At 42.5% G+C, this 72,089-nt stretch overlaps 2 protein-coding genes across 2 annotated transcripts; one reads left to right on the top strand and one right to left on the bottom strand.

Annotated features, from left to right (window-relative positions):
* Positions 1 to 13,246: 13,246 nt before the first annotated feature.
* Positions 13,247 to 31,867, bottom strand: LOC132563041 (uncharacterized). The gene is made up of 4 exons (XM_060227801.1): positions 28,548 to 31,867; positions 25,462 to 28,388; positions 24,025 to 24,048; positions 13,247 to 14,170 (listed from the first exon to the last, which is right to left on the bottom strand). The coding sequence occupies exons 1-4, from the start codon at positions 31,865 to 31,867 to the stop codon at positions 14,157 to 14,159; spliced, it is 6,285 nt and encodes a 2,094-aa protein (XP_060083784.1). The 3' UTR covers positions 13,247 to 14,156.
* Positions 31,868 to 46,319: 14,452 nt separating this feature from the next.
* Positions 46,320 to 46,772, top strand: LOC132563039 (protein argonaute-2-like). Its single transcript, XM_060227800.1, has one exon. It carries the CDS (start codon positions 46,320 to 46,322, stop codon positions 46,770 to 46,772), a length of 453 nt encoding a protein of 150 aa, XP_060083783.1.
* Positions 46,773 to 72,089: the final 25,317 nt, after the last annotated feature.

Here is a 72,089-nt window from a genome sequence, read left to right as displayed (position 1 = left end):
CTGTTGTAACGTGGTCTGTTGTAACCATGTCTGTTGTAAGCATGTCTGTTGTTACCAGGTCTGTCTGTTGTAATCAGGTCTGCTGTAACCATTTCTGTTGTAACAAGGTGTGTTGTAACCAGGTCTGTCTGTTGTAACCAAGTCTGTTGTAACCAGGTTTGTAAACATGTCTGTTGTAACCATGTCTGTTGTAACCATGTCTGTTGTAAACATGTCTGTTGTAACCATGTCTGTTGTAATCATGTCTGTTGTAACCATGTCTGTTGTAAACATGTCTGTTGTAACCATGTCTGTTGTAAACATGTCTGTTGTAACCATGTCTGTTGTAAAGAGATCTGTTGTAATCATGTCTGTTGTAACCATGTCTGTTGTAACCATGTCTGTTGTAATCATGTCTGTTGTAATCATGTCTGTTGTAACCAACCATATCTGTTGTAACCATGTCTGTTGTAACGAGGTATGTTGTAACCATGTCTGTTGTAAACAGATCTGTTGTAATCAGGTCTGTTGTAACCATGTGTGTTGTAATCATGTCTGTTGTAACCATGTCTGTTGTTACCAGGTCTGTCTGTTGTAACCATGTCTGTTGTAAGCATGTCTGTTGTAACCATGTCTGTTGTAACCATGTCTGTTGTAAGCTTATCTGTTGTAAGCATGTATGTTGTTAGCCTGTCTGTTGTAACCATGTCTGTTGTAACCAGGTCTATTGTAACCATGTCTGTTGTAACCATGTCTGTTGTATCTAGGTCTGCTGTAATCATGTTTGTTGTAACCATGTCTGTTGTAACCATGTCTGTTGTAAGCATGTATGTTGTTAGCCTGTCTGTTGTAACCATGTCTGTTGTATCTAGGTCTGTCTCCATGTCATGTCTGTTGTAACCAGGTGTGTTGTAACCATGTCTGTTGTAACCAGGTCTGTCTGTTGTAACCAGGTCTGTTGTAACCATGTCTGTTGTAACCAGGTCTGTCTGTTATAACCATGTCTGTTGTAACCATGTCTGTTGTAACCATTTCTGTTGTAACCAGGTCTGTTGTAACCATTTCTGTTGTAACCATCTCTGTTGTAAAGCCTGTCTGTTGTAACCATGTCTGTTGTAACCATGTCTGTTGTAAGCTTGTCTGTTGTAACCATGTCTGTCTGTTGTGACCATGCCTGTTGTAACCAGGTCTGTTATAACCAGGTCTGTTGTAACCATGTTTGTTGTAAACATGTCTTTCTGTTGTAACCATGTCTGTTGTAATCATGTCTGTTGTAACCATGTCTGTTGTAAACATGTCTGTTGTAACCATGTCTGTTGTAATCATGTCTGTTGTAACCATGTCTGTTGTAATCATGTCTGTTGTAACCATGTCTGTTGTTGTAACCATGTCTGTTAACCATGTTTGTAACCATGTCTGTTGTAACCATGTCTGTCTGTTGTTGAACCATGTCCTGTTGTAACCATGTCTGTTGTAAACAAATCTGTTGTAACCATGTCTGTTGTAACCAGGTCTGTTGTAAGCATGTCTGTTGTAACCAGGTCTATTGTAAACATGTCTGTTGTAACCATGTCTGTTGTAACCATGTCTGTTGTATCTAGGTCTGCTGTAAGCATGTATGTTGTTAGCCTGTCTGTTGTAACCATGTCTGTTGTAGGCATGTCTGTTGTAAGCTTGTATGTTGTAACCATGTCTGTTGTAAGCTTGTATGTTGTAACCATGTTTGTTGTAATCATGTATGTTGTAACCATGTCTGTTGTAAGCTTGTATGTTGTAACCATGTTTGTTGTAATCATGTATGTTGTAACCATGTCTGTTGTAATCATGTCAGTTGTAACCATGTCTGTTGTAATCATGTCTGTTGTAACCATGTCTGTTGTAACCATGTCTGTTGTAACCATGTCTGTTGTAACGAGGTCTGTTCTAACCATGTTTGTTGTAAACAGATCTGTTGAAACCATGTTTGTTGTAACCATGTCTGTTGTAATAATGTCTGTTGTGACCATGTCTGTTGTAACCATGTCTGTTGTAACCATGTCTGTTGTAATCATGTCTGTTGTAACCAAGTCTGTTGTAATCATGTTTGTTGTAACCAGGTCTGTTGTAACCAGTTGTGTTGTAACCAGGTCTGTTTGTTGTAACCATGTCTGTCTGTTGTAACCAGGTCTGTTGTAACCATGTCTGTTGTAACCAGGTCTGTTGTAACCATGTCTGTTGTAACCAGGTCTGTTTTAACCATGTCTGCTGTAACCAGATCTGTCTGTTATAACCAGGTCTGTTGTAACCATGTCTGTCTGTTATAACCAGGTCTGTTGTAACCAGGTCTCTCTGTTATAACCAGGTCTGTTATAACCAGGTCTGTTGTAATCAAGCCGTACTTACCACTTTTCACGATGATATATCGACTTTGAGTAGAAGAATTCAGACAGTCGGTCACGCCTTCCGTATAAAGGCTACAGCAAAAGAAACGTTCATACCAAAAAAGTGGAGCAAAAGTTAAAAGTGTGTTTAGTGTTTTGTACAAGAGGGATTTCTCCCAAATTGAATGTTTCTTCCGTGACCAAATCTCATTGTTTCTTAATTATTCAAATTCTGAGTATTTGTTGGACGTTTTTTGCAGAAAGAATATTTCTTTGAATATTGGATACGCTAAAAATAGTTTGGTGGTAAGGTCGTCGGAACAAACATTAAAACTGTAAGGAACTATGTCCAAGTCGTATCCGTTATATATTACGGGGTTCTGTAGACAATTTCACATGTCCATTTAATATCCGAGTAACTTTCTGCAGACATACTGTAGAGGAATATCTCGGGTCTTACCATCGTATTGATATAAATTTCCTGTCGGAATCGACCAGAAGCACCCAGAGAGATGTCACGTGACAGACCGTGAGTATTTCCATAACTCTTACTGGATTCCGATTTTGTTTAGAGTATCCCGGTTTTTCAAAATAAACTTTAAAATAAAAGCAACACCAGCTATCTACACTGTAGGTGACATTACGCCTCCCATGTTTAGAGGAAAAACTCAATTTTCTATTGCACATTTCCGGCCTTCAGATTGAGGCTGTATGGTCTTTAATGTATGAAGATATTTTTATTGACTTGAAACAGATGCACGGCTTTTGGCTTCGATCCATGGTTGTGTAAATCATCTTTGCACATGAAATAAAACTATGCAGGTTGTATTTAACGGCTGAAGATGTAGGAGGTGCGTGTGTTCCGATCGATGATTTGATACGTGTACAATAATCAACCGACACCACAACAAACGTTAACCATCGTCTCTTAAAGTGGGTTTGTACCATCGAAGTAGTCTTAATCAACTTGGTACAATTGTAATAAAACTGAATGTATGACGTATTCCATCACTGGACATTGTTAATCTGACGTCCTCCCGTGGCTGTGATATTGACTGTCTGATGTCCTCCCGTGGTTGTGATATTGACTGTCTGACGTCCTCCCGTGGCTGTGATATTGACTGTCTGACGTCCTCCCGTGGCTGTGATATTGACTGTCTGACGTCCTCCCGTGGTTGTGATATTGACTGTCTGACGTCCTCCCGTGGCTGTGATATTGACTGTCTGACGTCCTCCCGTGGCTGTGATATTGACTGTCTGACATCCTCCCGTGGTTGTAATACTGACTGTCTGACGTCCTCCCGTGGCTGTGATATTGACTGTCTGACGTCCTCCCGTGGCTGTGATATTGACTGTCTGACCTCCTCCCGTGGCTGTGATATTGACTGTCTGACGTCCTCCCGTGGTTGTGATAATGACTGTCTGACGTCCTCCCGTGGCTGTGATATTGACTGTCTGACGTCCTCCCGTGGCTTTGATATTGACTGTCTTACGTCCCCTAGTGACTGATATTGACTGTCTGACGTCCTCTATTAACTATGAAATTGACTGTCTGACTTCCTGTCGTGGCTTTTATATTGACTGTCTGACGTCTTCACGTGGCTGTGATATTGACTGTCTGACTTCCTCTAGTGGCTGTGATATTGACTGTCTGGCGTCCTCTCGTGGCTTTGATACTGACTGGCGTTATCTCGTGGCTGTGATATTGACTGTCTGACGTCCTCTCGTGGCTGTGATATTGACTGTCTGACGTCATCTCGTGGCTGTGATATTGGCTGTCTGACTTCCTCTCGTGGCTGTGATATTGACGGTCTGACGTCCTCCCGTGGCTTTGATATTGACTGTCTTACGTCCCCTAGTGACTGATATTGACTGTCTGACGTCCTCTATTAACTATGAAATTGACTGTCTGACTTCCTGTCGTGGCTTTTATATTGACTGTCTGACGTCTTCACGTGGCTGTGATATTGACTGTCTGACTTCCTCTCGTGGCTGTGATATTGACTGTCTGGCGTCCTCTCGTGGCTTTGATACTGACTGTCTGGCGTTATCTCGTGGCTGTGATATTGACTGTCTGACGTCATCTCGTGGCTGTGATATTGGCTGTCTGACTTCCTCTCGTGGCTGTGATATTAACTGTCTGACGTCCTCCCGTGGCTGTGATATTGACTGTCTGACGTCCTCCCATGGCTGTGATATTGACTGTCTGACGTCCTCCCGTGGTTGTGATATTGACTGTCTGACGTCCTCCCGTGGCTGCGATATTGACTGTCTGACGTCCTCCCGTGGTTGTGATATTGACTGTCTGACGTCCTCCCGTGGCTGTGATATTGACTGTCTGACGTCCTCCCGTGGTTGTGATATTGACTGTCTGACGTCCTCCCGTGGCTGTGATATTGACTGTCTGACCTCCTCCCGTGGCTGTGATATTGACTGTCTGACGTCCTCCCGTGACTGTGATTTTGACTGTCTGACGTCCTCCCGTGGCTGTGATATTGACTGTCTGACGTCCTCCCGTGGCTGTGATATTGACTGTCTGACGTCCTCCCGTGACTGTGATTTTGACTGTCTGACGTCCTCCCGTGGCTGTGATATTGACTGTCTGACGTCCTCCCGTGGCTGTGATATTGACTGTCTGACGTCCTCCCGTGGTTGTAATATTGACTGTCTGACGTCCTCCCGTGGCTGTGATATTGACTGTCTGACGTCCTCCCGTGGCTGTGATATTGACTGTCACATCTTTTATTGGCTGTTATATTGAATATCTCACGTCCTTCTCGTGGCTGTAATATTGACTGTCTGATGTCATCTCTTGGCTGTGATATTGACTGTCTGACGTCGTCTCGTGGCAGTGATATTTACTGTTTGACGTCCTCTCGTGGCTTTGATATTGACTGTCTGACGTCATCTCGTGAGTGTAATATTGACTGTTTGACGTCCTCTCGTGGCTTTGATATTGACTGTCTGACGTCATCTCGTGAGCGTAATATTGATTGTCTGACGTCATCTCGTGGCTTTGATATTGACTGTCTGACGTCATCTCGTGAGCGTAATATTGATTGTCTGACGTCATCTCGCGGCTGTAATATTGACTGTCTGACATCATCTCGTGGCTTTGATATTGACTGTGTGGCGTCATCTCGTGGCTGTGATATCGACTGTCTGACGTCCCCTAGTGACTGTGATACTGACTGTCTGACGTCCCCATAGTGGATGTGTAATTGACTGTCTGACTTCCTCTCGTGACTGTGATACTGACTGTTTGACTTCCCCAAGTGGATGTGATACTGTCTGTCTGACGTCCCCTAGTGGATGTGATACTCTCTGTCTGACGTCCCCAAGTGGATGTGATACTGTCTGTCTGACTTCCCCTAGTGGATGTGATACTGTCTGTCTGACGTCCCCTAGTGGATGTGATACTGACTGTTTGACTTCCCCAAGTGGATGTGATACTGTCTGTCTGACTTCCCCTAGTGGATGTTATACTGTCTGTCTGACGTCCCCAAGTTGATGTGATACTGTCTGTCTGACGTCCCCTAGTGGATGTGATACTGTCTGTCTGACGTCCCCTAGTGGATGTTATAATGTCTGTCTAACGTCCCCTAGTGGATGTGATACTGTCTGTCTGACGTCCCCTAGTGGATGTGATACTGTCTGTCTAATGTCCCCTAGTGGATGTTATACTGTCTGTCTGACGTCCCCTAGTGGCTATGTTATTGACTGTTTGGTGTCCTGTATTAATACTTTTATCGATATACAAATCGTGTCGGTAACGATTAGTGATTGTATGGTGGTGTATGTCTGTATTCTCATTTCAAGGTTCTCGCAGTGTTTGCATAAAATCTCAGTTAATAGTTGTTGCTACTTATTTGTATGCATTTTAATATGTTTCTTTATTTTAAATAGTTTAGCGCCTGCTTTTTTCGTTGTACGGAAATAATTTTACTGCAAATAATACTGTCCTTCCATTGCAGAAATCTGTGGCAACTGAACCCGAAATGTAAGATCGGGATATCATTTCAACAGTATTAATTTACACAATGCATAACAACAATGACTATTTAAGTTCATTTTGCATGTTGTATTAAAATACAGCTGTGTCTGCCGAGATGTCGGTAAACTAGCCATGTTGGCATTCCATAGGGCTGAGATCATCCCTGCAACACTGAGTACACACGACTGTACCTATATGTTTACCTACATTGTACCTACACACATATATATATACCGATATTACTGTACAGTCTAGAACTACATCATGCTGTATAACCAGTCACTGAGTGACACAGACAAATCCCTATATAAATGTCAAAAGTTTTATTTCTGATATGTTCATAATTAAAGCGAACGTTTAACTTCAGCACTGCTATGTGGTGGGTAGGGCTAGAACATCATTCAAGGACCTCTGTTTACATATATATATGTATATATATATATCAGAATTTTTTTAACTCTTTATATTGTTATTTGGTTCGGTTTATGAGTATGAAATGAGTATTTCAACAAAATGACAAATCCCAAATATTGTCAATATCAGGTTATCGTTCTGAGTAGATGACAACAATTAATTCCCCACCCATTCACAAAACGTGTTAGTCTACCTTGCTGTATTACAACTAACGCATCCTTTAGGTCAGATCAAAAACCTGTTTGTAAACTACAAACGATCTGAATGTAGGTCATTGAAGATTAAACGTTGTTAGACTTTAAAATTGTTACAAGTCTACATTTTGTACAGCCCACCGTCAAATCAAACCAGACTGAAACCTTACTGTCTGTAGAACATGTGAATCGAGCCTGACAATTCCATCACATCTCCACATCGCTTTACTCAGTAAAGCGGCTTATCAAAGTCTGTTAGATTTACGTATTCTTCTTCAAGTCGGCTTATGTATTCCTTACGAGGAGACTTTTGGAAAATTATCCTTTCCGCATCCGAAGTAATATTTCCATATAATTTTATTGAATGGTGGCCTTGTTACTTCCGCTTTGGCAAGGAAACAGCAGACAACAGGAAGTGTACAAATGCTTACAACTCTTCAAACCTAAACTTACGGTATTGACAGTTCGAGAGCCAGTTTTCATGAGGATTCTTTGTTGATAAGGACCAGATAAGAGAATTTCCGAATGTTATACTAGAGTGCATAAATTTTGAAGTTTTTTAGAAGATGGCTCGCAAAATTTCAAATTTTGAATAGGGCTCACAGAGTTTTGTGCTTGATGGATGTTAGCGGAGTCACGAATTTTGAAAAGAGCTCGTGGGGTTATGAGATTTCGGAAGAATGCTCGTGGAGTTATGAGTTTTGAAAAGCGTTCGCGAAGTTAGGATTGTATTTACCAGAGTATTATGTTAGAGCCATATAGAATGATTCGCCTAAGACGAGGCGATCACAGAACCGTTTCGGTACTTTGTTCTCGGCTTCTGTTTCTCAAACTCCCGTTAACTCATTCTATAAAGCAAGTTAGGACTGGAGTTGAAGATGTTTCCTATGGGAAATCCGAAGAAATTTCCTAACGTTAATTAACGTTAGCCTTACTGGTATCAAGTGTAACGTAGTACACCGTCTTCTTATAATCATCACAGCTGTCGCGTGATTTCCTTCTGGCTTTCCAACGCCAATAATTGAGTACCTTTACATGCAAGACGCACCTGCTACAGTTAAGACACTGCCATCTGTTTACATCCTGGTGTGGAAATACACGTGCGTCGTTAGCCCTGTATAAATAATTGCTATGGTTTCGAGCGGGATCGATGGTGGTAAGTCTTTATTAGAGACAGCTGTGGTATCCTAGTTATCACATATCGAACTGTTCCGTGTGTGATTCTATGCTCATCTGTAAATGCCAAGGTCTACATCACATAAATGATTAAGTCTGTACATAGGCTCTTGTTTGGGAACAAATGATACCGCATTGAAAAACAGATCGACATGCTTTCTCAACAATGTCATTATCAAATCAATATATAACTTAGATAAACAATGTAGGTAATTATATAAACAATGTAGGTAATTGTATAAACAATGTAGGTAATTATATAAACAACATAGGTAACTCTACGAAGACGATATACATTTGCAGTAACGTGAAACCATCATGTCTATCACCTGCGATGCCATCTTGTGTAATCTCGCTATCAGCTCCTTAGTTTTCTTCTACAAGCTCGTTCCCCATTCCCTTAACACTTATAATAAATATCCAGTCTTATTTCTTCCTCATGGATTCAATATTCTAGAGAGAGGGTCAGTTTACATCGCCGACAATAGTTCGGGAGTACTACAGTAATCTAGCAACAGGAACTTGTCCCACAAGTTTATTTTGTTCAGTGTTGGCAGACAAAAGGAAAGTTGACAAACTGGAATTCAAGTCTACAATAGTTACAGGTGTTTGGGATTTAAATGACAGGTTTTTATAACTTTAGTGAAAGTATCTGATAATTACGTAAATCTAACACCAGAACAACCAATACCAAAGATCAGATAAATCATGCAGCGTGACCACGGCAGAACTACCCTTAGTTGACCCCAGTCAACCGTTGGTTGATACACGTGGTGCTGACCTTATATTGGTTGGACGGATTACATTTGTATGATTACCCAAGACTGGTCACTCAATGACCGGAGGGTGTGTACTGATATAGCTACTTATCTGGTGTGGATTAGCTGACAATGTCCGGCAGTACTTATAACCTGACATTTCTAGCCTCCCAGGAAGGACAGCACTATGTGACTCAACAGTTAAAACCATCAAAATACAGACCTTGGTATTGCTGTTTGAAATAAATTGACACTTTAACTAAAAAGGTTTCGACTTTTGACATACATGAAACATTCAGAGAATGCACTCCACTATATACAGCTGGTTTACCACAAGACCAGGCCTGGTGGAGGAGACAAATATTGCCCAACAGATCTATAGACTATGTTCTACAATGCAAAAGTTCCGCACATTCCTTATGATAATTGTACGGGCTAAACAGTGAGTCTTTCTTTTGAAAGGCAACACACAGAGTTTATTTTAGCTCAGTCGTTCTCGATTTTTACGAACCACTGTATGATTAGATATCGACTTTCTCGCTACCACTATCATTGCTCCCTGCAGGTGATCTAGCTACCTGAAGCCGAAACAAAATTCGCCAAGGTTTCGAGATAACAGAAGAAACATTTAAGTCTACAATTCCTAGAGTATTAGATTTCTGTCTCTATTTTTTTTATCTCGAATTCCATACACCAGAGTGTACATTCATTTTCAATTCTTCCGTGACACGATAGTAACGGACAGCAAAATAAGTACCCGGATTCACTTGCAATGCAGCATGTCTCGTCAACCACGTCAGTTTGAATTGAATTCCAGGTGCAGAAAACTTGACGTTATAACCAGCCTTTTTTCAAATGAAATGTTCCGCCTGAAGATAGAAGCAAAGGTATCTCTCGTTTATCAAAGTATAAACTTTTGTATTGATATACAGCTTCTCTAAGTTTATTTTGGTATCCAAAGTAGATACGGTTTCCGTACACCGATTAGCAACATAAAATCTGTCCTGATCCATCAGGCCCACTTTTACAGCAGTCATTCATCAACTGGTCCACCTTCTGTATATTGTGAATATCACCTGGCCACCGTCTGTATATTGTGAATATCACCTGACCCACCTTCTGTATATTGTGAATATCACCTGGCCACCTTCTGTATGTTGTGAATATCACCCGGCCACCTTCTGTATATTGTGAATGTCACCTGGCCACCTTCTGTATGTTGTGAATATCACCCGGCCACCTTCTGTATATTGTGAATTTCACCTGACCCATCTTCTGTATATTGTAAATTTCACCTGGCCCACCTTCTGTATATTGTGAATGTCACCTGACCCACCTTCTGCATATTGTGAATGTCACCTGACCCACCTTCTGCATATTGTGAATTTCACCTGGCCACCTTCTGTATGTTGTGAATATCACCTGACCCATCTTCTGTATATTGTAAATTTCATCTGGCCCACCTTCTGTATATTGTGAATGTCACCTGACCCACCTTCTGCATATTGTGAATGTCACCTGACCCACCTTCTGCATATTGTGAATATCACCTGGCCACCTTCTGTATATTGTGAATTTCACCTGGCCACCTTCTGTATGTTGTGAATATCACCTGACCCATCTTCTGTATATTGTAAATATCACCTGACCCACCTTCTGCATATTGTGAATATCACCTGGCCACCTTCTGTATGTTGTGAATATCACCTGACCCATCTTCTGTATATTGTAAATATCACCCGGCCACCGTCTGTATATTGTGAATGTCACCTGACCCACCTTCTGCATATTGTGAATGTCACCTGACCCACCTTCTGCATATTGTGAATATCACCTGGCCACCTTCTGTATATTGTGAATTTCACCTGGCCACCTTCTGTATGTTGTGAATATCACCTGACCCATCTTCTGTATATTGTAAATATCACCTGACCCACCTTCTGCATATTGTGAATATCACCTGGCCACCTTCTGTATGTTGTGAATATCACCTGACCCATCTTCTGTATATTGTAAATATCACCTGGCCACCTTCTGTATGTTGTGAATATCACCTGGCCACCTTCTGTATGTTGCGAATATCACCTGACCCATCTTCTGTATATTGTAAATATCACCTGGCCACCGTCTGTATATTGTGAATGTCACGTGACCCACCTTCTGCATATTGTGAATGTCACCTGACCCATCTTCTGTATGTTGTGAATTTCACCTGACCCACCTTCTGTATGTTGTGAATTTCACCTGACCCATCTTCTGTATATTGTGAATTTCACTGACACGATATGACACAAACTCATGAAAAGTAGTGTTTAACTGACACGATATGGCACAAATTGATGAAAAATAGTGTAAACTGACACGATATGGCACCAATTGATGAAAAAGTAGTGTAAACTGACACGATATGGCTAAAACTAATGAAAAAATAGCGCACACTGACACGATATGACAGAATCTGATGATAAAATAGTGCACACTGACACGATATGGCAGAAACACATGAAAAAGTAGTGCACCCTGACACGATATGGCAGAAACTGATGATAAAATAGTGCACACTGACCACTGTATGGCACAAACCGATGATAAAGGACATAATGACTGATGTCCGATTTAATCCAGAAAGAGTCACATTCTCTCGCGATTTTTTGTGTAATTGAAAACTGTGATCAGAAGGAGAGGGGTAGGGGTGGGTGTTGGGGGTCGACAATACTGCCCTGACATTTTGATAACAAATACTGCCACAACCAGTAGCCGTGCATAAGGTGTCAAACCAGTAATGGAATGGAGGTTCGTTTTGTTGGTGCCGGAGACGTCTTGGCAGGGGAAGATATCAGATGTAGGAAAGGTTATTGTGTGATTTACTCGTCTGTGTTATTGTCCTAACGGGCATCAATCATGTCTAACGACTCCGGAATTACTTGTACTGTCCCAATATCCTGTATCTTGTGAAAATGTGTTGAGCACGCTAGTATCAAGACTGATAACGATGTCGGCAAAAGTCGGACCAAGTCGGAATGCGTTGTTAGGTGTCTGCTGTAAGAACAGTTACGGATAATTATTCTGTCATTGAGGCGGAATGTAGTTAGAGACCTAAGTGTCCGATGTACAACGAATGACATTAATAACTATATACTGTACCTTACGTCAGAAGGGTTCCGAACTACACAACCAAAACGAGATTTAGCTTTAAGATAACAATTAAAAAAAAGTATACAAGCTGTAACATCGACGAATTTAATAGTGTCTCGAAAATGGCCGATCATCAAGAGGCAACAGACCCGATTTATTTCGTACAAAACATGTCGGATTCCTTCGTTTCACCTTAACAGTCAAATGACTTTCACACTTTATACGCTGTGTAACATTGTTTGGGGGGGGGATGTTAACTTATTTACGGCACCATCTGCAGAAATTTTCTAAGGACGAATTTTGGCTAATAAGGTGTCTGATGTAGGGTACCATACCAATCTCTACCAGAGTTGTCGTTCCTTAGTCACAATACATGTAATATAGGGTACCATACCAATCTCTACCAGAGTTGTCGTTCCTTACAGTCACAATACATGTAATGTAGTGTACCATATCAATCTCTACCAGAGTTGTCGTTCCTTACAGTCATAATACACATGTCATATATTGTTCCGCAATGCACTCTGGGTGAAATTGAAAACTGACCAGAAATGTGGCAGATCACACTGGAGTTGACCTACATGACGTCATCTTAAAGATTAAAACATTGAGATGTTTTCAGTAACTTCCGGTTGGCTTTCACAGACTCTAAAGCAGTTTAAATGTATATATTGCCATTATGGACTTTTTCAATCCTTAGAATATTGAATGGTTCATCCATATTTGCATTAATGAATATGCCAAAATGTTAGCCCTACTACTTCAGACACATATCACACGGGTAAGTGAACGAGGTTGTTGTCTTGTAGTTCCCTAAATACCCACTTCAAGGATTAGACTTCCAAGTTCAAAATAGGGAAGTGAGTGGAAACAGCTAAGAAACATTAAATTTACAATGTGTTATTGCCTTTTCATGACTGTAGGTTGTATCCGACATTGACCAGGTGTTTAAATCCCCCTGTATATCTGAATGTGTATGTCATCCATTGATGGACCGCGAGTCGCCCGCCAACTCTTGGTGAACTGTTCACCGACCTGACCACCCCTATCACTTAGCTGAAGATATATATACTCTATTTACAGGTCACGAAAACGATAATAGTTACTATCTGTACTTATCATTAGCTAGACTTGCTCTGCTCCATTAGTTTTTGATACGTTGTCGGTGTAATGATAAAAATTATCGCTTTGAGTGACAGGAAGATCAACAACCAAACACGAACAAATACACAATAATGATTCTTTATCAGACTAAAATTTATTATAATGCATCGTATTTAAAGGGTCCATATTAAATATAAATATAATCAAATATTTGCTCTTTTTAAATATTACAAACATTAAAATATGTAGACCATTGCGTCACTTTCGCCTCAAAATCGGCGTATTTATACCTAACTACCAGGAGGAAAAGACGATTTTATGGAAATCATCTTGATAATGACGTAAGGATGTCAGCCATGGCAGATGAGAGCGGGAAATTCAAGCCTACTTAGACAAAAGTTGTACAAGGAAGCATTCCACCGTACAACACAGACGACAGTTAGTAATATACAAGTCTTACCGACTGCTGTGTCCATCTAAAACCACACATCCAAGTTACCAAGCTGCGGAATAACAAACAGTACCACAACTGTTCTTAACTTCCAAATCTTAATTCCAGAATAAAGAAAGCATTTTCTTAAAACTGACCATCACTTTCACTTTGTTATGAAACCTGGGCATCTATATTCCATTCCGTATGACGTCATTTAACACCACTAATACGTATTCGAAATGATGCATAGCAATATTCCTCCGGTTCACTTGGGTATTTCAGTTCCATTACAAATATATTTTCGTGATTAAGATTGTCACAATGTTGACGTAATTCCAAAAGCACAAATGCAGTTCTTATAGCACATAATATATTGACATCTCTCGTAAAATACAAGAGTATCCTCTCCGCCCAGATTAATCGTTGTGGAAAGAACACTTGCTTGTTTTGAATACTACGTCTGAAAAGCATCGCTGTGACATTGATCTTCGCCTTGTTTTTGATTCGCAAGCAGCCACTGTAACGTGCAGCCACATCTCAGCATATGCTCACACAAAGCACCGTTTCATTGGCAACATTGAAGATTTCATTTCTGTTCCCTCTGCACGGTTACACTGTAGTCTCTGAAAATAACAAGACAGGTCATGTTATAGAGAAATGCAATGTTGTGAGAATGACATATTAATATTCATGGACTAAATACAGGTAACAATAATTACAATTATCAATTTCACCTGTCTGAACACCATGATAACAGCTATAAACTGAACCTCTATATTCTAATCAATCTCTTTACCAACCCTGAGCCATATACCACTAATTCATCAGAACAAGCTCTGTACCAAACCCGACCCCTATATATGTTATGTTACTCTGACCCATATAACAACGACCATCATTGTATCTGTAACAATCATTCCTCAAAATAAGTTTTCAACCAATCATCATCTCCTGTACTCTATACCAAACACAGTTTATAGACCGGGCTAGTCTGTTAGAAAACACACCTGCCAAGTACCTGAATGGCTGCGGTACAGAACCTTTAACAAACATAACGCAAAATACTGTGACGTCTCAACACAAAATAATAAACAGACCAGCTTCAGCTAACAATCTACGTTTATTTTCACCAGGGAATTTTCTGTCGTTACTTTGATAAAGAAATCTCCTGTCGTTACTTTGACCAGGGAATCACCTGTCGTTACTTTGACCAGGGAATCTCCTGTCGTTAATTTGACCAAGGGAATCTCCTGTCGTTACTTTGACCAAGGGAATCTCCTTTCGTTACTTTGATAAAAGAAATCTCCTGTCGTTACTTTGACCAGGGAATTCACTGTCATGACTTTGACCAGGGAATCTCCTGTAGTTACTTTGATAAGGGAATCACCTGTCGTTACTTTGACCAAGGAATCTGTCATGACTTTGACCAGGGAATTCACTGTCATGACTTTGACCAGGGAATATCCTGTCGTCACTTCGACCAGGGAGTTTCCTGTCGTGACTTTGACCAAAGAAATTCACTGACATGACTTTGACAAGGGAATCTGTCGTGACTTTGACCAGGGAATCACCTGTCGTTACTTTGATCAGGGAATTCACTGTCATGACTTTGACCAGGGAATCTGTCGTGTCTTGAACAAGGAGGCTGAAGTGACTTTGACCAGGGAATCTCCTGTGGTGACTTTGACCAGGGAATCCCTTGTTGTGACAGCAATGTGAGATGAAGTGGAGTATTTTATGAGCAGTGAAAAAAGGAGATTAGTATTACCAAATTGGATCACTGTAGATGAGACGGCTATCGCCGTGTAAACATCTGACATGGAAAAAACTTTTACATCTGACACTGTCATTTAAAACGTGATTCAGCGTTGGGGTTAACCCAGTTTGTGTTTGTTCGCAAACATTAACATTCCATGCTACGGATGGTTGGACATGTATAGCCACAAACCCAACTATTTCCGTCTACTTCAAGGGCGATTATTTCTCAAACACAAAAAAACAACGCCACCATAGGAAGTACAATAGTCTGAATACAACTTGTCCATACGTAACTCGCACATAGTATGTCCACCCAAGACAATCTTAAGAAGAAAATCTACTTGATTATTCACGTCATTAACTATTTAATAAATACAAATCTACACGAGAGAATGCTTTGTGTATGTAACATTGGTGACAATTAGATAGAATGCACACGAAAATGTTATGTTTTATATGTCATAATCTCGTTCACACGGACGCTTGAGCGTTAAGGTGTAGTGTGAAGACAACAAAGCGTCAGAGTGAATACGACTAAAAGAAATTTATAAAGCCTGGCCACTGATATTTTATTTTAGGTTCAAAATAGCTTTACCGAAGTTTTAATGAGTTTTATTCATCAAGTAAGGATATAAAACCCTGGTCCTAGACAGAATTTTAAGAACGTACCTTTTAAAAATTCGATGTTCATTTTAAAGGCCTCGTACTGTATCGAACGGAAAGTAATTAGTCATACTTACAATATTTAAGGGTGACATCTTTCATTCACCGGATGTCACATATGTGGCTTCGATATATGCGCATTGTTCGCTAATCAATGAAACAACATAACATACCAATAACATTTGCCTTTGTTATGTCTACCGCCGTCGCAAATGTTAGCAGCTAGAAGACAGTTTCTAGGAAACGGTTTTAGCCCTGGGAACACTAAATTGTATGTGACCTTTCCTGTGCCTAGTAAGAAATATCGACCAACATTTATCACCGTTAGCTCATGGAATGGTACACGTTGCTAAATGTCGTTCGAATGTGGAGGCACTAAAGTTAGATTTCATTGTTCTGTTTCCATTTCTGTTGAAGTCAGTAATTGAGAGTCTGTGTTTTATTTCCAAAATATTTACTCAAAATAAATTCCTGTCGATTACTGCAAAAAAATAAGAAATACACGACCAACGCTCTTTGTTCATCTCAGTGTCTAATTATTTCCAGTATGTAATTGACTATATGATAACAATAGTGGTTACTAAACAGATCAATGTGATAATAACTCTACTTCCTGAACTATTGGAATATTTCCCGTTACAAGCACAATAAGACAAGATACTGCCTGTAATATTAATAGTAACCACACAATTCAGTGAGCAGTCTGTCAACAGCTCGTGTACTGCTATACTGATGGCATCGGTCAGATATCAGAAATAAAAATGATGTTACTAACACAGAAACATGTCTGTGATCCTTAGAAGTGTACATACAGATAGAAAAGTCGACGTTGCTTTCCAGCCAATCGATACTGTTCTATATGGAAAACCCTATTCATCAGGGAGATAATCGGCAGTAATACCCTCGAGAGACGTGAAGCTACCGTCTTCACAGACCAGACCAAATATAATCAGGTTCACATCGGCCCTCATATCAAAACCAAACAAAATCTACAAAGCAGTGGTGGTCACCATAACCTGTAACGTTCGTCCACATATCGACAGAATTGTCAGTGTCGAAAAGTGTCTTAAAATATGATGTCAGACAGTGTTTATAAACATCTATACATGTATGATGTCAGACAGTGTTTATAAACATCTATACATGTATGATGTCAGACAGTGTTTATAAACATCTATACATGTATGATGTCAGACAGTGTTTATAAACATCCATACATGTGTGATGTCAGACAGTGTTTATAAACATCTATACATGTATGATGTCAGACAGTGTTTATAAACATCTATACATGTATGATGTCAGACAGTGTTTATAAATATCTATACATGTATGATGTCAGACAGTGTTTATAAACATCCATACATGTATGATGTCAGACAGTGTTTATAAACATCTATGCATGTATGATGTCAGATAGTGTTGATAAACATCTATACATGTATGATGTCAGACAGTGTTTATAAACATCTATACATGTATGATGTCAGACAGTGTTTATATCTATACATGTATGATGTCAGACAGTGTTTATAAACATCTATACATGTATGATGTCAGACAGTGTTTATAAACATCCATACATGTATGATGTCAGACAGTGTTTATAAACATTTATACATGTATGATGTCAGACAGTGTTTATATCTATACATGTATGATGTCAGACAATGTTTATAAATATTTATAAATGTATGATGTCAGACAGTGTTTATAAACATCCATAGATGTATGATGTCAGACAGTGTTTATAAACATCTATACATGTATGATGTCAGACAGTGTTTATATCTATACATGTATGATGTCAGACAATGTTTATAAATATTTATAAATGTATGATGTCAGACAGTGTTTATATCTATACATGTATGATGTCAGACAATGTTTATAAATATTTATAAATGTATGATGTCAGACAGTGTTTATATCTATACATGTATGATGTCAGACAATGTTTATAAATATTTATAAATGTATGATGTCAGACAGTGTTTGCTTACCAACATATTTTATCTAGGAACTTTAATCACACCGCGTGACCCAGGAACAACACAATTACATTATGTAAATGATAAATTATATGATATATTAAACAGATAAGTGATGTATCAATGTGTCCACTCCTGTCTGTTTGAAAAGTATGGATAAGTTTACGGTGACCTGGAACATTCACGTTATTGACCTTTGACCTCATTTTGTCGTATAACAACAACAATGCTATTCCGTCACCCACAGAAGGAATCAGAGAATACATCAAAATATTGTCGGAAATTCTGGGATATTGGGAATGCTAATTAATCAACTAAACTTCATTCTATTTGTTTATCTAACGCATTTCAGCGCATAACTGCACTCTAGGAAACAAACCTGTGTTTTCATCTATCTACTTTCTGACAAGATAGAAGTTTGACAGTAAGTATATTTAAACTAGTACTAACTGATACGGGGAAAATCGATGTTGTTCGTGCGTGCTGAAACAAATGCATGTCAAATCCTGTAATGGAATGTAGCGTGTCTAAGTTCCATGTAATGTGTTGATACATCACAGAGGGATAAAAACGGAACTAGAAACGATCTATACATCACACAGAGATACATATACAGGCACATATATCAAGAAATTAAGGAAGCGACAAATATATACTTTAAAGCTGATAAAAATATCTGAGAGCGAAAGCGAAAACTGCATTCACCATTACCAGCGAGGCATGTTAGAAAACTGAAATTCAAACTGTTACAAGGTGTAGAAAGGTATAGTGTATGGACCAGTGACACGTGGGTGTGGAGAGGTATAGTGTATGATCCAGTGACACGTGGGTGTGTAGAGGTATAGTGTATGGATCAGTGACACGTGGGTGTGGAGAGGTATAGTGTATGATCCAGTGACAAGTGGGTGTGTAGAGGTATAGTGTATGGACCAGTGACACGTGGGTGTGGAGAGGTATAGTGTATGGACCAGTGACACGTGGGTATGGAGAGGTATAGTGTATGGACCAGTCACACGTGGGTATGGAGAGGTATAGTGTATGGACCAGTCACACGTGGGCGTGAAGAGGTATAGTGTATGGACCAGTGACACGTGGGTGTGGAGAGGTATAGTGTATGATCGAGTGACACGTGGGTGTGGAGAGGTATATAGTGTATGGACCAGTGACACGTGGGTGTGGAGAGGTATAGTGTATGGATCAGTGACACGTGGATATGGAGAGGTATAATGTATGATCCAGTGACACGTCACGTGGGTGTGTAGAGGTATAGTGTATGGACCAGTGACACGTGGGTGTGTAGAGGTATAGTGTATTGATCAGTGACACGTGGGTGTGGAGAGGTATAGTGTATGGACCAGTGACACGTGGGTGTGTAGAGGTATAGTGTATGAGGTATAGTATAGTGTATGGACCAGTGACACGTGGGTGTGGAGAGGTATAGTGTATGGACCAGTGACACGTGGGTGTGGAGAGGTATAGTGTATGGACCAGTGACACGTGGGTGTGGAGAGGTATAGTGTATGTACCAGTGAGTGTGTGTAGGGAGAGTTTATGGCCAGTGACACGTGGGTGTGGAGAGGTATAGTGTATGGACCAGTGACACGTGGGTATGGAGAGGTATAGTGTATGGACCAGTGACACGTGGGTGTGGACAGGTATAGTGTATGCACCAGTGACACGTGGTTGTGGAGAGGTATAGTGTATGGACCAGTGACACGTGGGTATGATCCAGTGACACGTGGGATGGAGAGGTATAGTGTATGGATCCAGTGACACGTGGGTGTGACACGTGGGTGTGGAGAGGTATAGTGTATGGATCAGTGACACGTGGGTGTGTAGAGGTATAGTGTATGGATCAGTGACACGTGGGTGTGTAGAGGTATAGTGTATGGACCAGTGACACGTGGGTGTGTAGAGGTATAGTGTATGGATCAGTGACACGTGGGTGTGGAGAGGTATAGTGTATGGACCAGTGACACGTGGGTGTGGAGAGGTCTTTTGTATGTGCGAGTGTCCCTTGGGTGTGTTGAGGTCTATACTGTATGTACCAGTGACAAGTGGGTGTGGAGAGGTATAGTGTATGGACCAGTGACACGTGGGTGTGTAGAGGTATAGTGTATGGATCAGTGACACGTGGGTGTGTAGAGGTATAGTGTATGGATCAGTGACACGTGGGTGTGTAGAGGTATAGTGTATGGACCAGTGACACGTGGGTGTGTAGAGGTATAGTGTATGATCAGTGACACGTGGGTGTGTAGAGGTATAGTGTATGGATCAGTGGGTGTGTACACACGTGGGTGTGTAGAGGTATAGTGTATGATCCAGTGACACGTGGGTGTGGAGAGGTATAGTGTATGGACCAGTGACACGTGGGTGTGGAGAGGTATAGTGTATGGACCAGTGACACGTGGGTGTGGAGAGGTATAGTGTATGGACCAGTGACACGTGGGTGTGGAGAGGTATAGTGTATGGACCAGTGACACGTGGGTGTGGAGAGGTATAGTGTATGATCCAGTGACACGTGGGTATGGAGAGGTATAGTGTATGATCCAGTGACACGTGGGAGTGGAGAGGTATAGTGTATGATCCAGTGACACGTGGGTATGGAGAGGTATAGTGTATGATCCAGTGACACGTGGGAGTGGAGAGGTATAGTGTATGATCCAGTGACACGTGGGTATGGAGAGGTATAATGTATGATCCAGTGACACGTGGGTGTGGAAAGGTATAGTGTATGATCCAGTGACACGTGGTTGTGGAGAGGTATAGTGTATGGACCAGTGACACGTGGGTGTGGAGAGGTATAGTGTATGGACCAGTGACACGTGGGTGTGGAGAGGTATAGTGTATGGACCAGTGACACGTGGGTGTGGAGAGGTATAGTGTATGGACCAGTGACACGTGGGTCTGGAGAGGTATAGTGTATGGACCAGTAACACGTGGGCGTGGAGAGGTATAGTGTATGGACCAGTAACACGTGGGTGTGTAGAGGTATAGTGTATGATCCAGTGACACGTGGGTATGGAGAGGTATAGTGTATGATCCAGTGACACGTGGGAGTGGAGAGGTATAGTGTATGGACCAGTGACACGTGGGCGTGGAGAGGTATAGTGTATTGACCAGTGACACGTGGGTGTGTAGAGGTATAGTGTATGGATCAGTGACACGTGGGTGTGTAGAGGTATAGTGTATGGACCAGTGACACGTGGGTGTGTAGAGGTATAGTGTATTGATCAGTGACACGTGGGTGTGGAGAGGTATAGTGTATGGACCAGTGACACGTGGGTGTGGAGAGGTATAGTGTATGGACCAGTGACACGTGGGTGTGGAGAGGTATAGTGTATGGACCAGTGACACGTGGGTGTGTAGAGGTATAGTGTATGATCGAGTGACACGTGGGTGTGGAGAGGTATATAGTGTATGGACCAGTGACACGTGGGTGTGGAGAGGTATAGTGTATGGATCAGTGACACGTGGATGTGGAGAGGTATAATGTATGATCCAGTGACACGTGGGTGTGGAAAGGTATAGTGTATGATCCAGTGACACGTGGTTGTGGAGAGGTATAGTGTATGATCCAGTGACACGTAGGTATGGAGAGGTATAGTGTATGATCCAGTGACACGTGGGAGTGGAGAGGTATAGTGTATGGACCAGTGACACGTGGGCGTGGAGAGGTATAGTGTATGGACCAGTGACACGTGGGTGTGTAGAGGTATAGTGTATGGACCAGTGACACGTGGGAGTGGAGAGGTATAGTGAATGGACCAGTGACACGTGGGAGTGGAGAGGTATAGTGTATGGACCAGTGACACGTGGGTGTGGAGAGGTATAGTGTATGGACCAGTGACACGTGGGTGTGGAGAGGTATAGTGTATGGACCAGTGACACGTGGGTGTGTAGAGGTATAGTGTATGGACCAGTGACACGTGGGCGTGGAGAGGTATAGTGCATGGACCAGTGACACGTGGGTGTGGAGAGGTATAGTGTATGGACCAGTGACACGTGGGCGTGGAGAGGTATAGTGTATGGACCAGTGACACGTGGGTGTGGAAAGGTATAGTGTATGGACCAGTGACACGTGGGTGTGGAGAGGTATAGTGTATGGACCAGTGACATGTGAGTTTGGAGGGGTACAGTTTATGATGAAGTGTGACACGTGGATGTGGAGAGTGACAGTGCAGGTTTAAGTGTGACACGTGGGTGTGAAGGGGTACAGTATATGATGCAGTGTGACACGTGGGTGTGGCGGGTACAGTATACGATGAAGTGTGACACGTGGGTGTGGCGGGTACAGTATATGATGAAATGTGACACGTGGGTGTGGAGAGGGACAGTGCATGATGAAGTGTGACACGTGGGTGTGGAGAGGGACAATGCAGGTTGAGGTGTGACACGTAGGTGTGGAGAGGGACAGTGCAGGTTGAAGTGTGACACGTGGATGTGGAGAGGGACAGTTTATGATGAAGTGTGACACGTGGGTGTGGAGAGGGACAATGCATGATGAAGTGTGACACGTGGGTGTGGAGAGGGACAATGCAGGTTGAGGTGTGACACGTGGGTGTGGAGAGGGACAGTGCAGGTTGAAGTGTGACACGTGGATGTGGAGAGGGACAGTTTATGTTGAAGTGTGACACGTGGATGTGGAGAGTGACAGTGCAGGTTTAAGTGTGATACGTGGGTGTGGAGGGGTACAGTATATGATGAAGTGTGACACGTGTGTGTGGCGGGTACAGTATACGATGAAGTGTGACACGTGGGTGTGGCGGGTACAGTATATGATGAAGTGTGACACGTGGTTGTGGAGAGGGACAGTGCATGATGAAGTGTGACACGTGGGTGTGGAGAGGGACAATGCAGGTTGAGGTGTGACACGTGGGTGTGGAGAGGGACAGTGGAGGTTGAAGTGTGACACGTGGATGTGGAGAGGGACAGTTTATGTTGAAGTGTGACACGTTGATGTGGAGGGTACAGTATATGATGAAGTGTGACACGTGGATGTGGAGAGGGACAGTTTATGTTGAAGTGTGACACGTTGATGTGGAGGGTACAGTATATAATGAAGTGTGACACGTGGATGTGGAGAGGGACAGTGCATGATGAAGTGTGACACGTGGGTGTGGAGAGGGACAGTGTATTTTGAAGTGTGACACGTGGGTGTGGCGGGTACAGTATATGAACCACCAGCAGTTAACATATGTTGATTGTCAGTGTTTACTTCATATTACCATGAATAAGTTAGGAGTAATTACTACTGAAATTCATATCTACATCTTCATTCTTGTATGAAGAAAACATATTCATTGATATTTCATGATTATACTCACAAGATTAAAACATTTACATGACAAAGGGCGAGAAAGCATGACGTAAATCCATTGTGTTACTTGACGTCATTTACTTTCATTGACAGTTTGGTCTAAGGAAAAGTAGTTACTGCCATAATCAGCATCTTTGATAAATTCCATGTGAAGCTTTTCCAGGCTACTCATTTGATAAATCGTGGCTCAATTAGGGCTTAGGCATTTGCTTCAGTTTGATAAAATTCTACGTCTTATGACATAATACATACATATTATTGAATGAAATAATAGAGCAAAGCCAGAACGAACAATTGTATGACGTCACGGCAAAATGCAATGACGTCATGTTAATAATACTTTAGACAGAAGAAGAAAAAAATTTGACTTGTTGGAAACGAGATAAGCCGCGTGTTCATCTCAAAAACAAAACCTGGTGTTTGCATTCGGATATTTTACAGGAAGGGAAAGACAGATTTTTCTAAGTGTAAAAAAGAATGACTGTACAGGTGAAATAACAGAAGGGCATTACACTGCCGCGACAAACGTGAGAAATGTTTTACAGTCCCAATGAATCAGTCTTCCTAAATCAGTGAAGCAAAGCGAATGTAACTAGCGCTACTATCACTATATATACACAGTCATCAGTACACAGTGAGTAGAAGCACCAACACCAACTACCACCAAAAGCAGTGTGTAAAGAGGCGAGAAGAATTTGCAAAAAGTATACAAGGAATCATAAACTGTGACATCATTTTCACTTACCGACAGATGAACTGTTTACTTCGTCTGTGATAACAACATAATAACAGGAATTAATACTACTAAACATGTCGTGTATTGTCAGGACATATAAGAATAATATTCCTACACACAACTCTGTATTACATATCTTTCTTTTCTTCACTCGTTTGTTTAGGTAAACAAGAGATTCTTAAGAGATCTTGGCGTCGTATGAAGCTACATAGATTCTATTTAAGTTTGATCTACTTATTTCCACTTGTTTCAATCATAACTACTGCTGTGTTTGAAATGATTTTCCGATTGGGTTGTAGTAATGTGTTAATTAAGTGTCGTAAACAGCCGAGAATTTTAACATGATAACCGAGGCCAATCATCATTTTTCCTGTTATAAAAACTCTCAAAATGTCAAAATGAAAGATGACAGCTAGACGTAATTAGGAAACATTCTAAACATACAAAGTTTCTATGATAATTTTTACTTCTCCAGTTCCACTATAATTTTAACTTCTCCAGTTTCTAAGATAATTTTAACTTCTCCAGTTTCTAAGATAATTTTATCTTATCCAGTTCCAATATAATTTTAACTTCTCCAGTTTCTAAGATAATTTTATCTTATCCAGTTCCAATATAATTTTAACTTCTCCAGTTTCTAAGATAATTTTATCTTCTCCAGTTCCAATATAATTTAAACTTCTCGTTTCTAAGATAATTTTAACTTCTCCAGTTTCTAAGATAATTTTAACTTTTTCAGTTTCTACAATAATTTGTCCTGTGATGCTAAGGGCCTAAATTTCGAACCCTGTGAGGTGATTAAGGAAAATCCAATGTGAAAGAAAGAAAAATCAAAATCAGGTCGTGGAGGTACACACATGTAACGTAGACTATTTCACAATCATTGATTTGGGCGACTCATTATTAAAATCGACCGTAGGCTACATGTGATTTGTTTCTTCATAATAAGAGCAGACATACAGCTTCAGCACACGCCAATATGTTCGTGACATGGTTTAGGTAAAAGTCAGGGAAACCATAATCAATACATAAACAACAGTACTACTCCGCGGTAGACACCGAAATACCGACCGGGCATTACATTACAACTTTTATGGAAAATATTACATCGAACATAAATTCAAATAACAAGAAAAGACTAACATGGAAACATAATCCAAACTCAAATTCCTTAAAACAAGGGCAAAGTACGAATAACAAAAAAAAACATGAAACCCCCGAAAAAGCACAAGCAGAATAAGACCAGGTGTTCCGGAAGAGTAAGCGTCTTCTGCTTCGACGACGACTCGCGCCATATAAACCTTGGTCAATCCAAGTAAGTAATGTCACGTTCTCAACTGAAAACAAGGTATAAAACAACGGCACCAATAGGCAAACTAATTATAACCACAGTTTGCTGAAATTAATAATTTAAAATACAAGAGTTGACATAAAATTGATATTTACCTTTCCTGCTCTTAACGGGTTTCGCGGGAACTGGCGGTTTAATGGACGGCTTGAGCTTCTCCTGCTCCACAGGTGGTGCTACAGGCGCCGACTTTGTGGAAGAACTTTTCTGTTTCTTAAAATGTGAGAAAAATCCCTTCTTCGTCGGCGTAGTTGGCTTTTCTTGGTTGGATTCCTTTTTAGACAAAGATGCTGGCTTTTCTGAAGGAACCGGTTTAATATTTGTAACCTCAGGTTCACTAATTCTTACCCGCCCATTTTTCACTCTGGTTTCTTCTTCCCTACCATTTGTGGTACCATTCGTTGGCGGCTGGTCCGCTTGTGTCACCTTGAGTATTGGCGGTGGAGCTGATGACGTCACTGGTGACGTAGCAGGTCCCTCTGGAACATCGGGTGACGGAAGAGGAGATGCTTTATCAGATTTTGTACTAGAGGATTTTTTAACAGGGGATGCTTTTTTACCTGTTTCAAACATGAGTCTTAGTTGTGAGAAAGGCACGACCGGTATCGGCATGAGTTCTTTAGATTTATCTTTGTTTCTTAATTTGTCACTAGGTAACCGGAAATTCATGGGAGGTAATGGGGATTTTTCTGGCGTAACGGGCAGCTTAGGCGCGCGGAGAAACCTATGTGCACTAGAGGGTGTTACTCTGGTCTTTATTACGACAGCACCGGAGGTGGGACTAATAGAGGGGCAAGGACATGACGTCGTGGACATTGCATATCCTATTGAGTCAAGAGTTGACGTTGAATCACGACGTTCAGATAAAAGACTGTAAGTGCTTCCACTCCGCGAGACGCTAGATTTTTTATACCAATCTGGGACATTCAGTTTCTGAAGAGATTTAGCCACACGAAGTTCGTGTATGGACGGCACCCTTTTGAGGCTCCCGTCTCCCTCAACTTCCTCGTCAATGTTCGTTTCCAATGCCATTAGACTTTTGGACTTTGGCATATTTCGGTCGGCGAAACGACCCTTCCTTGCCTTTTGTTCTTCCAGCTGTCTTGACGTCATCATATCACTCATACTTGCCGTTCTTTGTAAAGGTATGTGCTGAAAGCCAAACATGTCAACGTCAGTTTCACGAAGAAAGAATGTTTCAAACGTTTCACCAGAATCTATATCAGTTTCCACTAATGATGAGACAGAACCATAGCTAAGTAGGGGTTCGTGTAACTGTTCTATTGATCGTGTTGTATCCACTAGTTCTTTGTGTTTATGAGCTGAAAAAATACAGTCTTTATGTAGTTTATCTAGTGGAGGTTTCTCGAAAGAATCGTCACTATTGTACCGCGAGGAATACAAACCGCCGGCGGTATCTACACGCTCAAAGCTTAGAATGCGCCGAGTTTTTTGAGCTGGTGTTGTCTCCCGACGCGTATAAATACGTTGTCTAGTCGGAGTCTTAGACACAGACGACTTGTAGTGGTCGAACTGCGCGCTCATGTTGTCAGTCAGGTTATCAGCACTGAGAAAGCGATGTCGAGAGGATATGATCTTTTGGCGTATAAATGGTAATGGTTTTTGCTCGGGCGTACGCACGATAGGTGGACTAGGATTTATCACAATAGGCTCAGTGAGCACTGATTGGTAATGTTCAGGTGTGCGCATGCGCGTACGTTCTTGCTGTTTGTTGATTTTTGCTTTAATTCCCGTTAGTCCAGAAGGATTAACAACCGACGTCCGAACGACCCATCCAAATCTGGGCACAACTGCAATGTCTTTGAATTCGTTGGAGGTATTAGAATCTGCTGCTTTTTCTGGTTCTCTTGCAGTTTCCGTTGGAGACAGCTCACGTTCGCCTTCCGGTTTGAGTTTAGTAGGATGATTCACTGATTTGGTGTACTGTTCTATGCACGGGATTATCGCGCTCTCGAGGACATCTATTGTACTGGAGTTCATCACGTCTGATCTCACAGAGTCATCAACAGTTGTCTCGCGTTCACTATTATTTGGAACCGGCAGTGACCTAGACATGACCTCAACGGCCGTTCGAGGTAGGTTTACCTCAGACGCCTTCGAAGTTATGTCATCTACGTCAGTCCCATCGTCGTGATTTACTGGAGGCTGTTTTGAGGCTGTTCTTGGTAATGTCTCGGAGTCTGTACGCAAACTATCATAATTACGTGATAAAGGAAAGTCGTCTAGGTCTGTTTCCCTTGAACGCGACACATCCCCAATGACAGTTTCCCTTGAACGCGACACACCCCCAATGACAGTTTCCCTTGACGATACATTATCATTAGTACAACGATGTGGCGATGAAACCTCATCGATAGCAGTCTCTTTCTGATGATTTGATTGTGGTTTATTGTCGACGACAGCCAACTCTCGATGGTTTGAAAGTGATATATCGTCGATTATCGTCTCCTTGGGACGAGTGGATGATAACATATCATCGATAATAGTCTCTTTATGAAGCTTTGACGGTGATATATCGTCGATTATCGTCTCCTTGGGACGAGTGGATGATAACATATCATCGATAACAGTCTCTTTATGAAGCTTTGACGGTGATATATCGTCGATTATCGTCTCCTTGGGACGAGTGGATGATAACATATCATCGATAACAGTCTCTTTATGAAGCTTTGACGGTGATATATCATCTATTATCGTCTCCTTAGGACGAGTAGATGATAACATATCATCGATAACAGTCTCTTTATGAAGCTTTGACGGTGATATATCGTCGATTATCGTCTCCTTGGGACGAGTGGATGATAACATATCATCGATAATAGTCTCTTTATGAAGCTTTGACGGTGATATATCATCGATTATCGTCTCCTTGGGACGAGTGGATGATAACATATCATCGATAACAGTCTCCTTGGGACGAGTGGATGATAACATATCATCGATAACAGTCTCTTTATGACGATTTGACCTTGGTATATCATCGATCATCGTCTCTTTTGGACGACTTGATAGATCGTCGATAAATGTCTCTTTTTGACTGTTGAGCGACAACACATCGCCATTCTCAGTCTCCTTTTGGTAACAGTGTAGTGAAATATCATCAGTTCCCCGTCTTGTATTACTGATTTCATTGTTTTGTTGTTGATCTGGCGTCCGATTTTCCTGGTCATGTTCCGTTAGGTCGATATCCAAATCACTCTCACTAATGAACAGCTCGACATTAGAGACATCTTCACAGCTTTCACTAGCATTCTGAGATTTTATCCCTTGAGAATTGGCTTTTGTTTGTATGCTGAACTGTCCGTTATCAGGAGACAATCCAATCTGATTGGGTGAAAAACTATTGCACTGTATTCCAGAGTCTTGTTCCTCATCAATTTGCAACGCTTCGTTCAAACTTTCTCGCGAACTTTGTTCTTTCACATATTCTTGCAGACTACGGATGTGTACATCACCACTTCCCGTCATATCAGCGGAGCTGAGGTCAGAATGTGAATCACTCGTGCGATCATTATCCGACGTGTCGCGCGTATTCTCTAAACTCGTGCTCATATCCCTGAACTGCTCGAGTTGGTTATTTTCAAACAATAATTCATTTTCTGAGCCTTTGTTGAAATGAGTATTGCCTTCTAGATCTGTTATCAAATTACCTGATCTACTACACACCGACAGATCAATAGCAACTGGTGCAGAATCTGTATTCGATAAATCCTCCTCGGAAACATGTCGTCTGTTTCCATGTTCACCGTTCAAACCATTCATGACACATGGCACATCCGTTTCCACATCTCCGTTTGGAATATTTCTATCGGTCACGTGCTCATTCGGAGCAGTTTCGTCTTGCTCCAGTATCGTGTTGTGTGAGCAAGTTTCCGGTGTGTCCGGAGACCTGTCCTCTGTAAAATACCTCACATGATGATCCGTGAACACCTCTTCGGTCTTCGTAAAAACCACAGACTTACCATCCTCGCCTGTCTGGACGTCATAACCATCGGCAGACGCGTTCAGACCGAGCGCGTCTAGGTTAGTTACTGTGTCCAGTTTCCGAAGATGACTTTGATCGCCCATCACAAGAAAGAAAGAATCCTCGTCAGAATCTGGATGGAACTCGGCAAAATCGTCATCATACGGATTATACTCGCGCGGTTCTACGTCATCATCAGAACTGTTGACATAGTCTTGTATATTTGTTGAAATGTCTTGAAAACGTGGCACAGTATCTGAATTATCATCTGGACCTGACGAACCAGTAACATCATCTCCCTCGTCATCGACATTTTGATAATTGATAACACTAACACTACACCTCTCAGGGATGTCGGTGGTGACACTCTCCAGTTGCCTAACACACTCTGGTTCCATCGGAGTTATTTTGACAGTTGCATTGGTCTCGATATCCTCATTTCCCCAAACATTATCCTCCCCCTCCTCGGGTATGCTGGCAAGTTGTGACAAAGCGAACATTTCGTCGTCAGAAAAAGTGTTATCCCGACCGTCCTTTTCTGAAGTATCACTGTTGTCCCGGTCTGTTTCTCCGTCTGTAACAGGTGCTTGTGTGTTGCCTGAAGTTAGTGTCGGGTTCGGGGGTTTGTCTACTTCACCTGGATGGGATAGTATTTCATCATTTTTTGCTTTAATATCCGTAATAAAATCACTATAAGTGAATTCTGATGTTGTTTGTGTATTGTTCCCGTCTGTTAAGTCTATATCAATGCCGTCTCCCTTCAAACCCACAGTCGGCTCACAATTGTTATTTGTCTCGATATCTACCCATTCTGACTCCACCAACTGGGGTATGTGTATCACGGAATCACTTTTCTCAACACCCTTTTCATCTCCGTCAATACATTCCTCGGAATTTGAATCTGATGCGTTGTCCTCCTCGTCACTGAAGTTCCTTAATGAATGTTGATGTTGATAACCACGTGTCTCCCCGCGAGCTCCAGATCCAGTACGATCCCTCGCCCTGTTTTGATTGATACTGTCGTCTTCATCGTCCTCAACATCTATACTAACGACAGTTACAACAGAAGCACTACTACAGGACTCGTCAGATATATAGCCATCAAATACATCCTCCACCGCACACGTTCGGACAGGCGATTCGGGAATGCTACTACTGTTGTCTGTTGGTGGTTTAAAATCTAAGTCAGTACTGTAATATTTATTACTGTCGGGCGTTGGAATGTGGCTTTCATTCATACAATGTTCTGTGTCACCAAACCGTGACCTCTCCCCTTCAATCACATTAACAATAGCGGGCCCCGAGCCTTCATGCCGAGATGTAAACAAAGCCACGTGGTCCGAGTCGGTGTCGTCTGCTACAGGTACGACAGGTATATCCGCAGGAGATGATGGGTCACGCCTGTTCGACTCCGCGTTTGTGACACATACAGGCGAGTCTACATCCGTTCCTGTTTCGACAGTCCCTGTCCGAATCTTATCTTTATCATCACAGTTAATACTTGTATTGCCCTCGCCTGCCTTACCACGTGGAATATCACATTGAAATGTTTGGTCATACGAAACTTGTTCGATAAATGGATCTATATTGTTTCTCTTACCTTCATCGTCTTTTTCATCAAACGTTTCATCCTCACTTGTACACATATCATCTGAGTCTTCCTCTATAATGGGTTCCAGAGAATTAGAATAATTAGCCTCCTCGTCAGAATCAATGATAGGGGGCTCGTAGTCTCCCTCCTCACTATCACTGCTTTCGCTGTCACTACTTTTGTCATCCACCATATTAGTGTATCCATCATTATCAACTATACTACGATACTCCCGGTTCACGTACATGTCATCCTCGCCCTCGGACACCGGGGCGGGTCCCCCTCCCTCAGGGTCACTACTATCCGAGCCCGCTGTATAACTTTGGTCCGAGGATTCAGACTTAGTTCTGACCTGTGATGTCATGAAGTCTCTTGGTTTTCTCCTTGTATTTATATTCCAGTACGTATCCTCCTCCCAGTTACTGAATCCCCATGCAGATTGGTCCTCCTCCTCCTCCTCTGGGTCATTCACCTCTTCCCCACGGGGGTCAGCCGACTGTGTTGTCCGACTGTCATCGTCCATCGGAGGCCTACTTTGTACGGGTGTTCTGGAAGTTAACGTTGAAGAATGCACCTGACTTTCGTGTTTACATTCCATTACATCGTGACCCGGGGTCAGATGTGGTTTTTGATGACTGACAGGTATGGGTTCGTCATGGGGTCCCTGATGTCTATTACCGTGGCTGTCATCTTGCTGTTCCGGGTCACCGGACGGGTCACCGCCCGCTGCACACTGCATAGCAAGCATTTGTTGACGAATCTGATATGCCGTGTTTACATCGCCGTTTTCCTCGGCGTTTTCAACTAAAAGTCTCCATGAAAACATGATGGTAATAATAGTAGCTATAGCGGCTGTGAGGAACCTTTCGAAGGCCCCATCAGCCCCCACCGTGGTCCCCGTACCGGTGTTGGTAGCCCAGTTTTCCATGTTGTTTTCTCCTATCTGTCAAATGGACACACTTCACTGAGCTCCTGACTGTAATTTGTACCTATCGGCACAACACAGGTAGACCCTATGTATGTACAACGTGGTCCACCATTTATTGGTGTCCATCAGCATGGCTGCTGGTTATCGACTCTCTCCGGCCACAGATACACTGTCCAGTGAAGTTACTTCATTTCCATGCGGGTACATAGGTGCACCACCCGCTCACATACCAACCTTCCACCTTAAAACATCTCACACATTTTGTGAATGTACCACATCGACGAATGTTTAGAATAGATTGAGATTCCTTCTGCTGTTATCCAATGAAGCGCCGGCGCTGTGTCACATGACACTAGGTCCGGATCGATACTACAGCGTTATTAGCGATTTGACACATACGAGCTGTGGGATGACAGCTCGCGACACTGACTTGTTTTAACACACACTAATTATCCGCTTGTTTATCTGAAGATTAATGTTCAGCGGTGATAATCCTGCTGTTGGGGACATGTCGAAGGACACCGAATTGTCCTTGTGTGTTGAGGTGCTCGCGGGAGCGATGTAAACAGTGGACGAAGCGATAAGCCTTAACTTGTGTGAACATAAATACCGACACGCACACATGTGTATTGTTGGACAATGTCTACCGATATTTTTCTTTATAATTAATGGTGACGTAATTTTTAATTCCACGAGTCCAGTTTTGTTCAAGGTCATATGTAACTGTGTTTTGTCTGTATACAGGTGTAACGACAGTGTGTTTAAATGTAAGTGTACCTGTAAAAGGTGTTGTGGGCATGTGAACAACATTGTGGAAACTGATATAAACACACGTGTTATTATCATGGTAATATAATAATGTACAGACATGCAAACGAAACATACAATGGATACTTCTAATTATAGGCACGGTTTACTGTGTAATGTTGACATGAATACGTGATCAATTTCAGTGTTTTGTAGGACGATACACATACAATGAATCGTTTACAGCTAGGTTTGACCAGTCTGTACACTCCGCCCCATCAGTACACTAATGAGACACCTTTCACCAGTTTTGAACTTCTAGAGTAGAGGATCGAGGATCTTAATCAACTCGTGCGACATAAGCTTTAGCAAAGACTCGTGGGGTTCAAATAATAGATAGAGACTGGTGTGATTCAAATAATAGATATAGACTGGTGTGGTTCAAATAATAGATATAGACTGGTGTGGTTCACATAACAGATAGAGACTGGTGTGGTTCAAATAATAGATATAGACTGGTGTGGTTCAAATAACAGAGACTGGTGTGGTTCAAATAATAGATATAGACTGGTGTGGTTCAAATAATAGATATAGACTGGTGTGGTTCACATAACAGATAGAGACTGGTGTGGTTCAAATAATAGATATAGACTGGTGTGGTTCAAATAACAGATAGAGACTGGTGTGGTTCAAATAATAGATATAGACTGGTGTGGTTCAAATAACAGATATAGACTGGTGTGGTTCAAATAATAGATAGAGACTGGTGTGGTTCAAATAATAGATAGAAATAAGTAGTGTGGTTCAAATTTCAGACAAACACTAATTATTGAACCAGTCAGTAGCCTCTCGAAATCAGACACGTGATATACCTAAAAAGTTCATCTATTTCTGTTATGACAAATGATAGGTCGTGTTAGTTATCCCACGTGGTTTTCTATAAAAAAAACTTATCGAATTATTTAAATCAGTAGGTTGTACCTGTACCTCACGTGCGTTACAACTCATCTGTAGGACAAATGTCACGTGATATGTATAAAAGTTTAGTTATGGTCGTACTTGCGATAATGTTCTGGATGGATAAACCACAGACTTCGACATAGATATATATATCTGTCACGTGGGACACCAAACGCGAACTTGCTCATATTGGCCGGACATAAGAAAACGATGGACGGTATCCCGAATTTTCTCATGTTTTGTTTTTTGAAATCATGACCTCAGGTTCTGTCACTGTTATCTTTTTTACGTAAATGCGTAACTACGACAGAAATTATTTAATAAACAGTGACCTTACAAAAACGTGAGAAAGTCTCGAAAATCAATCCGGTGTCTCGTGTATGCGCATTTGTAAAAGGACAGATTTTCTCTACCCAATATTGATAGTGGGCCACATAAAAGCTTTACTGATCATGCAGATCATTCTATTATGGACATATGGCCATGTGATTTTGATTGATAAGCTTTACCCCTAGGTAGAATAACCATATGTTATCGGCGAGGTCCCCCGGCTCTGTTATATAACTAAACATATTATCTCTTTGTACCCAAGACTGATACACGAGGTTCACACCTTAAAGCTCTTTAAAAGAAAAGCGTTTATATTTCATCACTTATTAAACAACTATAGGCAGAGTATGTTGTATTGATCGTCTACACAAAATCAAATTTGACTTCGTCTCATTCACCGACATTTCATAAAAGAATTCTTTATTCAAAAAATATAAGCGTAACTCTGTCACTTCTCGGATTGTCAGGAAGTCACGCACTACAACCGTTTGTGTGTAGTAGTAAAATGTTCATGTGTCTGTACGTTCTCGTGTTCCAGTCTCCTTATTTGTTATAATTCGTGCTAATAACTTCCTAAATCATAAATAAAGCATGACAGACCTTTATTACAAACTGGATGTGTTTACTACTCTTTCGGGGACGTTTCAGGGTTTTACTGCATTTTTGTAGCGATATATAGCGTTGTATGTGGACAGTTTAGAGGTAGAAGGTTCACGTACACAATGCCTGAATGACCGATGGTTTTGTCACGTGTTATCACAACGTCACCATAGTGACTTTAATTTGACAGAAATCTTTTATTTATTTCAATGCCTTCCGGCTTAGATTCGATCCCATCACCTCTGCTATACTAGTCTCGGTATTGCGTCTACTTGGGTTACATGCTAATCACACCTGACAATTATGGGTGTAGCTAAAGAGGTTTGAATACGGACTTCAAATCTTAACTGATCATACGGGAGCAAAATATAATCATAACTGTTTGTTCAATTTACTTAGAATCTGTTCATTCTTATAAAGGGTGTATCATTTGATTAGTTGTGTGAAATTAAACTCTGGATAACCGATGCCAACTGGGTGCAGTTCACTTCCGGAAGTGTCGATATAGATTAGATATAATTTTATCGTTTAGGTGAGTTCTTGGGGTGCGTTTCGGGTCTCTAAGACCTTGACGTCTTACCTGCGATACTGTTATAATTGGCTCCCTCTAGGGCATACCCTGAATCAGAGGTAACACGTCACTCGCCATACCTGTATTATAAACAAAAGCTATTTTTTAAAAAAGATAATAGGCAAAATTTGCAAAAATGTGTCAGTGCATATCCTTAGATATAGTAATGTAGTAACTACAATATACACAAGTCCAAATAAAGGTATCGCCCAATTTATTGTCCGTATGATAAGTAAACACTGGATTTAGTCATATTCCTCATAGTTTTAATTCAGAGAAATCCGTACTTTTATTTAAGAATCAACTTATCAAACAGATTGTGCTAACTTCTGGGCATAGTAAGTGGAGCTACAAGCTTGTGCTCTCTAAACTCAACGAAGACCAGGAATAGATACAATAGAGTTTACATTTCGTACATCTATCGTCTGTCCGGTGATTTTGAACTTGATTATGGTCAGTTTAACCGGATTGTAGCGTTGTGTAGTTTAGACGACTGTAAGAGAAAAGTCATTCTGTATTCCCAGTCACATCTACTACGTGAGGGAGAAAAATGTTACATGAATGTGTATACAACGATACAGTGAAAATGTTGATACTGTTACACTCCTAATACGTTGACGCTATCTTAAACGAGTGACCATCAATTTAGATAACAATAGTATAAGGTGGAACTATCTTTTTTCGGAAAGGTGCACTTTTTGGGGACGAAAAAAACCCCATAAAACCCGTCTTACCGAGTCTTAAGTTAAGTCATTTGGTCTATTTATTCATCGTCTCTATTATGACGTCATGTTATAAACAAGAATCACGTGATATCAGTTCGATACATGTTATATTAAAGAAGATTAATTTTGAAATTGTTTTTTCTTTATTTACATTTGCTTGCGAAAACAATAAAGATAGAATTTGTCGATATTTTGACCTCGAGTGATAGTCCTTTATGCGACTGACCGGAAACGGAAGTGCAATGTAGGTAGAAACATTTCATTACTACTATACAAACACAGTGTTCATAATTCTAAATTAGCTACACGTACACTTACATTAAAATAAAACTGATTAAAAGGGTTGCTTTGTTGTTTTCAGTGACTATTTGTTTTAGTGAAGTGATCTCCTGTGTAGTAACCAACATCCGGGAAATCTCTTCACAACGTTAGGAAATTATAAATCGGTGTTTTGATTAATATGTTCACGCGATATATCTGTTCACTATAAAATATTTTTGCTCATACACGAATTAAAGAAATATGGCATGCTACCTAGTTCTATGATTTAGGTTTTCGGTCTCGTACGATTTCCTTAAACTCCACGCGACATTTGGCACAAAGCAATGTAAGTTAGGAGATAAACTTTCTGTGCATATTATGAGTCACTAATTTAACTCAAATTTCAGGATGATATGATTTCGATATACAGACACAACTTTCAAATCACAATAGGGTTAAACTGAAACTGTCACCAGGATGGCTAACTAATATCCCCGCTCCCCAATCCACAATAGTTTCGGAGGGGTTGGCCCAACAAGATTCCTCCAAGAGGCCTTCATTTGGTCACCATGACAACCAAATGACAACTATTTTTACGAAATTGGTACCATTGCATTTGTCACCGCTCAGATACTCTCATTTCGACCAATCAGAAGCCTCCAATGTGCTTCAATGGTAACGGTTTTGGAAATTTTGATATGTTAAATTATAGCATTTAATCCAGATTAGATTAATTAATAAGAGAGCTAAGAGTTATGAACATTTCATAAAAAAATTGTGTACAGTAAAATTATTTCCATGGCAACACTAATTTCTGCTAATAATTAGCCTACAAGCACATCTACATGTGGTCCCTAATATTCTAATTTAGTTTCCTTTCAAAATCGATTTACAGTTTACCAGTAAAAGAGTAGTAGTAGAAAAGCGTCATTTCAATGGGATGTTCTTGCGTGTTATCAAACAATCGCTATTAAATATGAAAAGATGTGTGGACGACATATTGTAGAAGGGATATAGATAGATTCCTACCTATATCACACGTCCCTGATTGTAGCTCTATTGTCCCCAATAATTTCCACGGGCCAAGCGAATGTCGTCCTGTAGCTCGAGTGAAATAGAAATCTCTCTAATCAAGTTTTCTTTACAGTGTACAAGCTAAAGGTGTGGTGATTGAGTCTGATCGAAGAATTTAGAAATTGAAGTACTGAATTATTTAGACACAATTTCGTACAGGATAAGAACCTATTACCCGGTAGTGTAGCAGATCGATTTCCCCGTCTAGAACTAACATTCTGCTACAGTTCTTTTTCGGTTTCGCTTCGACTGAATTTCACCTCTCGACTGACATAAATTTGTCCCCAACATTTGTGCGCGAAGCAAAATGTTCTACACGATATCTGTGACAAGATTTTTTGTGTTTCATTCCGCCTTTCAGGCAAAATTGAAGATTAGTACACAATTTTAAAACTATTCAGAAGTTCGTCTCAACTCAAAGAGAGCTTGTTATTGAATATCAGCCCCGTCTGAAATAAAACGATGCTACATAAATACAGACAACAATTTAAATATATTTATCTCGTTTGTTAGTTGAGACAGTATTATTGTATTGTTTACCGCCCATGATAATGATTTACGAACAAGTGCGCTATTGTAACCCCCACTCACCCAGTAAACCCCACCCACAACTGTGGTTGGGGTTACATTACAATAGTGTGGCGGGCTTGTGGAAATGTTACAACAAGTGGAGATGAATGCAGTCTCTTCATTTTCATGTATCCTTCATCAAAAGTAATGGGTTCTGTCAACTGTAGTTTGTTTCACATATTGTTATTTGAACGTGCACCAAACTTATCGTCTGCATGTCACTTTAGTGGGAGAGGTGAAGTTAATCCACTGTCATTTAAATCAGCTGATCAAATATGATTTGTCGAGACAAAATGTAATGAGATAATTCGCGTAATTCCTAAGATTAAGTAACACATCGTACTGTTGCACTGCTCGCGCAATGCCGGTGTCTATTTTGATCAAATTTTAAACATTATATTGGACTTAGGAAGCCGACAACGACGTATGAGGCGAGGGATGATTGAGTTGTCTCCCTTTAGGAATATTTTTCAGTGTGGAGTCCGATACGAAATGTCAGTACTCATTGCCGTATCTACAACGGGAGCAGTCAAAGTATTCACCTGTCCGTGTGGTCAGACAGAGGTTCCCATCTGTCCAGCAGCTGTATAATTAATTGTAACTCATGTAACGTGCTGCAGAATTGGTACACGGCCGAGAGCAATAACATACGTCCCTTCTGGACTTATCAAAATAATTCTGCGGATGATACCCTCTGTGAACAGATCTGACTGAGAATGGTACTGATAGAGGGCAACAGTGCACGTAGGTGAGAATGAGGGGACGGGAGGAGGGGGACAGGGTACGTTAGAAGAATGGTGACTGGGGGAGAAGGAGGACATGCGATAGGAATGGGACTGAGGAAGAAACAGGACATGTGATAGGAATGGAACAGAAGGAGAAACAGGACATGTGATGAGAATGGGACTGAGGGAGAAACAGGACATGTGATAGGAATGGAACAGAAGGAGAAACATGACATGTGATAGGAATGGGACTGAGGGAGAAACATGACATGTGATAGGAATGGGACTGAGGGAGAAACAGGACATGTGATGAGAATGGGACTGAGGGAGAAACAGGACATGTGATAGGAATGGGACTGAGGGAGAAACAGGGCATGTGATAGGAATGGGACTGAGGGAGAAACAGGACATGTGATAGGAATGGGACTGAGGGAGAAGGAGGACATGTGATAGGAATGGAACAGAAGGAGAAACAGGACATGTGATGAGAATGGGACTGAGGGAGAAACAGGACATGTGATAGGAATGGAACAGAAGGAGAAACAGGACATGTGATAGGAATGGAACAGAAGGAGACTGATCAGAGGACAACAGGACACGTAATGTGAAAGAAACTGAGGAGGGGGTGGGACTGATCAGAGGACAACATTACACGTAATGTGAAGGAGATTGAGGGAGGTAGGACTGATCAGAGGACAAAAGGACACGCAATGTGAAGGAGATTGAGGGAGGTGGGACTGATCAGAGGACAACAGGACACGTAATGTGAAGGAAACTGAGGAGGGGTGGGACTGATCAGAGGACAACAGGACACGTAATGTGAAGGAAACTGAGGAGGGGTGGGACTGATCAGAGGACAACAGGACACGTAATGTGAAGGAGATTGAGGGAGGTGGGACTGATCAGAGGACAACATTACACGTAATGTGAAGGAAACTGAGGAGGGGCTGGGACTGATCAGAGGACAACATTACACGTAATGAGAGTTGGATGAAGAGGACAAAGGGGCAACTGATGAGATTAGAACTAAGGACACAGTATGAGATATAGCTATGTAGTGTGTGGAACGAACTGGACAAACATTGACAGAGAATGATGATTACTATTCTAATTTCCTTCTGGGTCAACATTTGTCTTTTGGCGTTTACACGACATGTCGCGCATAGAAGATCAAAGATTCTCTATCAACAGAACTGAATTGTCGGGACCAATCAACAGGTCTGAAATGTCGGGACCAATCAACAGGTCCGTATTGTCGGGACCAATCAACAGGTCCGTTTTGTCGGGACCAATCAACAGGTCTGAAATGTCGGAACCAATCAACAGGTCCGTATTGTCGGGACCAGTTAACAGGTCCAAATTGTCGGGACCAATCTACAAGTCCAAATTGTCGGGACCAATCTACAAGTCCAAATTGTCGGGACCAATCAACAGGTCTGAAATGTCGGGACAAATCTACAGGTCCGAAATGTCGGGACAAATCAACAGGTCTGAAATTTCGGGACCAATCAACACGTCCAAATTGTCGGGACCAATCAACAGGTCCAAATTGTCGGGACCAATCAACAGGTCTGAAATGTCGGAATCAATCAACAGGTCCAAATTGTCGGAACCAATCAACAGGCCCGAAATGTCTGGACCAATGAAAATCAGGAAAATCCTGGATATGTTCCATGTGAAGCACCTTTTTGTTATTCCCTCTGGTACATGTGATTCATTATCGTAATCACGGATTGTTTTCAACCAATTTGCACTAATCACTTTGTCTAACTATGCACTGTGGGTGTTCATAGTCAGTGTACAGAAATCACTCTGGCTAATCAGATAAAATACAAAGCCATCCACAAACATAACAGAATTTTCCGTCTTTTCCGAAACATCTAAGTTCCGTCCGTCTTCTTCCCAGAGAGTTCCGCTTAGTCCCTCCAGGACATCACAGTTGCTCTTTTCTAAAGACATCGGTGTCCCAATCGCCCCTATAAGAATTTGGAGTTCTGCCCACCCCATGAGAAACATTCCTTAACATAACGAAATTTACCTAGTCTTTCTAGACAGGTACTTTGATATGACAGATAACGTAGATGATTAGCAGACACATTATGTATAAAAATGTGATCACTGACCAAACATCGCGTCTGGTTTTCATTCAATTATTTAACGAAAGGTACATCATCAACGCAATACAATGGTATTGATTTTGTATATCAACATTTTTGTGTTGCTTATAACACAACTTAGATGTACGCATGTCACTGTGCTTGTTCTAATATAGTATTGAATACGTAATTGTTTGTATATAAATATATATGAATTAAATAAATATCTGTACACACACACAAATAGTATACATTACACAAGTGTGATCTCTTACTGGGAAAGCGAAGTTTGTATTCAAGATAACCTGTATTACAGTGTAAGATGACGCTTACAGTGTGCGTTTACATTTTCAATAAATTATGTATAATCGTTCAAAAGCTCACCCTGGATTAAATTATCTGTTGGCAGCTGGTCACGTGTAATTAAATGAAATATAAAAAAGCACATTTTAACACTTTACGATTCAATAATAATTTTTAAAAAACGTTAATAAGAAAAGAAAAGTTAATACATATATCTACTGTTCTTTTCACTCGCAAATTAAAAACTAACCTTTCTAGTCCTTGTGTATTACTTTTGTTATAATATGTAGTCTTTCATCAAGCGAAGACCGGAAATATAGAGTAAAATCCAATTTGCATATTCAAATAACTCATTTAAATATGTCGTACACTTTGGACATAGTGACGTTTTAAATGCACCTCTGGAAACAGACTGTCTCCCACCGTCCTCCCTTAAGTATTTTTCTCATATTGGTCTCATGAAATCGTCTATGTGGGTGTCATCATTAGCATACACGGTGCTGATTCACTGCTACATTTAAAAGCAACCTATCGAAAGGTATTCACATTTAAAATAACCAGCTACGAAGCAATACTTTCGCAAAAAAATAAAGGAAAAATAAAGCTGAAATATGAAGAGATTTTGAACGAAGCCAAGTGTGATTTTCATGGCAAGCCTGGGTTGTCAAATGAACAAAGCTCCAGAAGGTAGTGTTCTCTTTGTCCCTATATTCGTAATCGCCGTTAAAAAGTCGAACGTGCTAAGTCCGTTACGGTCTGCTGAATTTCGATACACTTCTGAGGTTTTTGTGTAGTTTGTAAAGCTTTGTTTTAGTCAGTGGTATATATCAATTTATCTCCGTTCTTTTCTGTGCATGATGTTAATCTATATGCGTGGTTCCAACAGGCTTTTTTTAATCCGTTTATTGAATTTTTAATTAGTTTGCGTAAAATGCATCCGGTCGATATGTGGTATGATCTAGGGGCACTAAGTATGGGTGTCACTCACATTTGTTTATGAAGACATAGTTAATATAACTTCGACAAATTGATGAAATCACGACAGTATTTGTTCTCCTAATACTGAGAACGTTCTGGTTTTGTATTTGTGTCCATCGGAAAAAATATAATATCTCAATAATACCAAACCCTGTAACCCACGCCCCCCCCCCCCCCACCCCCACACACACACAGATATATATATATATAATCAATGTGGTAATAATGACGATACATACCTACATAGATATTCAGTTTTTCATCATTTTAATTTCCTGTATGTAAAAAATATGCCTACAGGTACGAGTCACGTGTTGTGCGTGACCGTGTGTGCTATATATGGCATGCCCTTTGTAACATTGAATATTCTAACCTATCCTTGCCCCTACCCGATGATCATTAGTGAACACAATAATAGCTATTTGGGATGCAATTATATCAATATGACGTTAATGCCAATATGTATTTATCACATCTTTGTCAACTTAAAACACGTCATGCTGGTACGATTTATAACTAAATCTCAGTTCATTAAGCTGACAACAGATCACTCGCACCGACCGACGAAGCTACAGGGCCCACCACTAATTAGCCTGCTAATAGCCTCTTCTATTTCTTCAGATGTCGCCTGGTCAATTAACCGGACGTGTCCAAACATGGTAATGCTGTTATTAACGTCCCCACCAGGTCAACTGTTATGGACATTTTTAACAAATTAGGTAAAGGAAATGACGTTAGCTGACTGGACGTCCTAGTTGTCCTATTTCTCGACAAAGCCCCGTCAATACGGTCCGATACCGAAGAAGGCCGGGACCCGTACATAATGGGGCCATCATTGGGGCCGGGACCTGTACATAATGGGGCCGGGACCTGTACATAATGGGGCCATCATTGGGGCCGGGACCAGTACACAATGGGGCCATCATGGAGGCCGGGACCTGTACATAATGGGGACCATCATTGGGGCCGGGACCCGTACATAATGGGGACCATCATTGGGGCCGGGACCCGTACATAATGGGGCCATCATTGGGGCCGGGACCTGTACATAATGGGGCCATCATTGGGGCCGGGACACGTACATAATGGGGACCATCATTGGGGCCGGGACCTGTGCATAATGGGGCCGGGACCTGTACATAATGGGGCCATCATTGGGCCGGGACCTGTACATAATGGGGCCATCATTGGGGCCGGGACCTGTACATAATGGGGCCGGGACCTGTACATAATGGGGCCATCATTGGGGCCGGGACCTGTACACAATGGGGCCATCATGGAGGCCGGGACCTGTACATAATGGGGACCATCATTGGGGCCGGGACCCGTACATAATGGGGACCATCATTGGGGCCGGGACACGTACATAATGGGGCCATCATTGGGGCCGGGACCTGTACATAATAGGGGCCATCATGGAGGCCGGGACCTGTACATAATGGGGCCATCATTGGGCCGGGACCTGTACATAATGGGGGCCATCATTGGGGCCGGGACCTGTACATAATAGGGCCATCATTGGGGCCGGGACCCGTACATAATGGGGCCATCATTGGGGCCGGGACCGGTACATAATGGCGTCATCATTGGGGCCGGGACACGTACATAATGGGGACCATCATTGGGGCCGGGACCCGTACATAATGGGGCCATCATTGGGGCCGGGACCTGTACATAATGGGGACCATCATTGGGGCCGGGACCCGTACATAATGGGGACCATCATTGGGGCCGGGACCCGTACATAATAGGAACCATCATTGGGGCCGGGACCTGTACATAATGGGGCCGGTACCTGTACATAATGGGGGCCATCATAGGGGCCGGGACCTGTACATAATGGGGCCATCATTGGGCCGGGACCTGTACATAATGGGGGCCATCATTGGGGCCGGGACACGTACATAATGGGGACCATCATTGGGGCCGGGACCCGTACATAATGGGGCCATCATTGGGGCCGGGACCTGTACATAATGGGGACCATCATTGGGGCCGGGACACGTACATAATGGGGACCATCATTGGGGCCGGGACCCGGACATAATGGGGCCATCATTGGGGCCGGGACCTGTACATAATGGGGGCCATCATTGGGGCCGGGACCCGTACATAATGGGGCCATCATTGGGGCCGGGACCCGTACATAATGGGACCATCATCGGGGCCGGGACCTGTACATAATAGGAACCATCATTGGGGCCGGGACACGTACATAATGGGGACCATCATTGGGGCCGGGACCTGTGCATAATGGGGCCGGGACCTGTACATAATGGGGCCATCATTGGGGCCGGGACACGTACATAATGGGGACCATCATTGGGGCCGGGACTTGTACATCATGGAGGCCATCATTGGGGCCGGGACCCGTACATAATAGGGGCCATCATGGAGGCCGGGACCTGTACATAATGGGGCCATCATTGGGCCGGGACCTGTACATAATGGGGGCCATCATTGGGGCCGGGACCTGTACATAATGGGGGCCATCATTGGGGCCGGGACCTGTACATAATAGGGCCATCATTGGGGCCGGGACCCGTACATAATGGGGCCATCATGGGGGCCGGGACCCGTACATAATGGGACCATCATCGGGGCCGGGACCTGTACATAATAGGAACCATCATTGGGGCCGGGACACGTACATAATGGGGACCATCATTGGGGCTGGGACCTGTGCATAATGGGGCCGGGACCTGTACATAATGGGGCCATCATTGGGGCCGGGACACGTACATAATGGGGACCATCATTGGGGCCGGGACTTGTACATCATGGAGGCCATCATTGGGGCCGGGACCTGTACATAATGGGGCCGGGACCTGTACATAATGGGGGCCATCACAGGGGCCGGGACCTGTACATAATGGGGCTATCATTGGGCCGGGACCTGTACATAATGGGGGCCATCATTGGGGCCGGGACACGTACATAATGGGGACCATCATTGGGGCCGGGACCCGTACATAATAGGGGCCATCATGGAGGCCGGGACCTGTACATAATGGGGCCATCATTGGGCCGGGACCTGTACATAATGGGGGCCATCATTGGGGCCGGGACACGTACATAATGGGGACCATCATTGGGGCCGGGACCGGTACATAATGGGGCCATCATTGGGGCCGGGACCTGTACATAATGGGGACCATCATTGGGGCCGGGACCCGTACATAATGGGGACCATCATTGGGGCCGGGACCCGTACATAATGGGGCCATCATTGGGGCCGGGACCTGTACATAATGGGGGCCATCATTGGGGCCGGGACCCGTACATAATGGGGCCATCATTGGGGCCGGGACCCGTACATAATGGGACCATCATCGGGGCCGGGACCTGTACATAATAGGAACCATCATTGGGGCCGGGACCCGTACATAATGGGGCCATCATTGGGGCCGGAACCTGTACATAATGGGAGCCATCATTGGGGCCGGGACCCGTATATAATGGGGCCATCATTGGAGCCGGGACCCGTACATAATGGGACCATCATCGGGGCCGGGACCTGTACATAATGGGGCCATCATTGGGGCCGGGACCCGTACATAATGGGGGCCATCATGGAGGCCGGGACCTGTACATAATGGGGCCATCACTGGGGCCGGGACCCGTACATAATAGGGGTCATCATGGAGGCCGGGACCTGTACATAATGGGGCCATCATTGGGCCGGGACCTGTACATAATGGGGGCCATCATTGTGGCCGGGACCTGTACATAATGGGGGCCATCATTGGGGCCGGGACCTGTACATAATAGGGCCATCATTGGGGCCGGGACCCGTACATAATGGGGCCATCATTGGGGCCGGGACCTGTACATAATGGGGCCATCATTGGGGCCGGGACACGTACATAATGGGGACCATCATTGGGGCCGGGACCAGTACATAATGGGGCCATCATTGGGGCCGGGACCTGTACATAATGGGGACCATCATTGGGGCCGGGACCCGTACATAATGGGGACCATCATTGGGCCGGGACACGTACATAATGGGGCCATCATTGGGGCCGGGACCTGTACATAATGGGGCCATCATTGGGGCCGGGACCCGTACATAATAGGAACCATCATTGGGGCCGGGACCTGTACATAATGGGGCCGGGACCTGTACATAATGGGGGCCATCACAGGGGCCGGGACCTGTACATAATGGGGCCATCATTGGGCCGGGACCTGTACATAATGGGGGCCATCATTGGGGCCGGGACACGTACATAATGGGGACCATCATTGGGGCCGGGACCCGTACATAATAGGGGCCATCATGGAGGCCGGGACCTGTACATAATGGGGCCATCATTGGGCCGGGACCTGTACATAATGGGGGCCATCATTGGGGCCGGGACACGTACATAATGGGGACCATCATTGGGGCCGGGACCCGTACATAATGGGGCCATCATTGGGGCCGGGACCTGTACATAATGGGGACCATCATTGGGGCCGGGACCCGTACATAATGGGGACCATCATTGGGGCCGGGACCCGTACATAATGGGGCCATCATTGGGGCCGGGACCTGTACATAATGGGGGCCATCATTGGGGCCGGGACCCGTACATAATGGGGCCATCATTGGGGCCGGAACCTGTACATAATGGGAGCCATCACTGGGGCCGGGACCCGTATATAATGGGGCCATCATTGGAGCCGGGACCTGTACATAATGGGGGCCACCATGGAGGCCGGGACCTGTACATAATGGGGCCATCACTGGGGCCGGGACCCGTACATAATGTGGGCCATCATGGAGGCCGAGACCTGTACATAATGGGGCCATCACTAGGGCCGGGACCCGTACATAATGGGGGCCATTATGGAGGCCGGGATCTGTACATAATGGGGCCATCATTGGGGCCGGGACCTGTACATAATGGGGGCCATCATGGAGGCCGGGACCTGTATATAATGGGGCCAATTACAGGGACAGATACCCATACAGGATGAAGCAATTACAGAGGCCGGGGACCTAAAAGTGGATGGGGTGGGGTGGGGGTTGGGTGTTGTGGGGTGTTGTGGGGGTGGGGTTTGGTGAGGTGGGGTGGGTTGGGGTGGGTAGCAGGGAGCCACGCATTAGATGATGGAATTAATGAGGCAGCGATCCACACTGAATTGAGACAATTATAGAGGCCGAGGCATGGACCAACACAAGATTGCGGAATTAGAGAGACAGGAACCCACACAAGTTAGTGGAAATTACAGAGGCAGGGACACAAGATTGGGCAATTGCAGGAAGGAACTGGGACAGAAAGGCGGAAAATAGAGGATGTGACTATCACCACAAAGGAAGAGGATAAACACGTAGTTATTGTGACGGTGGCGCTGATGTTGAACCACTCGTTAATTACGAAAACTTCCCAATTACAACATAATGTTCTCCCACAATGCCCTTCGTTTCAGTCTCAGTATAGTGATATGCTTGCCAGCCAATGAGGGGGCGAGAATGAGTTATACCATCTTATGTACAATATACACAACCAGTACTTGCTAGTATTGAATTCATCAATTTCCCATACAATACACCTCAAATCACACATTTGGTACTATATACACTAATATCGTTCGACGAAATACAACATTACTCTCTGTGTTTTTACACTTACAACGTAAAATCTCTAACTGAGGCTTGCCAACCGCAGTGAATAGAATATATCTCACGGCAATTAGGTTTGCCCAATAACATAGTCTTGTCATTCATACCTGTTGTAAATGGGAAGAATTGTAACATATCTAGATGTAATATAACATGATGCACGTACTTACCAAAATAATAACATCAATGTAACCATTTGCTCTAGGAACTGTATTGTTGGCGAACCGTTGTCAATGTAGCACAACTGACGCCGCCTACTGCTTCCGGTATGATATGGCTATCCACTGAACTCGCCACAATAATATGTAATTATTATTATTTGTTTTTTATTTATTTTGTTTTCATTATCACGGTTGTTTTTTCATGTTTGATGAAAACATGTGCTTATCAAATTAAAAGGAGTATTGCTATGTACGTAAAATGTAGAAATTTGTCTTTACGTTGGGTCAACTGCATACTTTAAAGTTCTATTCAGGTCCCACCCTTAATACATTATTTATATAGTCGGCATACCTTATCACATAAAATATACAATATTCTCCAAACGTTTACAGAGTTATATACAATGCCCTCCAAACCTATACAGCGTTATATACAATACCCTCCAAACCTATACAGAGTTATATACAATGCCCTCCAATCCTATACAGAGTTATATACAATGCCCTCCAAACCTATACAGCGTTATATACAATACCCTCCAAACCTATACAGAGTTATATACAATGCCCTCCAAACCTATACAGAGTTATATATAATACCCTCCAAACATATACAGAGTTATATACAATACCCTCCAAACCTATACAGAGTTATATACAATGCCCTCCAAACCTATACAGAGTTATATATAATACCCTCCAAACCTATACAGAGTTATATATAATACCCTCCAAACATATACAGAGTTATATACAATGCCCCCAAACATATACAGAGTTATATACAATACCCTCCAAACATCTACAGAGTTATATATAATACCCTCCAAACCTATACAGAGTTATATACAATTCCCCCCAAACCTATACAGCGTTATATACAATACCCTCCAAACCTTTACAGAGTTATTTATAATACCCTCCAAACCTATATAGAGTTATATATAATACCCTCCAAACATATACAGAGTTATATACAATACCCTCCAAACCTATACAGAGTTATATACAATACACTCCAAACATCTACAGAGTTATATATAATACCCTCCAAACCTATACAGAGTTATATACAATGCCCCCAAACATATACAGAGTTATATACAATACACTCCAAACATCTACAGAGTTATATATAATACCCTCCAAACCTATACAGAGTTATATACAATGCCCCCAAACATATACAGAGTTATATACAATACACTCCAAACATCTACAGAGTTATATACAATACCCTCCAAACCTATACAGAGTTATATACAATGCCCCCAAACATATACAGAGTTATATACAATACCCTCCAAACATCTACAGAGTTATATATAATACCCTCCAAACCTATACAGAGTTATATACAATACCCTCCAAACCTATACAGAGTTATATACAATGCCCCCAAACATATACAGAGTTATATACAATACCCTCCAAACATCTACAGAGTTATATATAATACCCTCCAAACCTATACAGAGTTATATACAATACCCTCCAAACCTATACAGAGTTATATACAATGCCCCCAAACATATACAGAGTTATATACAATACCCTCCAAACATCTACAGAGTTATATATAATACCCTCCAAACCTATACAGAGTTATATACAATACACTCCAAACATCTACAGAGTTATATATAATACCCTCCAAACCTATACAGAGTTATATACAATACCCTCCAAACATATACAGAGTTATATACAATGCCCCCAAACATATACAGAGTTATATACAATACCCTCCAAACCTATACAGAGTTATATACAATACCCTCCAAACATCTACAGAGTTATATATAATACCCTCCAAACCTATACAGAGTTATATACAATAACCTTATGTACTACCAAAATGATATACCTTACACTGTCTCTATATCATACCTACCTCAATGATATACCTTACACTGTCTCTATAGCATACCTACCTAAATGATATACCTTACACTGTCTCTATATCATACCTACCTCAATGATATACCCTTACACTGTCTCTATATCATACCTACCTCAATGATATACCTTACACTGTCTCTATATCATACCTACCTCAATGATGTAGATTACACTGTCTCTATATCATACCTACCTCAATGATATACCTTACACTGTTTCTATATCATACCTACCTCAATGATATACCCTTATACTGTCTCTATATCATACCTACCTAAAAGATATACCCTTACACTGTCTCTATATCATACCTACCTCAATGATATACCCTTATACTGTCTCTATAGCATACCTACCTCAATGATATACCTTACACTGTCTCTATATCATACCTACCTCAATGATATACCTTACACTGTCTCTATAGCATACCTACCTAAAAGATATACCCTTATACTGTCTCTATATCACACATGTACCACGTAAATGCGTTATCTTCATTATTATTATACATTGAGGATAAAAAAGACAAAGATGTCATCACAATGACAAGTAGCATTTGTCTAGCTTATCCCTGTCTTTAAAAAACGATCATTATTTCTTTTGTATTAATCAAAGCTAAAACAGATGCATGTATCAGTTTATCGGAAAACAACAGCTTCCCTCTTCCCTCTAAACACTTCCTCCGTCTAATGAAGATGCACGCCTGTTGTAGAATTTACATCATTCAGATGCACCATCAACACTGTAATACAAAACATGTGCTCATTGGGGCGTGTGAATGCACGTGTTAACACTACACTGTTCTGTCGGTATACATTACGTTGATCTGTTTGATGTAGAGTTTGTTAAACACCAATTCCTAATCAATGCACTGTATCTATACGTTAAAAGGTTAATTATATAGAAATTGTCGGTGTAGATCTCTCCCGATCTCTGTATTCTCTGTATAATTTATAATCCTCGTGTGTTAACTGGAGAAAACTCTGACCTAGATTATCTACAGACCTAGTATCTACTGACCTAGATTATCTACTGACCTAGTATCTACTGACCTAGATTATCTACTAACCTAGTATCTACTGATCTAGTGACGTCACTACATATTGACATTTCTCCTGTTTCTTACTAATTGTCACCACAAGATACATTATCAATGGACACTGGTAATTACTTACGATTTTTAAAAACTCTCGTTTTCCGACTACTTCAAAAGTATTTCTTTCTATGGCTTTGCACTTTCATATTTTCACAAGTCTACAAAAATACAAGACAACATTGGTACACAGGTGGTACTATCTGGGGCTAACATACGAAATATAGAAGATTAAATGTCAAAAACTTCAATGTTTCAAAGAATTCTTTAATTCCTGTTTTATCAAAACATAACACGAATACGACTTGTTCGTTTTATATAAAATATGATCTTGGTAACTGAATACCCGTACACCGTGGTACTGCTATAAACTCAGTGATATATAGTAGTATGATAGCAGGAACCACCAGGACCACCAACCAAGGCAGCATCGAGTCCAACAGTAACGTCTTATACAAAAGATCTCTTTTTCCAATCTAAAGCATAAAAAGTCTGCAATCTTAGAGGCACAAGGAATTGAGCTCTTTCCAAACGCTTACAGCGGAAAACAATTGAAGTTCCAGAGCCGACAGAGCAGACACAGAGACTAGAAATATACTTAATGTGATATCATTGTAATAGTGTCATGTATCTGTTAGAAACACATCTGACGTCACCAAAGCAGTCAAACGGGCAATATGTATGGGGTTCACTGACAAGGGGAGGACATACCACTGATGCAACAGCTACAGACTTACTGACAAAGGGTGGGGGGGGGCGTATCTCAGATGCAACAGCTATGGGCTAACCGACAGTAAAAGGACGTGTCTGAGAGGGAGAGGAAGCATCCCTGAAGTAACAGCTAAGGACGCATTGACAGGGGAGGATGTTTCCTTGATGCAACATCTATGGACTTACTAACAAGGGGAGGACGGACCACTAATGCAACAGTTATGGGCTCACTGACAAAAAGAGGACGTGTCTGAGAGGGAGAGGAAGCATCCCTGATGTAATAACTAAGGGCTCATTGACAGGGGAGGATGTTTCCTTGATGCAACAGCTATGGGCTTACTGACAAGGGTGGGGGCGTATCTCAGATGCAATAGCTATGGGCTCACTTACAATAAGAGGACGTGTCTGAGAGGGAGAGGAAGCATGCCAGATGTAACAGCTATGGACTCATTGACAAGGGAACGAGGCATCCCTAATGCAACATTTATGGGCTCGTTGAGGGGGGAGGCAGTATCCTTCATGTAACTGTTACTGGCTCACTGGCAGGAGGAGGACGTTTTCAACTTGAAACATGTTTACTGCCTTTCGATAGATTCGGTACAAATTATGCAACCTACACAAACCCCTTTTCGTGTAAGAAAATATATTAAGTTATTAAAAACAAAACACAAGACGACATATTTACAATTATTACTCTCCTAAAACCTTAAGTAAACATGTCTTTCTGATGTTACCCGTATACTACCCGTAGAACACCCACAGTGCCAATGATCACTTAAAGTGTAGACGGGATTTATCATGAAGGAAAAGTGATCTTTTCATTCAGCTGTAGTGTCGACATGACGACGTTTACATCAACATCAGTGTACGTTCTAAATGTGCATGCGCTGTTTGCCATGGACTAGTGTGAAACAAAGACATTAAGAGTAAACAATACAATATGCTGATAGTAACCTGGACAGTAGATGTTTCATCGTCTTTCGACTTCTTCTAGATTGCAGTCCTGGTTCACTGGTGACGTGTTCATGTTCGACCTTGTTAGTCGCTCAAGGTCATGATGATAGTATTGTCACGTTACACGACATTTATTGAATAAAAACCGATGTCAAGTTCAAAATGGCCAACATTTCAGTCCCTCTAATCCAACCCTTGAGGCCAGCCATTTTTATCCAATCATGATTGATCTAATACCCAGTACGTTATAAATATGTAATACAGACGTCGGATTACATTCAGATAGACTTTTGATATAAGTTCATGTCCCCGTGGAGGACACAAGACGAATTGTCGTACAAAAACGTCCCTGATACCCAAACAGCAGATATAAACGATTCCTCCGTGCTGTACACGGACGTCCCTGCCACCCAAACAGCCGACATAACCGATTCCTCCGTGCTGTACACGGGACGTCCCTGATACCCAAACAGCCGACATAAACGATTCCCCCGTGCTGTACACGGACGTCCCTGCCACTCAAACAGCCGACATAAACGATTCCCCCGTGCTGTACACGGACGTCCCTGCCACTCAAACAGCAGACATAAACGATTCCTCCGTGCTGTACACGGGACGTCCCTGATACCCAAACAGCCGACATAAACGATTCCCACGTGCTGTACACGGACGTCCCTGCCACCCAAACAGCAGACATAAACGATTCCTCCTTGTCGCACACGGATGTCTCTCCCACCCAAACAGCCGACATAAACGAATCCCCCGTGCTGTACACGGACGTCCCTGCCATCCAAACAGCCGACATAAACGATTCCTCCGTGTGGCACACGGACGTCCCTGCCATCCAAACAGCCGACATAAACGATTCCTCCGTGCTGTACACGGACGTCCCTGCCACCCAAACAGCCGACATAAACGATTCCTCCGTGCTGTACACGGGACGTCCCTGCCACCCAAACAGCCGACATAAACGATTCCTCCGTGCTGTACACGGGACGTCCCTGCCACCCAAACAGCCGACATAAATGATTCCTCCGTGCTGTACACGGACGTCCCTGCCACCCAAACAGCCGACATAAACGATTCCTCCGTGTCGCACACGGACGTCCCTGCCACCCAAACAGCCGACATAAACGATTCGTAATCGTTCGTAATCCTGAACTACACGTTATACTTAAACTTAAACAATCTCGGCTCCCAATTGCCAAAAAAATATTAGTCTCTCCACGACATCCCAACAACAACCGGCATGATCATCTTGTTATCGGCATAACATGTATTAACTTATGTCAGATTTTAGTTAGTAACAGGTATCACTTTCTACCAAGGAAAGTCAATATCACACACGTCTCTGTATACAAATCCAGTTATTTCCATTGACAGAACAACGTGTATCACGTAACAGCTGCGTTTGTAACACGCACTGCAGGTTTATCGCAGTTTTTTTGTTGTTGTTGCCATGACAGCCTTTGTATTTTTGCTTGTGTATTGTGTAAGAGATTCCACTCCGTCTGTAGGCTTGTAATGACGTTACGTGTGTGCCTGTTGTATCCTAGCCAGACTGTGCACAGGGGGGTGGGGGTGGGTGGGGGGGGGGGGGGGGGCACATGTAGTATAGTAAGTAAACTGACTCGTGTTTTGTCTTTGGGAATGCAAACTTGAATTTGAAAATAATATTCTTTCCAAAGAGTGGTCTGTATTATTTTTCAATGCAAGACACAACGTGGAGTAAAGGCAGTTAACGACCCGAAATCTTCCTCAAATAAACACATAATATCAGATCTATAACAACCCGAAATCTACCTCAAATAAACACATAATATCAGATCTATAACAACCCGAAATCTACCTCAAATAAACACATAATATCAGATCTATAACAACCCGAAATCTACCTCAAATAAACACATAATATCAGATCTATAACAACCCGAAATCTACCTCAAATAAACACATAATATCAGATCTATAACAACCCGAAATCTACCTCAAATAAACACATAATATCTGTGATCCAAAACGACACCGAATTAGTTGATCATGAAACGTTATTTTAAATAGTTCCCGCTGCTCCATTTAGCTGAATGTAAAACAATTCCTGACTCATACTATCCTAATCTTACTGACATAGTTATCTCTTTGAGAGAGTTTTATCTCAAGCTTGTAAAGCGAGGTACAAATGCCTTGACAAATTATCCCCGTTCAAGCTTCTAAAAAACACTGATGTAATCCCTGTGAAAGTTTGCCTGAAGCTCTGATTACCGCGATAGGGCCTCGTTTGGTTCCTGTCAGCGGTACTCTCGGTATGTACACATACACTGCACCAATACCTATAACGCTTTGGACTGACAACAACACATGTTTCAGAGTCTTAGTAAATCATCTGAACAATTACAGGTCTCAACACATTATCCATAGAAGTATACAGTGACTACCTACTCAACATCTTTGATACATACACTATCATGGGAAATGACATGTTAACTATCCTTGTCGACAGTTAATGAATGCCAACACCACATACGGAAATAGCAGTATCAAAACTAGGCCGGGGCTCTTAGTAAATTGGACTTCAAAGTTTGAATGTTCTCGCCGAACCAAAGTAACGGCTTTGACATCTCTAATTATCAAAAATGTCAGGTGTAACTCGAAACAAATCATATCCATCAATCGAAGCAGTCATGTCACGTGTAAATCTTAACCAATCATATCTATCAATCGAAGCAGTCATGTCACGTGTAAATCTTAACCAATCATATCCATCAATCGAAGCAGTCATGTCACGCGTAAATCTTAACCAATCATATCTATCAATCGAAGCAGTCATGTCACGTGTAAATCTTAACCAATCATATCCATCAATCGAAGCAGTCATGTCACGCGTAAATCTTAACCAATTATATCTATCAATCGAAGCAGTCATGTCACGCGTAAATCTTAACCAATTATATCTATCAATCGAAGCAGTCATGTCACGTGTAAATCTTAACCAATCATATCCATCAATCGAAGCAGTCATGTCACGCGTAAATCTTAACCAATTATATCTATCAATCGAAGCAGTCATGTCACGTGTAAATCTTAACCAACCATATCTATCAATCGAAGCAGTCATGTCACGTGTAAATCTTAACCAATCATATCTATCAATCGAAGCAGTCATGTCACGTGTAAATCTTAACCAATCATATCTATCAATCGAAACAAGTCTGGCAATCCTACAAAAAGAGGCCCATGGACCATAACAACATTAGAATAGCAGGGCAAGTTATTTAACGATAAAACAGTTCGCATGCATCAGAAGAAAAGTAAAATAAAATAAAACGAAAACAAACTACATCTCAGTTTCTCCACTTCCCACAAAATTTCAGCTCAACTGAGAAGAGTTTTAAATGTACTTTTTAAGATGACAGCACTTGCAGCCATATTGGATTTCGGACTGACCCGTAAAATAATAAATAACACTTGATTAGAACCAGGATCATTTGACTCAAGTTTCAGCTCAGCGAGTGGAACGTAATGAGATGTAGGTTTTTGTGCGGAGAAATCGCGACTGTTACAAAATGGCCGCTAAGGATAGCATTTTGAACTTTCGACGAAGCCTAAACATAACAACACTCTGTCGGCTTCCCTTCCTTTACATTCCCGATAATCTTGAGAGAAAAAATGTTTAAAATGAGTAGTTAACGATGGCGGCCATTACAAATTCAGGATCGACCCGAAAAATAACAACAATTGCAGGCAAGTTTCAGTGAATTCCTTACGGCGGAACATGAACATTTTAAAATGTTTAAAGTTCACATATGGCACACGACAGACGACGCACAACGACGGATGAGGGCTCCAGGTCATCTTATCAGATAACCTAAAGATACACAATAATGACGAACAATCGAATCTCGTTATCCCGAAGTCAGTGGGCAAATTTCGAGTGACCAGATTATTTGATTTAAGTAAGCTCGAATGTTTAGTATGTTCGGTCGAGGCCGACGGAATTCTTCGAATAAGGCATTTCGAGTAAAAAGAGTTCGAGATTATGAGATTTCACTATATATATGATGCCTGATATATCTAAATTTTGGTTGTTTTTGTTCCACACGGACACAAAAACAACAACTGAACAACAGTTCACCTATATCACATCAGATCTGCACACCTACATCAGACATCATACCAGATCTGTACACCTATATCAGACATCATACCAGATCTGTACACCTACATCATATATCTTACCCGGAGCTGTCTAAACCGAGATTTAGAGAAAGTCCTTTTAAGGAAAATACTCTACATTGGGTTCAAAGTTGCACATTAGTGCTGGGAAGACATCAGCTGTTGAATATGTTGACTATCACCGTTTCCTCTTAATGATAAGTGCTTCGTGTAACATAGTATAGGAAACAGTAAAGAATCGTGGGAATCGTAGACAGCCATTCATTATGGTGTAACAATGACTATGAACCTTCAATTAGACACTTTCTGACGATAGACAAAATAAATCCCAGCTGTCATTGTCTATCTACTGAGGTTCTATATACCGTACAGGGATAGTAGTGTGGTGTTGTGTGTGGGTTCTATAAACCGTACAGGGATAGTCGTGTGGTGTTATGTGTGGGTTCTATAAACCGTACATGGATAATCGTGTGGTGTTGTGGGTTCTATAAACCGTACATGGATAGTCGTGTGGTGTTGTGGGTTCTATAAACCGTACAGGTATAGCCGTATGGTGTTGTGGGTTCTATAAACCGTACATGGATAGTCGTGTGGTGTTGTGTGTGGGTTCTATAAACCGTACAGGGATAGTCGTGTGGTGATGTGTGTCCTATATACCGTACAGGGATAGTCGTGTGGTGATGTGTGTCCTATATACCGTACAGGGATAGCCGTGTGGTGTTGTCGGTTCTATAAACCGTACAAGTAAAGTCGTGTGGTGTTGTGTGTGGGTTCTATATACCGTACAGGGATAGTCGTGTGGTGTTGTGTGTGGGTTCTATAAACCGTACAGGGATGGTCGTGTGGTGTAGTGTGGGTTCTACATACCGTACAGGGATAGTCGTGTGGTGTTGTGTGTGGGTTCTATATACCGTACAGGGATAGTCGTGTGGTGTTGTGTGTGGGTTCTATAAACCGTACAGGGATAGTCGTGTGGTGTTGTGTGTGGGTTCTATAAACCGTACAGGGATGGTCGTGTGGTGTAGTGTGGGTTCTATATACCGTACAGGGATAGTCGTGTGGTGTTGTGTGTGGGTTCTATATACCGTACAGGGATAGTCGTGTGGTGTTGTGTGTGGGTTCTATATACCGTACAGGGATAGTCGTGTGGTGTTGTGTGTGGGTTCTATATACCGTACAGGGATAGTCGTGTGGTGTTGTGTGTGGGTTCTATAAACCGTACAGGGATAGTCGTGTGGTGTTGTGTGTGGGTTCAATAAACCGTACAGGGATAGTCGTGTGGTGTAGTGTGGGTTCTACATACCGTACAGGGATAGTCGTGTGGTGTTGTGTGTAGGTTCTATAAACCGTACAGGGATAGTCGTGTGGTGTTGTGTGGGTTCCTATATACCGTACAGGTATAGTCGTGTGGTGTTGTGTGGGTTTCTATATACCGTACAGGGATAGTCGTGTGGTGTTGTGTGGGTTCTATATACCGTACAGGGATAGTCGTGTGGTGTTGTGTGTGTGTGTCCTATATACCGTACAGGAATAGTCGTGTGGTGTTGTGTGGGTTCTATATACCGTACAGGGATAGTCGTGTGGTGTTGTGCGTGGGTTCTATATACCGTACAGGGATAGTTTGTGGTGTTGTGTGTGTGTCCTATATACCGGACAGGGGTAGTCGTGTGATGTTGTGTGGGTTCCTGTATACCGTACAGGGATAGTCGTGTGGTGTTGTGTGGATTCATATATACCGTACAGGGATAGTCGTGTGGTGTTGTGTGGGTTCCTATATACCGTACAGGGATAGTCGTGTGGTGTTGTGTGGTTTCCTATATACCGTACAGGGGTAGTCGTGTGGTGTTGTGTGGGTTCCTATATACCGTACACGGATAGCCGTGTGGTGTTGTGTGTCCTATATACCGTATAGGGATAGTCGTGTGGTGTTGTGTGGGTTCCTATATACCGTACAGGGATAGTCGTGTGGTGTTGTGTGGGTTCCTGTATACCGTACAGGGATAGTCGTGTGGTGATGTGTGTCCTATATACCGAAGAGGGATAGTCGTGTGGTGTTGTGTGTCCTATATACCGTACAGGCATAGTCGTGTGGTGTTGTGTGTCCTATATACAGTACAGGGATGGTCGTGTGGTGTTGTGTGTGTCCTAAATACCGTACAGGGATAGTCGTGTGGTGATGTGTGTCCTATATACCGAACAAGTATAGTTATGTGGTGTTGTGTGTCCTATATACCGTACAGGGGTAGTCGTGTGGTGTTGTGTGTAGGTTCTATAAACCGTACAGGGATAGCCGTGTGGTGTTGTGTGTGTCCTAAATACCGTACAGGGATAGTCATGTGGTGTTGTGTGGGTTCCTATATACCGTACAGGGATAGTCGTGTGGTGTTGTGTGGTTTCCTATATACCGTACAGGGGTAGTCGTGTGGTGTTGTGTGGGTTCTATATACCGTACACGGATAGCCGTGTGGTGTTGTGTGTCCTATATACCGTATAGGGATAGTCGTGTGGTGTTGTGGGTTCTATATACCGTACAGGGATAGTCGTGTGGTGTTGTGTGTGGGTTCTATAAACCGTACAGGGATAGTCGTGTGGTGTTGTGTGTGGGTTCAATAAACCGTATAGGGACAGTCGTGTGGTGTTGTGTGGGTTCTATATACCGTACAGGGATAGTCGTGTGGTGTTGTGTGTGGGTTCTATATACTGTACAGGGACAGTCGTGTGGTGTTGTGTGGGTTCTATATACCGTACAGGGATAGTCGTGTTGTGTTGTGTGGGTTCTATATACCGTACAGGGATAGTCGTGTGGTGTTGTGTGGGTTCTATGTACCGTACAGGGACAGTCGTGTGGTGTTGTGTGGGTTCTATATACCGCACAGGTATAGTCGTGTGGTGATGTGTGTCCTATATACCGAACAGGGATAGTCGTGTGGTGTTGTGTGTCCTATATACCGTACAGGCATAGTCGTGTGGTGTTGTGTGTCCTATATACCGTACAGGGGTAGTCGTGTGGTGTTGTGTGTGGGTTCTATAAACCGTACAGGGATGGTCGTGTGGTGTTGTGTGTGTCCTAAATACCGTACAGGGATAGTCGTGTGGTGATGTGTGTCCTATATACCGAACAGGTATAGTCGTGTGGTGTTGTGTGTCCTATATACCGTACAGGGGTAGTCGTGTGGTGTTGTGTGTAGGTTCTATAAACCGTACGGGGATAGCCGTGTGGTGTTGTGTGTGTCCTAAATACCGTACAGGGATAGTCGTGTGGTGTTGTGTGGGTTCCTATATACCGTACAGGGATAGTCGTGTGGTGTTGTGTGGTTTCCTATATACCGTACAGGGGTAGTCGTCTGGTGTTGTGTGGGTTCTATATACCGTACACGGATAGCCGTGTGGTGTTGTGTGTCCTATATACCGTATAGGGATAGTCGTGTGGTGTTGTGTGTCCTATATACCGTACAGGGATAGCCATGTGGTGTTGTGTGAGTTCCTATATACCGTACAGGGATAGTCGTGTGGTGTTGTGTGGGTTCCTGTATACCGTACAGGGATAGTCGTGTGGTGTTGTGTGTGGGTCCTATATACCGTATAGGGACAGTCGTGTGGTGTTGTGTGGGTTCTATATACCGTACAGGGATAGTCGTGTGGTGTTGTGTGTGGGTTCTATATACTGTACAGGGACAGTCGTGTGGTGTTGTGTGGGTTCTATATACCGTACAGGGATAGTCGTGTTGTGTTGTGTGGGTTCTATATACCGTACAGGGATAGTCGTGTGGTGTTGTGTGGGTTCTATATACCGTACAGGGACAGTCGTGTGGTGTTGTGTGGGTTCTATATACGTACAGGGATAGTCGTGTGGTGTTGTGTGTCCTATTTACCGTACAGGTATAGTCGTGTGGTATTGTGTGTCCTATATACCGTACAGGGGTAGCCGTGTGGTGTTGTGTGTTCTACATACCGTACAGGGATAGCCGTGTGGTGTTGTGTGTGGGTTCCTATTTACCGTACAGGGATAGTCGTGTGGTGTTGTGTGTCCTATTTACCGTACAGGTATAGTCGTGTGGTGTTGTGTGTCCTATATACCGTACAGATATAGTCGTGTGGTGTTGTGTGTCCTATATACCGTACAGGGGTAGTCGTGTGGTATTGTGTGTCCTATATACCGTACAGGGGTAGTCGTGTAGTGTTTTGTGGGTTCTATATACCGTACAGGGATAGTCATGTGGTGTTGTGTGTCCTAAATACCGTACAGGGATAGTCGTGTGTCCTATATACCGTATATGTATAGTCATGTGGTGTTGTGTGTGGGTTCTATAAACCGTACAGGGATGGTCGTGTGGTGTTGTGTGTGTCCTAAATACCGTACAGGGATAGTCGTGTGGTGATGTGTGTCCTATATACCGAACAGGTATAGTCGTGTGGTGTTGTGTGTCCTATATACCGTACAGGGGTAGTCGTGTGGTGTTGTGTGTAGGTTCTATAAACCGTACAGGGATAGCCGTGTGGTGTTGTGTGTGTCCTAAATACCGTACAGGGATAGTCGTGTGGTGTTGTGTGGGTTCCTATATACCGTACAGGGATAGTCGTGTGGTGTTGTGTGGTTTCCTATATACCGTACAGGGGTAGTCGTCTGGTGTTGTGTGGGTTCTATATACCGTACACGGATAGCCGTGTGGTGTTGTGTGTCCTATATACCGTATAGGGATAGTCGTGTGGTGTTGTGTGTCCTATATACCGTACAGTGTGGTGTGTGTGTGTGTCCTATATACCGTACAGTCGTGTGGTGTTGTGTGTCCTATATACCGTACAGGGATAGCCATGTGGTGTTGTGTGAGTTCCTATATACCGTACAGGGATAGTCGTGTGGTGTTGTGTGGGTTCCTGTATACCGTACAGGGATAGTCGTGTGGTGTTGTGTGTGGGTCCTATATACCGTATAGGGACAGTCGTGTGGTGTTGTGTGGGTTCTATATACCGTACAGGGATAGTCGTGTGGTGTTGTGTGTGGGTTCTATATACTGTACAGGGACAGTCGTGTGGTGTTGTGTGGGTTCTATATACCGTACAGGGATAGTCGTGTTGTGTTGTGTGGGTTCTATATACCGTACAGGGATAGTCGTGTGGTGTTGTGTGGGTTCTATATACCGTACAGGGACAGTCGTGTGGTGTTGTGTGGGTTCTATATACGTACAGGGATAGTCGTGTGGTGTTGTGTGTCCTATTTACCGTACAGGTATAGTCGTGTGGTATTGTGTGTCCTATATACCGTACAGGGGTAGCCGTGTGGTGTTGTGTGTTCTACATACCGTACAGGGATAGCCGTGTGGTGTTGTGTGTGGGTTCCTATTTACCGTACAGGGATAGTCGTGTGGTGTTGTGTGTCCTATTTACCGTACAGGTATAGTCGTGTGGTGTTGTGTGTCCTATATACCGTACAGATATAGTCGTGTGGTGTTGTGTGTCCTATATACCGTACAGGGGTAGTCGTGTGGTATTGTGTGTCCTATATACCGTACAGGGGTAGTCGTGTAGTGTTTTGTGGGTTCTATATACCGTACAGGGATAGTCATGTGGTGTTGTGTGTCCTAAATACCGTACAGGGATAGTCGTGTGTCCTATATACCGTATATGTATAGTCATGTGGTGTTGTGTGTGGGTTCTATAAACCGTACAGGGATGGTCGTGTGGTGTTGTGTGTGTCCTAAATACCGTACAGGTATAGTCGTGTGGTGTTGTGTGTCCTATATACCGTTGTGTGTGGTGTTGTGTGTAGGTTCTATTTATCGTACAGAGTTAGTCGTGTGGTGTTGTGTGTCCTAAATACCGTACAGGGATAGTGGTGTGGTGTTGTGTGTCCTATATACCGTACAGGGATAGTCGTGTGGTGTTGTGTGTCCTATATACCGTACAGGGGTAGTCGTGTGGTGTTGTGTGGGTTCTATATACCGTAGCCGTGTGGTGTTGTGTGTCCTATATACCGTACAGGGATAGTCGTGTGGTGTTGTGTGTCCTATATACCGTACAGGTATAGTCGTGTGGTGTTGTGTGTGTTCCTAAATACCGTACAGGGATAGTCGTGTGGTGTTGTGTGGGTTCCTATTGTACCGTGGGATAGTCGTGTGGTGTTGTGTGGTGTGGTGTTGTGTGTCCTATATACCGTACAGGGATAGTCGTGTGGTGTTGTGTGTGGGTTCTAACTACTGTCCAGGGACTTTCGTGTTGTGTTGTGTGTCCTATATACCGTACAGGGATAGTCGTGTGGTGTTGTGTGTCCTATATACCGTACAGGGATAGTCGTGTGGTGTTGTGTGTCCTATATACCGTACAGGTATAGTCGTGTGGTGTTGTGTGTCCTATATACCGTACAGGGGTAGTCGTGTGGTGTTGTGTGTAGGTTCTATAACGCGTTCAGTGATAGTGTTTTGTGGTTTTGTGTGTGTCCTATATACCGTACAGGGATAGTCGTGTGGTGTTGTGTGGGTTCCTATATACCGTACAGGGATAGTCGTGTGTTGTTGTGTGGGTTTTTTTTACGTACAGGGATAGTCGTGTGGTGTTGTGTGTGGGTCCTATATACCGTATAGGGACAGTCGTGTGGTGTTGTGTGGGTTCTATATACCGTACAGGGATAGTCGTGTGGTGTTGTGTGTGGGTTCTATATACTGTACAGGGACAGTCGTGTGGTGTTGTGTGGGTTCTATATACCGTACAGGGATAGTCGTGTTGTGTTGTGTGGGTTCTATATACCGTACAGGGATAGTCGTGTGGTGTTGTGTGGGTTCTATATACCGTACAGGGACAGTCGTGTGGTGTTGTGTGGGTTCTATATACGTACAGGGATAGTCGTGTGGTGTTGTGTGTCCTATTTACCGTACAGGTATAGCCGTGTGGTATTGTGTGTCCTATATACCGTACAGGGGTAGCCGTGTGGTGTTGTGTGTTCTACATACCGTACAGGGATAGCCGTGTGGTGTTGTGTGTGGGTTCCTATTTACCGTACAGGGATAGTCGTGTGGTGTTGTGTGTCCTATTTACCGTACAGGTATAGTCGTGTGGTGTTGTGTGTCCTATATACCGTGCAGGGGTAGTCGTGTGGTATTGTGTGTCCTATATACCGTACAGGGGTAGTCATGTGGTGTTGTGTGTCCTAAATACCGTACAGGGATAGTCGTGTGTCCTATATACCGTATATGTATAGTCATGTGGTGTTTGTGTGTTCTATATACCGTACAGGTATAGTCGTGTGGTGTTGTGTGTCTTATTTATCGTACAGGGTTAGTCGTGTGGTGTTGTGTGTCCTAAATACCGTACAGGGATTGTCGTGTGGTGTTGTGTGTCCTAAATACCGTACAGGGGTAGTCGTGTAGTGTTGTGTGGGTTCCATATACCGTACAGGGATAGTCATGTGGTGTTGTGTGTCCTAAATACCGTACAGAGATAGTCTTGTGGTGTTGTGTGTCCTATATACCGTACAGGTATAGTCTTGTGGTGTTGTGTGTGGGTTCTATATACCGCACAGGTATAGTCGTGTAGTGTTGTGTGTCCTATTTATCGTACAGGGATAGTCGTGTGGTGTTGTGTGTCCTATTTTCCGTATAGGGATAGACGTGTGGTGTTGTGTGTCCTATTTACCGTACAGTGATAGTCGTGTGGTGTTGTGTGTCCTATATACCGTACAGGTATAGTCGTGTGGTGTTGTGTGTCCTGTATACCGTACAGGGGTAGTCGTGTGGTGTTGTGTGGGTTCTATAAACCGTACAGGTACAATCGTGTGGTGTTGTGTGGGTTCTATATACCGTACAGGCATAGTCGTGTGGAGTTGTTTGTGGGTTCTATAAACCGTACAGGGATAGTCGTATGGTGTTGTGTGGGTTCTATATACCGCACAGGGATAGTCGTGTGGAGTTGTGTGTGGGTTCCTATATACCGTACAAGGATAGTCGTGTGGTGTTGTGTGGTTTCCTATATACCGCACAGGGGTAGTCGTTTGGTGTTGTGTGGATTCCTATATACCTTACAGCGATTGTTGTGTGGTGTTTTGTGTTGGGTCTATGCCATACAGGGGTAGACGTGTGGTGTTTTATGTGGGAGGAGGGAACCTATATGCCGTAAAGAGATACACGTGTGGTGTTTTGTGGGGGAGGAGGGGACCTATATGCCATTCAGGGGTACACGTGTTGTGCCGTGTGTGGGGCGTATATGCCATACAGGGGTACACGTGTGGTGTTTTGTGGGGGAAGATGGGACCTATATGCCGTACAGGAGTACACGTGTGGTGTTTTGTGGGGGAAGAGGGTCCTATATGCTGTACAGGGGTACACGTGTGGTGTTTTGTAAGGGAGGAGGGGCCTATATGCCGTGTAGGGTTACACATGTGGTGTTTTGTGGGGGAGGATGGGACCTATATGCCGTACAGGGTTACACATGTGGTGTTTTGTGGGGGAGGATGGGACCTATATGCCGTACAGGGGTACACATGTGGTGTTTTGTGGGGGAGGAGGGGACCTATATGCCATACAGGGGTACACGTGTGGTGTTTTGTAGGGGAGGATGGGACTTTTATGCCGTACAGGGGTACACGTGTGGTGTTTTGTGGGGGAGGAGGGTCCTATATGCCGTACAAGGGTACACGTGTGGTGTTTTGTGGGGGAGGATGGGACCTTTATGCCGTACAGGGGTACACGTGTATTGTTGAGTCGAGACTGGTACATATAGATGCGGATCATGATGAAGACACGATATACACGTGTATTATATTGCTATATATACATATATAACTGCCGTGTCCAATACAACGTACAGATCACGATATGTGAACGGGGGAGAACATTTGGCAAAACACTTAGAATTGATGTAACGATATTTGTATCCTACTTACATTAAATCATGCTAGGTGAAGTATAGATCCCCTAGTTATTCCGACGTGATCATCCTCATTTCCTTATCATGCACATTTCATCCTGAATTCCCCTAGAATGCTTAATATCCAACCAACACGTGTGACGCGTATGTCCTACACAATCTGTCCGTTCCGTCTGGCCTTTCTACAGCGATGCCAAGTCAAGGCCAGTATATAGTGATCAATCTCTGGTACTCCAGGTGAGGTGGGTGTGGCCGGAGAATGGAAGGACGGAGTAGAGAAAAACAGGTATTGATGTCACAGCACGACCATCACTACAGCGTTTTCCGCGCTACATCCCGTTACCATGGTTTTTTATTCACAGTTTTACCTGGAAATACCACTGCATAGAATACTGGCGTACACAAGACGCGGGACACCTGGAGATATGTAGGGAAGAGATCACAGCAGTGCCAGGGTCAACCAACAATATCCACTGTCATTAATGAGATCTATCTATTTGTCAACTCATACACGTACATAATTAGACTTGTGTTATTTGATGGTCCTCTACATACTTTAGTTACCTAGTGTGAAACAGACAAGGTTTTAGTCATATTACCACTTCAATGTCCGTGAAACAAATGCTTGCTTCAAGGATCTTTGCTCTAACGGTGGAGTTGTCGATGGGAAATGTCATTTTGCAACGCATTTACACAGTACCAAGGTCCCATCATTACTTGAACGTGACTTTTTCAATCTAGCCTATTAATATACCATTATGGTTAGATATCACTTAATAAATTGTATTATGTGGAAAAGATGATAACGAAACACTACACTGTATAGTACTATAAACCTGATTATCATCCATGAATTATATCAACCCGAAGGTTAACCGTAAGTAAAGCCTCGTGTAAAAAACTGTAACAGAGGTCATTAATTGTTTCAATGTCTCCGCTAGGATTCGAACCCAGGACCCCTGGTTACTTAATGTCCTCCAGTGTCACATACTCCCATCAAGGGTTACTTACTGTCCTCCAGTGTCACATACTCCCATCAAGGGTTACTTACTGTCCTCCAGTGTCACATACTCCCATCAAGGGTTACTTACTGTCCTCCAGTGTCACATACTCCAATCAAGGGTTACTTACTGTCCTCCAGTGTCACATACTCCCATCAAGGGTTACTTACTGTCCTCCAGTGTCACATACTCCAATCAAGGGTTACTTACTGTCCTCCAGTGTCACATACTCCCATCAAGGGTTACTTACTGTCCTCCAGTGTCACATACTCCCATCAAGGGTTACTTACTGTCCTCCAGTGTCACATACTCCCATCAAGGGTTACTTACTGTCCTCCAGTGTCACATACTCCAATCAAGGGTTACTTACTGTCCTCCAGTGTCACATACTCCCATCAAGGGTTACTTACTGTCCTCCAGTGTCACATACTCCCATCAAGGGTTACTTACTGTCCTCCAGTGTCACATACATACTCCCATCAAGGGTTACTTACTGTCCTCCAGTGTCACATACTCCCATCAAGGGTTACTTACTGTCCTCCAGTGTCACATACTCCCATCAAGGGTTACTTACTGTCCTCCAGTGTCACATACTCCCATCAAGGGTTACTTACTGTCCTCCAGTGTATCTAACAGAAGTGACTGATTAGCTTTGGTATTTTTTTCCTCGTGTAATATCACCGAAGGTCGGTTAAATGTATACCGTTGACATGGTCGCCAAACATTATGTGATAAACACTGTTGAATCAAAGCGCGTGCGAGTTGTCTACAAATGATGACGTCATCAATTTCGACGCTTATTTCATTAGTCAATATTTAAAACGGTTCACTACAAGACAACAACTTCTAAATAATGTTTTAATACTTTACAGTTTTATTTGTAAGTTTGTGAGAAAAATGAACAAACATGGTCTGTTCCGTGGACAAGGATAAGTATTGTGTAAGCTGGTCACCTGTATCTTACATCCTACTTGAGATATTCTCGCCTTCTTACGTGTTTGCGTTCTTGTTATGGCAATCGTGTCGTTAACGTGACGTCATTCAATGTAGGTTTGAAAAGGGAATCTCCCTGTCTTAACCCTAGGGTGAAAAAAGCGAGGGTACACCTTCCCAGTGAAAGAGAAATATCTTTCCACGGAGCAGACCCTTTTAAGATTGTATAAATCTCTGCCAAGCAAAAACCGGGTACACCTGTGATATTGTTCCTTATTTGTGTAAAGCGATCCAGTGCCATCTGTCTAGACACGACATATGACAGTGGCCGCAGATGACACTGTTTAATTGTACACATGTAGCTTGATTTGTGGACAGTCTTGACAATCGATTTTTGTGGTTGGATGAAGCAATGGTGACTCACTCACCTTTCACCTAGACGTCTGAGGTTCGATTCCCGAAATGGATGTGTAAAGGTATGGCGGTCACCTGCCCGACCACGTGGGTTTCCCCGGGTACTCCGGTTTCCGCCCACAGTAAGACCATCGCACGCTTACATCCGGGCCAACAAGAGTGATTAATATAAGTTAGAAACATTGTTTTGCAGTTGTTGTAAAATAAACGAAAGTTTATTTTAACTGATTTTTACCATAACGACTTATTACCGCCCTTGAGTTTAATTACATAGCCTTGCGATTAGTTCAGAAACTTTGTAATTTGTCAGACATATTGTCCTCTAATTAGCAATGGCGGCCGCTGGCCAATAAACAAATCATATCTTTGTCATATCTCTATATGACCAATAAACAAATCATATCTTTGTCATATCTCTATATAACCAATAAACAAACCATATCTCTGCCATATCTCTACTATAGAGATTACAAATTCGGAATAACAATATCAACAAATCTGCAGTGAGAGATATGTTTTGTTGGCAACAATTTTATAGGTGAACCATTTCTTCCGGTGCGATACTATACAGTCTAAACGTTATTGTAACTTTCTACTACGTCAATCAAGGCATTATCAGCATGTAGATGTATCTGATCAAGTAATGTAATATGGAATTAGTTTTCATTGTGTGCTAGAAAACATCCTTCAAGCTAATTGCTTGTTCACCTCATCACAAACCTTGATACATATTTATTTACACAACAAAGTCCTCATCACCAATCGTGATATGTACACAACAATGTCCCCATCACCAATCGTGATATGTACACAACAATGTCCCTATCAACAATCGTGATATATACACAACAAAGGACCTATCACCAATCATGATATGTACACAACAATATCCCCATCACCAATCGTGAAATGTACACAACAAAGTTCCCATCACCAATCGTGATATGTACAACACAAAGTCCCCATCACCAATCGTGATATGCACACAACAAAGTCCCCATCACCAATCGTGATATGTACAACACAAAGTCCCCATCACTAATCGTGATATGTACAACACAAAGTCCCCATCACCAATCGTGATATGTACACAACAATATCCCCATCACCAATCGTGATATGTACACAAAAAAGTCCCCATCACCAATCGAGATATGTATAACACAAAGTCCCATCACCAATCGAGATATGTATAACACAAAGTCCCATCACCAATCGAGATATGTATAACACAAAGTCCCATCACCAATCGAGATATGTATAACACAAAGTCCCATCACCAATCGTGATATGTACACAACAAAGTCCTTATCACCAATCGAGATATGTACACAACAATGTCCCCATCACCAATCGTGATATGTACACAACAAAGTCTTATCACCAATCGTGATATGTACACAACAAAGTCCCATCACCAATCGTGATATGTACACAACAAAGTCCCATCACCAATCGTGATATGTACACAACAAAGTCCCCATCACCAATCGTGATATGTACACAACAAAGTCCCATCACCAATCGTGATATGTATAACACAAAGTCCCATCACCAATCGTGATATGTATAACACAAAATCATCATCACCAATCGTGATATGTACACAACAAAGTCGACATCACCAATCGTGATATGTACACAACAAAGTCCCATCACCAATCGTGATATGTACACAACAAAGTCCCTATCACCAATAGTGATATGTACACAACAAAGTCCCCATCACCAATCGTGATATGTACACAACAAAGTCGTATCACCAATCGTGATATGTACACAACAAAGTCCCATCACCAATCGTGATATGTACACAACAAAGTCCCATCACCAATCGTGATATGTACACAACAATGTCTTCATCACCAATCGTGATATGTACACAACAAAGTCTCTATCACCAATAGTGATATGTACACAACAAAGTCCCCATCACCAATCGTGATATGTACACAACAAAGTCTCTATCACCAATAGTGATATGTACACAACAATGTCTTCATCACCAATCGTGATATGTACAACACAAAATCCCCATCACCAATCGTGATATGTACAACACAATGTCCCATCACCAATCGTGATATGTACACAACAATGTCCCCATCACCAATCGTGATATGTACACAACAAAGTCCCCTTCACCAATCGTGATATGTACAACACAAAATCCCCATCACCAATCGTGATATGTACAACACAATGTCCCATCACCAATCGTGATATGTACACAACAAAGTCCCCTTCACCAATCGTGATATGTACAACACAAAGTCCCCATCACCAATCGTGATATGTACAACACAATGTCCCATCACCAATCGTGATATGTACACAACAAAGTCCCCTTCACCAATCGTGATATGTACAACACAAAGTCCCCATCACCTATCGTGATATGTACAACACAAAGTCCCCATCACCAATCGTGATATGTACAACACAAAGTCCCCATCACCAATCGTGATATGTACAACACAAAGTTCCCATCACCAATCGTGATATGTACAACACAAAGTTCCCATCACCAATCGTGATATGTACAACACAAAGTCCCCATCACCAATCGTGATATGTACAACACAAAGTCCCCATCACCAATCGTGATATGTACAACACAAAGTTCCCATCACCAATCGTGATATGTACAACACAAAGTTCCCATCACCAATCGTGATATGTACAACACAATGTCCCCATCACCAATCGTGATATGTACACAACAAAGTCCCCATCACCAATCGTGATATGTACAACACAAAGTCCCCATCACCAATCGTGATATGTACAACACAAAGTTCCCATCACCAATCGTGATATGTACAACACAAAGTCCCCATCACCAATCGTTATATGCACACAACAAAGTCCCCATCACCAATCGTGATATGTACAACACAAAGTCCCCATCACCAATCGTGATATGTACAACACAAAGTCCCCATCACCAATCGTTATATGCACACAACAAAGTCCCCATCATCAATCGTGATATGTACAACACAAAGTCCCCATCACCAATCGTGATATGTACAACACAAAGTCCCCATCACCAATCGTGATATGTACAACACAAAGTCCCCATCACCAATCGTGATATGTACAACACAAAGTCCCCATCACCAATCGTTATATGCACACAACAAAGTCCCCATCACCAATCGTGATATGTACAACACAAAGTCCCCATCACCAATCGTGATATGTACAACACAAAGTCCCCATCACCAATCGTGATATGTACAACACAAAGTTCCCATCACCAATCGTAACGGCTCTGTAAATAGATTGTATATTAGATGTCTTTAACCAGAAAAATCGAAGGAATAAAAATGTCAACTAATCTCAACGATTCCTTCATTATCTCAGAAAGTTACTAATAGTTTCTAGATTCACTACCCTTGAACGGACTTGGATGTAGATCCAGGTCCTTTATAATACATAGAGTATAGATAACACCATGTTGTAAGCATTGGTAACGCTGGGTTACTGATGTAACACGAGGTGTGGAAGCCTAGACAGACCCAGTTAAACCAAACGCGAGTAAAGCCTCTCGTGCACCTGCCTGGTATAATCGAGATTGCAGTAGACATACAATGTAATAGACACCGGCAAGTATCATTATATCGTCTGTCTTATGTAACATTACATTTAACCTACATCAACATTTTTGTACACGATTCCTATAAAACGCAATAAAAAACAATATTTCTAATCCTAAAAATGTGAAATGCATTAGACTCATCCTAGAACAGAACACAAACTGACGATATCCTTGTGTCCATGCTAAAGAGAAATCCTCCGTAGCCGAGCGATACATTGCTAGTATTTTACCAGGGTTACGCTGCAGGGTATACAAATGACTTTCTCGACCTGCTGCTTGTTCTCTGTCCACTACTTTGGAATTCTCCCATTCAATGATATGGATATTCTGTGTTGTGATCTGTTAGGACGGACTTCAGAAAACGTCAAATATTATTATGAAGTGATTGTGATATAAGAACTCTGAGTGAAATCTATTTGTGACAAAAGGTGTACATTTGTTAGTAGACAGTTCCCATACAATATACGATCTGTACTCAAAAGTCTCCAAATTAAAATTAATAACTACATAAGACTTGTAGTAATAGCACGCCTCATTAATTAATTAAGGAAAGTGTGGTCAGCGCGTGGGCGGTGTTTACAACAAGATTTGACAGGAAAGTGAGTTGTCAGCATGCGGGTGATTTTTACCACGAAGTTTAATAGGAAATGTGGTCAGTACGTGGGTTGTGTCTACCACGAGATTTAACACGAAAGTTTAGTCAGTACATCGGCGATGTTTACCACGAGATTTAACAGGAAAGTGTGGTCAGCATGTGGGTGGTTTTTACCACGAAGTTTAATAGGAAATGTGGTCAGTACGTGGGCGGTGTTTACCACGAGATTTAACAGGAAAGTGTGGTCAGCACGTGGGTGTGTTTACAACAA

The sequence above is a fragment of the Ylistrum balloti genome, unplaced genomic scaffold (assembly GCF_031769215.1).
Source record: "Ylistrum balloti isolate Yb309-2 unplaced genomic scaffold, AGI_CSIRO_Ybal_v1 Utg371564, whole genome shotgun sequence".
Classification (NCBI taxonomy): domain Eukaryota; kingdom Metazoa; phylum Mollusca; class Bivalvia; order Pectinida; family Pectinidae; genus Ylistrum; species Ylistrum balloti.
Note: the sequence above shows the minus strand (reverse complement) of the source record. Positions and strands in the feature narration are given on the sequence as shown.

Coding starts and splice junctions, on each gene's coding strand:
- LOC132563041 (XM_060227801.1), bottom strand. CDS start 31,867: ATGGAAAACTGGGCTACCAACACCGGTACGGGGACCACGGTGGGGGCT. Junction 28,389..28,547: donor GACCTAACGGAACATGACCA/GGAAAATCGGAC, acceptor CGATCTATCAAG/TCGTCCAAAAGAGACGATGA. Junction 24,049..25,461: donor ACCCGTTAAGAGCAGGAAAG/GTAAATATCAAT, acceptor TTGTTATCACAG/ACGAAGTAAACAGTTCATCT.
- LOC132563039 (XM_060227800.1), top strand. CDS start 46,320: ATGGGGCCATCATTGGGGCCGGGACCTGTACATAATGGGGGCCATCAT.